Here is a 72089-nt window from a genome sequence, read left to right as displayed (position 1 = left end):
CATGCTTAAAAATAAAAGCTAGTATTTATACAGTATTTAATAGTTTACAAAGCATTTTACAAATATTATCTCATTTGATCCTTCTAACAGACCTGGGAGAAAGATTTTAGTATTATCTTCCTTTTCCAGAAGGGGAAACTGAGGCAAGTGGAGATTAAGTCATATTTCCTAAAGTCACATAGGTAGTTAATGGCAGGACCAATACTGGAAGTCAAGCTTCATGACTCCCAGACCCAAAGTCTTTCCATTGTAGTATATATTCTTGCTGAAGCATTCTATTTATTCTCCATGACTGAGAGCAGAGAAGAGAGATGGTAGTCTGTCTGTGGCCTGAGTGGTGACTTGCTCCTCTTGTCTCAGAAACACTGTAGCCCAAGCAAGAATTGAAGGATGGGGATAGATCCTAGATAGCTGTGCTGCAGAGATGAAGAGCCTGCAGAGATGAAGAGCCTGCAGGGCCTTCCACATATGTTTGTTCCTCAGATTGTATCTTTCTCCCTTTTTTCTTTACAAAAACTAGGGCCTTGTGAGGCCAGGCCACATCACCTTTTCTGGTTGCCTTTTTTGTGCAAGAAAGAGGTAACTCTGTTCTGCTGTGGTTGCAGTGCTAGCACAGAAATATGCAGATGTTTGGTTTATGATTGTAGACTTGAGAGTTAGCAGGAAGAATGACTTTTCTGTCCGAGAGGCACTGTAACCATAAGGGACTTCTGTTTCAGTGAAGCCAATATTAAGGGAGAAAGAGATCAATTGTAGTCCCGATCCTGAGTCCTGTCGATACCAGTACATAACAGTCATGTCCCAGGTCCTGGTTACATCTCAGTGTCACTTCACGTCCTGTTGCTGTTATCAGGTATCTAAAGTTCTGAGTGATTCCAGCATCCACTGGGACTATGGAAGAAGATGATAGAAGCTGAGTCAATTGGAAAAGGAACTCAAATATTATACTCCAAAGGGGAAAAATGGTTAACAATGGAATTAGCAAACCCAGGAGAGATATTTGCCATTTATAACGAAGACTCAAGTGGTAATTGTCATATAGTGGATACAGCTGGCCTTGGAGTCAGAAAAATCTGAGTTTAAGCCTTGCATTGATATACTGATTCTGCAATACTGGGCAAATCACTTAACCACTCAATATTCAAGGCAGCTTTCTAAGACAATGGTGAAAAAGCAGTTGCCGATCAGCATTTGTGGAGTTTCTTCACTTGGAGTCAATGAAATCACAGTTCAAAATAAAATAAAATGTAATAAAAAGATCTAAGACTTACTTGCAACAGAAAGAAAAATGGCTACCCAAGAAAGGAATGAAGCATCCATGACAGTTCTGGCCTTTGGTCCTTTGAGATGCTGAATGGAATGAGATCCTGCCAGCTTTTGAGGTGCCAGGTATGCATGACACTCAAAAATGCAGGGTAAGAAAGAACTCTAGAAAACAATGGCCACACCCTCCCACCTCTTAACACAGAATTTAAAAAAATATCTTGTCTCTAGAGAGACCATGCAAGGGCTTCTTTTTGCATAGAAGTGAATGGATGTGTGTGTGTGTGTGTGTGTGTGTGTGTGTGTGTGTGCATACCATCTAGTCTGTCTCTTTTTTAATTAAATTTTTTCAATTAATGAAAATCTGCCTTCTCTTCCTCCTAATTTCTCCTTCCCAATCCTACCCCCAGCAATGAGTTAAACTATAGAATCTTTTGACTTCAATTAGCATTGTCCCTGCTGTTCATTATTTAATCCTCCATTGTCCCCCTAACATAGCTAAAAAGCACTCAGAAAAGCCCAGTGCTCTGTTCACTGCCTCACCTAGCTGCCCATGCATCTCTCATTACTTGCTGTTATTATTGTAGTGGCTAAAAACTGGAAACTGAATGGATGTCCATCAGTTGGAGAATGGCTGAATAAATTGTGGTATATGAATATTATGGAATATTATTGTTCTGTAAGAAATGACCAACAGGTCATTATCAACAGGATAATTTCAGAAAGGCCAGGAGAGACTTACACGAACTGATGCTGAGTGAAATGAGCAGGACCAGGAGATCATTATATACTTCAACAACAATACTATATGATGACCAGTTCTGATGGACCAGGCCATCCTCAGCAACGAGATCAACCAAATCATTTCTAATGGAGCAGTAATGAACTGAACTAGCTATACCCAGAAAAAGAACTCTGGGAGATGACTAAAAACCATTACATTGAATTCCCAATCCCTATATTTATGCACACCTGCATTTTTGATTTCCTTCACAAGCTAATTGTACAATATTTCAGAGTCTGATTCTTTTTGTACAGCAAAATAACGTTTTGGTCATGTATACTTTGTGTATCTAAGTTATATTTTAATATATTTAACATCTACTGGTCATCCTGCCATCTAGGAGAGGGGGTGGGGGGGTAAGAGGTGAAAAATTGGAACAAGAGGTTTGGCAATTGTTAATGCTGTAAAGTTACCCATGCATATATCCTGTAAATAAGAGGCTATTAAATTAAAAAAAAATAAAAATAAAAAGTTTCTTTTGTTTTAAATCTGAGTTGATTGATCAGTTCTTTATGCCTCCACCTCATTCTTCTAGGACACTTCCCTTTTACTCCTTGTAATACTTCTTTATCTCTGTGTCTTCAAGATGATCATCAGAGCTTTCAACCCATCTTGGGCTGAATTCCCCTCTGGAATTTAAATCCACAGTATTAAATCTATATTTTTCTCTGAAATTCTTAAAGTTTATTTACCAATAATTTAGAATGTATATAAGATTATACCCAGTTTTCTTACTCTTTCACAAATTCTTGTGGGTAGAGGTTGCTTTCTCCAAAATTTTTTATCATGGTCATCCCTTCAATGTGTTCCTTCTTGTTAATGAAAATAAGATAATTAATAGAATTTTCTCTTGTTAATTTCCCAATGCTTTGAAGAATGAAATTACAATTAAGCCAAATAAAGAAAATTTTAGCTGGTCCCCTTTTAGCAGAGTGTTCCAGTAGCTGAGCAGAAAACTGAAGTTTCTATTTCAGCTATATGATGATTCTGGTCCAAGCTCCTGAAGTTTTTCAGACTCTTCACTGATTTTCCTATTTTCTGAGTGATTTATAGCATATAATAAAAAAAGACATTTTTAATCTCTTTCTTACTGCTATTGGTCTTTTATTTTTCTTGATTTATTTTTCTCAATAGGATATATGGAAGATAAAGTTACCCAGACTCCAAGACACTTAGTCACAGCAAGAGGAGAGAACATAATGCTGAGGTGTGATCCAATCAAGATACATGTCTATATTTTTTGGTATCGACTGCTCCTGGAAGAAGAATTAAAGTTCATGGGTTATCTTCAGAATGAAAAAATCCTAGACAAGTCAGGTGTGCCAAAAACTCGATTCTCAATAGATTGGCCCCGAAACTCATCCTCTAATTTGAACATTCAATTCACCGAGCCTCAAGATTCAGCTATTTATTTCTGTTCCAACAGCCTAGGCACAGCATTGTGAAGTCATCTCCTTTCTTTGCACAAACCCGCTCTGGACACCACAGAAGAAATAACATCAAATATTTTGTTGATGCCCTTTTCTTTTTTTAAACATCACTATTACTTCCTTATCATGCTCCCACATCAATATAATTCTCTCTTGTAACAAGTAAGTTCAGTCAAGCAAAACAAATCAACTATTGTTCATATTTTAAAATTCATTCACTATTTCTCCACTAAGAGATGGGAGATATTTTTTCAGTCTTAGTCTTCTGAAATCAGGTAAAGTCATTTTGTTACCCCCCCCCCAATATGCATACTACCTAGTTAAACCATATTCTAATCATAGGACTCATTCCATCAACTCTTATAAGGCCAAAATTTCCTACTTATATGTGGATCTGTAGTTCCTCTTCCTTATTACTGCCATTTTTATCTTTGTGCATTACTGTTTGAATAAAATGTTTTATTACTGCTTCCTTTCTTGACCTTTGTTTTCTATATACTTCTTTCTGGGTATTTCTTTTGACATTCTATCTTTCAGCTTCTCTCTATTATATCTAATATAGTGGTACTCTTTCCCCTGTTACTTCCAATTTACTTTAAAGTCCTTGGGATAAATTTTGTTAAACTACAGGCAAATATATTCTTAGCAATCTCCCTAAGGTCTTCCTGACCAGGAATCCAGTTTTCTACATATTAGAGTGAGATTCAGAAATACCAGTCAGACATTATCTCCTTTTCTAAACAGCTTAATTAGCTGTTAATTTGATAGATTTTCCATTTTCTCCTGAAGACTTCATTTTCAATATACAGAAATATTTCTTCTCTGTAAAATGAGAATAATGTGCTAGATGACCTTTGGTCCAGTCCAGCTCTAAATCTATCATTCAATGATCATATAAAGATCAATAAAGCATTGTTATTATTTAGTTATTCAGTCATTTCTGACTCCTCATGACTCCATTTTGGTTTTTTTTTTTTTTTTGGTAAACATACTGGAATAGTTTGCAATTTCCTTCTCCAGTTCATTTTACAGATGAGGAAACTGAGGCAAACAGGGTTATGTGACTTACCCAGGGTATCACAGCTGGTAAGATTATGAGACTTATATGAACTTTGAACCCCTGATTGAAGGTCTAGCACTCTAACCATTGTGTCACTTAGAAAGTTGTCGTTAAAGAGGTGAAGTGATCACAGAATACTTTGCACATAGTATGTGATTGATTTACCAAAGGCCGTAGTGGTAGTAAATGGCAAAGTTGGGATTTTAATCCAGTCCTATGACTCCAAATTCAATTTGCTTTCAACTATACATTTTTACTTTTTTAAAACTTCCTTTGAGCTATTCTATAATTTATCATTCTTTTCCTTCCCTTTCTCATTCTCGTTCTCTTTTTTTCTCCTTTGACTTATTTTTCAGTTTTACCACAAATCCCCCCATATTTCTCCCATCTCAAATCATCAAAGCCTTGTAACTGTCTTTCCTTTGTCTCTAACTGTTATTTCTTCTGTGGTGTCCAGAGCGGGTTTGTGCAAAGAAAGGAGATGACTTCACAATGCTGTGCCTAGGCTGCTGGAACAGAAATAAATAGCTGAATCTTGAGGCTCGGTGAATTGAATGTTCAAATTAGAGGATGAGTTTCGGGGCCAATCTATTGAGAATCGAGTTTTTGGCACACCTGACTTGTCTAGGATTTTTTCATTCTGAAGATAACCCATGAACTTTAATTCTTCTTCCAGGAGCAGTCGATACCAAAAAATATAGACATGTATCTTGATTGGATCACACCTCAGCATTATGTTCTCTCCTCTTGCTGTGACTAAGTGTCTTGGAGTCTGGGTAACTTTATCTTCCATATATCCTATTGAGAAAAAAGACAGAAACCAGAATGACCATGTCCTTCCTAAGTCAATAACGGATTTCGAAACTGCAACTCCAAGTGCAAGATTTGAAACCAGGACCTCTCAAGTATAAGATAGAAATTTCTTATCTGTAATCAGGATTCACCTGTTCTTAGCAGACAAATGGTCACACAGTAAAGAATCTGGTAACTATTCATGGTAGGGTTAGGGCAGGAATAGGTTACTGTTATAGGAGAAAGGAGAGTTTTTGTCCATTTAAAGATCTCTGGGACTCTTCCAGTTATACTAGGTGGAGTCTTTCAGTGATGTCAGCATCCTTCTTCTGTCCTTAAATCTTTTTCCAATTTTCATTGTACTCACTTTTTGGCTATTCAAACACTTTCTTTTTCAAAATAATAATAATAGTTTTTTTTTATTTTTCAAAACATTCACCCTTGCAAAACCTTGTATTCCAAAATTTTCTCCCTCCCTCTCCAGTTCCCTCTTCCTCTGAACAGCAAGTAATTCAACACAGATTAAATATGTGCAATTCTTCCAAACATATCTCCACATTTATCATGCAAGGAAACAGGCAAACAAACAAGAACCAAAAAAGTGAAAATATTATGCTATGGTTCACATTCAATCTCCATAGTTCTCTTTCTGAATGCAGATGATTCTTTCTATCATAAGTCTATTGGAATTGCTTTGAATAATCTCATTGTTGAAAAGGGTCAAGTCCATCACAGTTGATCATCACATAATATTTCTGTTGCTGTGTACAATGCTCTCTTGGTTCTAGTCACCTCACTTATCATCAGTTTATGTAAGTCTTTCCAGGATTTTTACTCAAAAATTTTCTTAGTGGTAATTTAACCAATCCTTTATCTCATCCCTATCTCTTTCTCATTTTTCTTTATCTTTGTCTTGCCTATCTTTTCTTCCTCTCTACCCCCTGTTTTAAGTCCCTTCCTATCCTAATTTTCTAAGATTAAAATTTAATAGATTGGGGAAAAGAGTCAACTGTACCATCTATCTAGTTCAAACCCCTGATATCAAAGATGAAGAAAATTTCATTCACTAGCCAATCTCTACCTCTTTAAGCATTTGGCAACTAACTTTTGTACATTATCTGAGCAAGAAATTTAGTTGAATTAGAAAAAAAGGGTAGTAAAAACTATACTCAAGATGCTAGTGTTTCAAAAGCAACAACCATTTGAATTGGGTCTCACATCAAGATATCTCACATAAAATGAAATCTCAGATACTTAAATGAATCTCCTGATGCCTGGGGCAACACTGAGGTCAAGTTGAATTAGATACTTAGCTAGATACTGAAATTCTCAGTCAGTTGTTATAATTCCTTCTCATTGTCCCCAAACTATCAGAAACCTGAATTTTTGCTTTTATTACTTTGTTTGTCTGCTTGGGTAGAGAAGATCTTATTCATTCATTCATTTATTTATTTATTTACTTATTCATTCATTCATTCATTTAATTGTTTATTTATTTATTTCTCTGCAGATGTCTGCTTTCCTTTCTTCTAATTATAATGGTAAATATCTGCCAGATTCATGGAAAACTAGGGTATGAAAAAAGAGACTTGGAAAATAGATCTAGGAGAGATAATCTGAGGATTATTGGACTTTCTGAAAACTATGATGAAAAAAAGAGCCTAGATACTATTTTACAAGAAATCATCAAAGAGAACTGCCCAGATGTAATAGAATCAGAAGGTAAAATAGGCATTGAAAGAATTCATCGAACACCTTCTGAAAGAAACCCTAAAATAAAAACCCCAAGGAATATTGTGGCAAAATTTCAGAACTATCAGATTAAGGAAAAAATTTTACAAGCAGCCAAAAAAAAACCATTTAAATACCGAGGTGTCACAATAAGGATCACCCAAGATCTGGCTGCCTCTACATTAAAGGAAAGAAGGGCCTGGAATATGATATTCCGAAAGGCACAAGAACTTGAGATGCAGCCAAGAATAAACTACCCAGCTAAGCTGAGCATTTTCTTCCAGGGAAGAAGATGGACATTTAATGAAACAAATGAATTCCATTTGTTTCTGAAGAAAAAACCAGAACTAAACAAAAAATTTGATCTCTAAGAATAGAACTCCAGAGATGCAGAAAAGGTAAAAATAACTCTTGAGAATTGTATTTCTGTTGTGGATATACAAAAAGAATACATGTATAATTTGATTGTACTGATATAACATAAAAAAGGGAAGTAGATATGGAAAAGGGATGATGGCAGAATAAGGTGGGAAGGAGGGATAAAAAGAGGGAAACCACATCCCACAAAGAGGCTAAGGAAACTTATCATATCTGAGGGAATTTAGAGAGGGGGAGGAACATTGTGTGAATCTTACTCTCTTCAGAGTTGGCTCAAATTAAAAATAATTGACATTTGTTTTAGAGAAAATTCTCTCTCGCCTCATTAAAAACGGGGGAGAGGAAAAGGGAAAAGAAAAAGAGTAATAAGGGAAGGAAGGGGGAAAGACTCAAAGGGGGGGAGGGAGGGATTATAAAGAGGATAAGTATCGTGATACAAGAGGGGTACATAAGTTTAAAAGGGGGAAAGAGGGTTGGGGGAGGCAAGAATAAGTAGAGTACAATAAATTTTAAAATTCAGCTAAGTGTGTATATTATTCCCTCTTTGAGACAAATCTAATTGAGGTTAAGATTCAGACAATGCTCATCCACCTCCCTTCTTTCCCTCTACTGTAAATAGGTCTTTTGTGCCTCTTCATGTGATCTAATTTACCCCAGTTTACCTCCCCTTTCCTCTTTTTGCAGTAGAATCCTTTTCCCATTCCTTAATGTCTTTTTTAAAAATATCATCACATCAAAGTCAACACTGTTTATGTATAAGCCTTCTAATTTCCCTAATAAAAGATACAATTCTTAAGATCATCTTGAGTTTAACCTTTAAATAAAACTTTTTTTCCCTTTCCTGTTTACCTTTTTATATTTCTCTTGAACCTTGTATTTGAAGATCAGATTTTCTAAATAACTCTGATCCTTTCATTAGAAACAATTGAAAGCCCCCTACTCTGTCAAAGATCCATACTCAATCTTGCTGGGTAGTATATTCTTGATTGTAATTCAAGTTCCTTTGCCATCCAGAATATTATATTTCAGGCTGTCTAATCCTTTATTGTAAAAGATGCCAAATTTTGAGTAATAGAATGGCTCTTTGATACCTGAATTGTTTCTTTAGGGCAGTTTATAATACATTCTGCTTAATCTTATAGTCTTGAAATTTGGCTACAATATTTCCTGGGAGTTTTTCTTGTGGGATCTCTGGGAAGTGATTGGTAGATTCTTTCAATTATTATTTTGCCCCTAGTTCTAGTATATAAGAGAAGCTTTCTTTGATGAGTGCTTGAAAAATGCTGTCCAGACTCTTTTTTTATTGTGACTTTCAGGTATTACAATAATTTTTAATTTTCGTTTCCTATATCTATTTTCCTGGCCAGTTTTTGTGTTTGTTTTGTTTTGTTTTTGCTGAGGCAATTGAGGTTAAGTGATTTGCCCAGGGACACACATCTAGGAAATGTTAAGTGTCTAGGACCAGATTTTGAACTCAGGTCCTCCTGACTTCTGGGCTGGTGCTCTATCTACTGCACCACCTAGCTGTCCCCAGTTATTTTCAATTAGTTTTTTATTTCCTTTTCCATATGATTAATTCTTCTTTGAAAGATGTTTTCTTCAGTGGACTTTTTTTTTGTTTGTTTTTGACCAATTATATTTTTAAGGAATTGTTTTTTCCAATCAATTTTTGTTCTTCCTTTTCCAAGCTGTTAACTCTTTTTTGCATACCTCTAATTTACTTCCCCAATTTTTCTTCTATCTTTCTTATTTGACTTTTAAAATCCTTTATGAGCTATTCCAAGAAGACTCTCTGGTATTGAAACCAATTCATATCTTCCTTTATGGTCTCATATAGATTTTTTGTCCTGGGGCACAGGGGGTGCTGTCCCAAGCTTCTTGTGCAGTTTTGAGCTTTGGCTTTGAGCACAGGGGTCCCTTGTGTTTGTTAACTTGCTCACAACACTGAAGATAGCCGAACCCAGTTTTGACTGTTTTTGCTGAGTTTCCTGGAGGGTGCTCTACTGATCTGCTGTATTACTGTTTTACTGAGCCAGGACAAAGCATCTGGATTGTTAATCTGTGTTCTGATCTGTTAAGGCTTTCTCACTGACTTGCTCAGATACCATCTGAGCTGAGATGTTCACCCATTTCAGTGAGACTAATTTTTCCTGAACTCCTTCCAAATTATCTTAAATTGAAAAATTTTTCAATCCATCTCTTCATAAATTCTGTCATTTCAGAATCTTCAGAGGCTTGGTTTTGTATTGTTTCTGAGGGAAACTGGGAGAACTCAATCAAGTTCCTGGCTTCACTCCGTCATCTTGGTTTTACCCCACCTCTTTTTGCTATATTTTTAAAGTAAATAGTATTTTGTAAAATCTAATTGATGTTAAATGGCTAAATGGATTTGGGACTCCACCCAGATAGTGGAGAATTAATAGCATTAGAGAAAGACACTCCCAATCCCTCAGGGGCACCTCTAAAATCCTGAGAAGGAAGATGAAACTAGTCTTTCTCTAAGAAATTGAACTCAGAATAAGTGCTGTATTTTGGGGGCTTGGAGGAGGGAGTGTGTGGGGGGGGAACTTCATCAATTATAGTAAATTTTCCCTTTTACTGTGAAGTGACGTGAATAGCCCAATGAGTCCATGGCTTCTGGTATCTCTATATTCTCTGGGAGCTCTCTGACTATCTTAATTTCCAAAGTCTGGCAGTTCTAAGGGCATTTATAAATGAAGACTTTCTCCTCTCTTTCACAAGAAACTTTGGAATATCTTGAGAATAAATGGAGTAGTCCTATTAATTTTGCTCACTATCTCTCCTACTTGGTGAAAATCTCACTAGTTTTGCTTTGTATATTCAAATATATGCTTTGCGTATTCAAATAAATGAATCATTAGCTGCAGCCTGTCTGGTACTGATGTAATATCTGAACTGATGTAATATGATTTTGTGGTCCCCTGACCTTGGGGGGCTTCTGTTCTTATAATTTAGTAGTCCTAAAACTTCTAGCTTTGGAATCTGCCTCAGGAAATGCCCATACCCAATCTTTTCATTATGACCACTCCTTAGTCAGATAGCTTTTGCTCTCAAGAAACTCCCACAATTCAAATTCTGAAGATCCCACAGATTAAATTCCTGAGTGGTCCTGAAACTGCTCTTCAATTCATTGCTGATTGGTAATCTCATCAGTAATAATCTGACCAACTGAGAATGACTCCTTCTGGAGACCACTCCTTCCTATCTCTGAGCCATAGAGTTAACATATCTATGGAAGAAAGCTGTATAAACGTATCTCCTTGCTTCTGTTTCTTTACTGGATTCCCTTAGAATTCAGTCCACTTTGTAATGGCATCACCATTACTTTCTCTTTTTTTTTCTTTTTTCTTTTTTTTGCTGAGGCAGTTGGGGTTAAGTCACTTGCTTAAAGTCACACAGCTAGGAAGTGTTAAGTGTATGAGGTCAAATTTGAACTCAGATCCTCCTGACTTGAGAGCTGGTGATCTATCCACTGTGCCACCTAGCTGTCCCATTACCATTACTTTCAATAAACTTTGCCCCTTGACTACTAGATTGGTAAAAGCCTGCAAATTCTTTTGAGACACCTCATGACAGCAGCCTGGGATCCCAGGGGTCTCCCTTTCCCAATCTGAACAGAACTTTATTAACATCTTCATAGAGAGCTCCATAAAACCACAAATCTAGAGCTGGAAAAGACCTTAGAGACCCTTTAGTCTATTCTCCTCTCCCTAAGTTCATATCTGAGTTGAAGCAACTAAGACCAAAATAATCTTAATGACTTACTCTGTTTCACACAAGTAGGAAACTTCAGAGGCAGGACCTGAACCCAAGTCCTATTACTCCTGAACTAGTCATCTCTCTATTGTACTGCCATCTTTCAGGGAAGAAAGTCTTTGTAAAACATATTGCGAATTTTATAACACTATGCCATGTTGATAATTATTGTTAATAATAATTCATTAGTATAACAAATTTTTTTTAGCAACTACTGCATGCAAAGTTTGGGGCAGCAAGGTGGTATAGGATGCTGTACTTGGAATCAAGAAAACACACCATCAGGAGTTCAAATCCAGCCTGAAGAAACTTACTTGCCATGTGACTCAGGGTAAGTTCTTTATATCGATTTGCTTTAATTTTCTCATCTGCAAGATGGAAATGGAAATAGAAACAATTCCAGTACCTTTGCCAAGAAACACCCAAAAATGGGGTCACAGAGAGTAGGACACTAGTGAAATGATTGAATAATACAGAAAATTACTTTTATTAATTCCACGTTCTATTAAGGGATATATGGGATTTAAAAATTGTAGTTCATGCAAGAATGTGACAAATGATACAAAGGTCATTTCATTCATAGTTTTCTCACAGCAATAATAGCTTCCTGTGTTGGGAGAAGGGTAATAAATGACAGGAAGATTCTGCCCCTCAGAATTGCAGTGAGGGATGAAGGAGGTTTCTGCATGGAGAAGAGTTAACTTTGCTTTACTGTGTATAGACTGGTGGCACAGAGATAAAAAGATGTTTGTTTGGTGCTGGCTGAGGGCATGAGGAGAGCAAATATCTCCTTTTCTTTCCGTGTGACATTGTATCCTTTGGGAATGTCTCCTTTCTGAATATCACCTCGTGTTATTGAGAAATAAATGAGCTTAAGCTCCTGGCCCAGATCCTGACGATACCAGTACATGGTTTCATGTCCCAAATTCTGTTTACATTTCAGCATCACATTCTGTCCTATTCCTGTGATTAGATTTCTTGGGGTTTGGGTGATTCCAGCATCTTTGCCATCCAGGAGACCTATGGGGGAAGCAGAAATAACCAAAAGAGAGAAATTGACACTGAATCTCTCAGGGATGGGATTTCAACCAGAATATGAGAAGTAGAAGGAAACTATTTTCCATCAGTGTCTAGGACTCACCTGGTCTCAGGAAACAAATAATCACACCCCAAAGAAGCCTGTTGTTCATGGCTTAATCAGAGCAGCAAGGAAGGGGCTTCTTGGAACAGAACTCTGGCTGCTGGAAAGTGGAATAGAAAAATGACTGAGATCAGGGGAGCCCTTAGCTTAACGCAGAGGATCCATTTTCTAAAGCCTTGTAATAGAATTAGTCTTCCCAGGGGGAGCTGGAGCATGTCCTAGAAAAGGGGAAGAAACAATAGAATATAATTACATTCAGAATACTTTTAGCTCTGTATGTGTGGTTATGACTTAGGAGTTGGAAGCCTGCTGGTATTCAAATTCAGATTCGTTAAAAAAATTGTATTTGCATATGGGGTGGGGCATATTTTATTATGCCTATGAGTTGAAGCAGGCTATAATATCTACTTTCTGAGCTTTCATTTCCTAATTTTCAAAATGGGACAGAGGTTAGATTGTACATTGTCAAGACACAGATTATCTCCCATGATAGGAATGTACTGTGTCCTCACTTCTGCCTCCTGGAATCCACAGCTCTTTCAAAACTAAGTTAAAATGTCATCTCCAAACTAAGTTAAAATAACATCGTATTGTTAAAAGCAGCATCCCTAGCTGCTTGTATTTCTCCTCAGCCTCCATTGCCTTATACCTGTATTTATGTATTTATGTACACATGCACATTAGTGTGTGCATATATACATACATTTCTGCATACATGCACACATATACATATATGTATGTAAATATGTAGGCATGTAATTTATTACATACATTTATATATCATATAATAGCTAATAATAATTTGTTCAATTGTGTCCAACTCTTTGTGAGCTGTACTAACTATAATGACCATGAAATTTTCTTGGCAAAGACACTGGAGAGATTTGACATTTCTTCCTTCAATGGATTAAGGCAAAGAGAGATTAAGTAATGTTCCCAGAATCACACAGCTAATTAGTGTCTAAAACCAGATTTGAACTCAGATTTTCACTTTCCTTCCTTCCTTCCTTCCTTCCTTCCTTCCTTCCTTCCTTCCTTCCTTTCTCCAGGCTCAGAGTTTTATCCACTGGTACCTCCAAATGTCCTTTTTTCCATGATCTTTCAAATATCACTAATTGTGGCTCAATAATCACAATGGTCATTTCTGTTAGAAGTCAAATATATAAATTTCATCTAGGCCTAGTGATTTTAATTTTTCAATTAATATCTTAATTTCTCCTTTTTTTTTATCTTGAGTAGCAAATCTGTTAGTCATTTTTTCTTCTGTCTTTTCCAATATAAAGTACATCTTCCTTTGCAAACCAAAGAGCAATAAAATAAGAAATAAGCAGTTTCTCTCAGTTATCCTTTTGCCATCTGGTTGGAGAAAAGGGTCCATTCCTGATTTAGCCTTCCCCTTTTCTCCTGAGATACCTTTTTAAAAAATTCTAGGTTTTTTATTCTTAGTCATTCTCACTAGTCTTGATTCATTCTAAGCTTTGGTATCCCTAATATAATTTTTCAGGGTCATGGCACTGTTTTGTTCATTGACTGTTGCTTGGTCTTGCTTCTATTTCTATTCATTTTTTTCTAAACCTAAGGTGCCCAGTGAGTTCTTAGTCATCCACTTTGTTCTCTTCAGACAAATTTCATTTTTTTCTTACTATTGGAATTGTTTTTCTTTGTGGCTTAGAATTTCATCTTGATTATCTCCCATCCTTCCTGATTGTATATCTACTGAAATATTTTAATCCATGGGATTCTATCAATATTTCCTTTGAACATTTTGAAATCTATTTTTTTCAAAACCTACACCATATATCAGACTATGGCTACATTTCCTTCCTTTTGGCACAAACTCTATGATGAATCAATGATTCTCCCCTAAAGTTTCCATTATTTCCACCACAGCAAAGCAACCAATTTCCTCCTTTTAGTCAAAACTAGCCAAGGTACAATTTCTCATTAATTCTATCTTTTGGAGGAGGAAAGTATCACTATGGCAAACTAAGTTTTAGGATGCTTGTAAACAACCTAACACACACACACACACACACACACACACACACACACACACGACACACACTAATATATATGGACCTGGAGTCAGAAAGAACTGGCTTCAAATCCATTCTCATATATTTGCTAGCTGTGTGATCCTGGGCAAGTCATTTCAGCTTTGATTGCCTTAGCCCACTGGAGAAGGAAATACAAACTTCTACAGTATCTTTGCCAGGTAAATCCCAGGTAAATCCCCAACATTATCATAATATGGTCCATGGAGCCACAAAAATTCAGAAAAAATCAAATGACAACAAACTTACACACACACACACACACACACACACACACACACGAGCAGATAAAGAAAGAAAAACTCTAGCAGGAGTCTGGTTACTTCTAAGTCCCCTGTAAATTAAATATCATATCTTTGGGACAAATTTGTGATCAGTTTTCCAAACTCTTCATCTATTTCCTGTTTCTATCTAGGTGCTCTGTAGGAACAAAGCAGGAATAACAATAACAAAGGGTGGATTTTTTTTTTTTTCTGTTTCTCTCTTTGACTTTTTCCTTTACTCTCTATCATAACTTTCCTCCCTGGTTCCAATTGTAAAGCTGAGGTTCACCTCCTCCCACTCCCAAACTCAACTGATATAGTCAGAAAATGCCATCCAGGTGTAACATCCTAAAATGTCTATTTTGCTTCTGTTCATGCAATTAGTACTTTGGTTTCTTGGATTGCTCCTCTACATTATCTGGCTCTGGGATCATGACCCTTGAAGCTGCTTTCTCTTTCAGGTGATTGTATTTCATATCTCTGTGTTTCTTGAGCATGTTGCTCTGACCCTTCAATTGTGTCTCAAACTGACAAACTCTTATTGTTGTAGAAGAGTTTATCTTGATCTACTGCTAGTGCAGTAGATAATCAGTTGAGGGAAGGAAGGGAAACATTCCTTTCCCCTTTCCTCCCTCCAGGTCTCATTCCACATCTTCTCTGAACCTTGACTGCCTTGAGCCCTTAGGATTCAACTTTTAAAATTTATTCAAAGGACTTTGATTAAATTGTTTGCTCAGCCAACTCCTTCTTGACTCAGAGAGATTGAGAGATTTTCATACCTAATAAAGGGATCAAAGCATGTTAGACCTTGCTAACATATTTAAACTTCATGATACATAACAATATTCTGTGACTACATCAAATCACTAGAAGTAGAGAACTTGCCTTACAAAATCAATCAACAAACATTTATTAGATTTTTGTTATAGAATAAGCACTAAACTGTGTACAAGAGAAACAGGCAAAAGTGAAATGATGCCACAACATCCCACAACTAGTTCAGGGGTGAGGGATTTGGAGGAATAGCAAAAGATGGCAAATGGTAGTAGGCACATATGTAGTTATTTTTAAAACATATAACCCAATGGGGGCATCCACGTGGTGCAGTGGATAGAATGTCAATCCTGGAGTCAAGAAGACTCATCTTCCTGAGTTCATATCTGGCCTCAGAGATTTATTAAGTAGGTCAACTTATGACCCCAGGCAAGTCACCTTGTCCTGTTTATCTCAGTTTGTTCATTGGTAAAATGATGTTGAGAAGGAAATGACAAAGCACTCCAGTGTCTCTGCCAAGAAAATCCAAGTGGGGTCACAAAGAGTCAGGATCCAGGAACGAAGGAAGGAAGGAAGGAAGGAAGGAAGGAAGGAAGGAAAGAAGGAAGGAAGGAAGGCAGGAAGGCAGGAAAGAAAGAAGGAAGGAAGGCAGGAAGGCAGGAAAGAAAGAAGGAAGGAAGGAAGGAAGGAAGGAGGATGAACAATGAATGAAAAATGAATGAAGGTGAATCTTGTAACTACAAGATAATGAAGGTAGTTAGGAAGAATATTCCAGATGGCCACTGCAAAATCAATGATTTGTTATATGTTATGAAAAGCAACAAACCTTGGCTTGATTGGCCTTCAGACTGCATGAAGTAATATGCCATAATGCATCTTGAATATTTCAAATGCTTTAAAAATACTTCTATAGAATTTAGGCAGTTATCCATAAAGGCCACCAAAAGCAAGTGATTCAAAATATGCTACTGACCCCTTGTGGAAAGATCAGTATATGAAGAGAATGCGAAAATGAGAAAGTGCAATTCAGAGAAGATTTGGGAAAGGGAATGGACTGGGGACAAATGAACCAGACATGAAGAGTGAGATTGTTTATTCAAACAATGTAAAATGTCGATGGATGAAATGTTGAAATGTAGAATATGTAGTTTGAGGATAAATAACCATGTATTAATTTATATTGCCCTTTATATTGTTTCAAGGCAATTTTTCATCATTATCTCCCTGAATCCTGTTATACTAGCCATCAGCATCTGATTGCAATGATAATATTTTGGAGTTAGAAGAGGATTTGGAGACAATTGAGTCCAAATCTCTTTTTTTGGCAATAAAGGAAACTAAACAAAATAACCTACCAGATATTCTAGGATAATAGTTGTCAAAGTGTGGTTTGGGGGCCCTAGAAGTCCCTAAGATCCTTTTTAAAGAGTCCCAAGATCAAAACTATTATATAATAATTTTAAGACATTGATATTATAAAATAAATAAAGTATGTTACCCATATTATAAAGCAGTTGGGAAGGGTTTCAATAATTTCTAAGAGTGTAAATGATCCCGAGACCCCAAAGCCTATGAATCTCTCTGGTTTAAAGTTACTCTGAATTTTGCAACTTCTCAGTAATTCAACCCACTTCTCCCCTTAGGGAGTTCCTTATAGGGTTCCATTTTGAGGAAGTAAAAAAGAGGGCTTTTCTTTATTCCTTTCCAGTTCTGCTTCTGATTCCTTACATTTTACCTTCATGGTTACCACTTTTCCCATCCCCACTCACACACCTTTTTTAGGTCTCTTTTATGTGAGGTCTTCTCCTATTGGAATATAAACTTCTTGAGGGAAGGGACTGTCTTTTTATACTTATCTCCCTAGTTGCATGTAATTTTTGTCCATGACCTTTAATAAATATGACATAGAATCTCTATGGAACAAATCTTTAGATCTTTTAGTGTTTTCTGCGTATTAATAGGACACTTGAAATAATGTCTGTTATCTCAACTCTTAAATCTGATCAATCTTTTGGGGGGTGGGGATGGGGAGACACAACCTGGGTTAAGTGATTTACCCAGGATCACACAACTAGTTAATTATCTGAGGCCATATTTGAACTCAGGTCCTCCTGACTGCAGGATGGTACTCTATTCATTGCACCCTACTCCACTGCCCTGCCCTCCTTTTTCTGATAATGTTTTCTAGATGACATAATTTATGATACAGTTTACTTGAAAATCTTCAATGTTCACATACTGAAGTCTACTTATGAACTTCATGGTTTTTCCATTGCTCTCTGAGTTCCCCAGAATTTTGATTCTTCAAAGAATATGATGTTTCATCATGCTTAGCTAGGTAGTATCATCTAAGGAACGTTTGGGTTAAAAATGTTTTGTGTGCGTATGTTCATGTGTGTGTGTGTGTGTGTGTGTGTGTGTGTTTGTGTGTGTGTGTATATGTTTCTGTGATAGTAATTAGGAAGCAGTGATATTTCTGCATTAAATGAAATTCATTCTACTATCTATTTTTCAGTCTTGTGCTTAGGTCATTGTTGTATCTCCTGTAACAGTTTTAAATGTTTTGGGGGTTTTTGGTCTCAGAAGCCCTTTACATTTTTGAAAATGTTTATATTTTTTTAAAAATATTGGAGATGCTAGAGAGTTTTTATTTATATGAGTTATATCTATGAATGGTTTACCATCTTAGAAATTAAAGCTGTTTTTTTTAAAAAATATATCTACTTATTAATTCATTTAAAGTAATAAACCTATATATGTTAACATAAATATCATAATTTTATTTTTAAAACTATATTTTCCAAATGAGGAAAGTAGCATTGATTTTCTTTTTTTTTCTTTTCTTACATATATCTCCAATGTCTGGCTTAATAGAAGCTAACTAGATTTCCATCTCAGCTTCTACATTCAATCTGTTGTGATATGTTGTTTCAGTTGAAGTATATATGAACAAAATCTAGTTTCTACATAGATATATAGTTGGAAAAGGAAGGAATTTTTAACAGGCAAGTTGCATCTTTGTATTATTATGAAAATAATTTTGATCTCAAGGATAATCTAAAAGAGTCTGGGTACCTCCAGAAGTCCAGGTAATACATTTTGAGAAATACTGATATATATTTTGATACTTTAATGGTTGAATGATCTTATCAATGTTGGTACTGGCTCCAGTGGTACAGATCATAAGCACAATGTTTGGCATTTAGGCCCATAATAAATACTCATTGAGTGATTAATTAATTTTAGTATTCTTTGACTTCCTCAGTGTCAACTGTGTTATGATATTTATACTTCTCTAGGAGATAGTCATAGCCAATATCTATCCCTATATTCATTCCTCATGTTTCAAATCAAAAACTTGTGTAAATGGGGCAGCAAAAAGCTTTTATAATCATATACATATTCAGAGTATTCTCATCTTTAAAATCTCAAGATTTGATGTTCATTTTGAACTTTGTTCTAATAAGTTCATGGTCTATTATGCTTAGAAATCTAATTAACAAATGACTTCTATATCAATCACCAATTGACACTGAATATTTACAAACCTCTTCCCCATACTGAAACATCAGATTAGCACTTTTGTGGATATGGATAATAAAAATGTCATAATTAGAATTTCCCTCTCACAATATATATTTATAAGAAAAATAACTTCCTGTGTTGGGGAAGTATAATGAGAACAGAAAGAATCAATAGTTCAGGATTGTAGAGTCTGAAGAAGGTTTGTGTATGGAGAAGAACTGACTTTTTCTCTCTGTGTCTCTGCTGTTAGCACAGAGATACAAAGATGTTTGATTGGTTCTAGATTCCTGCAGAATGAGAGAAAAAAACTTCTTCTCTTTCCGAATGACATTATATCCCTCAGGAATGTCTCCTTTCTGTATATCATTTTCAATTGCAGAATAATAGATGAGCTGGAGTCCTTGGCCTTGATCTTGTCTGTACCAGTACATGGCATTATGGTTGAAATTCTGTTCACATCTTTTGTATTTGACAACTTTATAATCCCAATGACCATAACACACCAGGCCCTTCTATCCTTCATTATCTTCCAGAGTTTATCCAAGTTCCATAATGCAATAAAAATTACATTCAGCACATGGAATTGAAGCAAAGATATTTTTTAAAATGGAAACTCAATAACATTATCCTTAAAAATTGGTAAGTAAAATAATAAATTATGGAAACAATCTATAATTTCAAGAATGATAATGACAACGAGACAACATATCAAAATTTTTAGGAAATAGCCAAAGCAGTAAAAATTTTTATCTCTAAAGTCTCTCAATGATAAACAAGAGAAGGAGGAGATCAATGAATTGGATATGCAACTTTAAAAAAGTCTATAAAACAAACAAATTAAAAACCTCAATTAAACACCAAAATAGAAATAGTGAAAATCAAAGGAGCAATTAATAACTTTTAAATGAAAAAAGCCATTGAATAAATACAACCAGATGCTTTTTTTTAGAGAAAAAATAATGTAGATTAACTGCTAGCTAATTTAATAAAGAAAAAGAAAATCAAAAAGTGAATTCATAGCCATAGGCCAATAAAAGTGATAATCCGAAAAAATTGGGCAGATATTTATGAAAATACAGACTATCTAGATTGAGAGAATAAGAAAAAGAATATTTAACTCCATCTTAGAAGAAGAAATTGAGGAAACCATAAGTGAACTACCAAAGGGGGCAAAATAAACCCATGACCAGATGAATTTACAAGTAAATTCTATTAAATATTTAAAGAAAAATAATTCCAATACTAGATAAATTGTTTGAAAAAGTGAAAGATTCCTACAAAATTCATTCTCTAGAACAAATACAATCTTGATACTATACCAAGGAGATCAAAAACAGAGAAAGGAAATTATAGACCAATTTTCCTAGTAAATACTGATGCAAAAATTTTAAATAAAATATTAACGAAAAAATGATAGCAATATATTTTAAAGATCATACCCTATGACCAGGCTATACATTATTCTACAATACAGAACTACATCATTATTAGAAAAATTATAAGAATAATTGACCTTTTTGATAACAAAAACAACAGAAAAAGCTTTAGACAAAATATTATACCAATTCTTATTTAAAAAACAATAACAACAACAAGAAGAACAACAAACCCCCACTTGAAAGTGAAGGAATAAAAAGCTTTCCAGACAAGTAGTATCTATTTAAAAGCAAAAAGTTATAATCTGTAATAGAGATAAGCCAAAAACTTTTTTTATAAGATCAAGGAAAAAGCAAAGATGTCCTTTATCACCACTGGTATTCTATTGTGCTAGAAATGCTAATTTTAGAAATAAAACATGAAAAAGAAATGTAAAGAATAAGAAAAACCAAAGGGAAAAGAAAACTATTACTTTTTGCAGATGATAATCTAGTTTACTTAGAAAGGATTAGAGAGGCAACTAAGAAACTGAAAAAAAAATTGGAAGATATGATATTACACAAATCATCAGCATTTCTGTATATTACTAACAAAACCCAATAGAAAAATATGGAAGAGAAATTGCACTTAAAATAACTATAAAAATTATGAAACACATAAGATTCAACCTCCTGAGACACAAGAATTCTATTACAAAAGACTTTTACACAAATAACGACAGATCTAACAATTTGAAAAATGTTATTTTCCCATGAGTTGGTCAAATCAAAATGATAAAAATGACAATATTGCCTAAATTAATGTACCTATTCAGTGCTATACTAATCAAATTAGTAATAAATAATTACTTCATATAACTAGAAAAGATAGTAAAAATTCCTCTGGAAGAATAAATGATCAAGAATATCAGGGGAATCAATTTTTTAAGGGAAGGGAGTCTAATGGTAGAAAATCTCAAGCTATATTTCAAAGCTATAATTGTCAAAACAATTTAGAATTAGTTAAGAAATAAAGACATTGATCAGTGAAAGGCATACAATATTAAAAAACAAATGAGCAGAGTAAATTAATGTTTGAAAAATCCTGTGATCCCTGCTACTGAGAACTCACAATGCAATAAAAAGTGTAGGGAAGACTCAAATCCAGTGTGGCAGAAAGTATGTATAGACCAATATTTCAAAACATATCAAAATAAACTCAAAATGATTTAGACATAATGAATATTATTAGAAACAATTTAATGGAATATGGAAGAATTTTATCTATCAGATCTTTGAATAGGGGAAGAGTTTATGACCAAACAAAACATAAAGAAGTTCACAGAGAATAAAATGTACAATATTTATTACCTAAAATTTAGAAATGTTGCACAAGCAAAACCAAAACAGCTAAGAATAGGAAAAAATAAGAAATTGGGGGAAAATAATTGCAGTGAGGTGACACAATGGATAAAGCACCAGCTCTGAAGACAAGAGTATTGGGTTTAATCCAATCTCTGACCCTTGACACTTACTAACTGTGTGACCCTGGGCAAGTGACTTATCCCCAATTGCTTACCATCACCAATAAAAAAAGATGCATAGGAAACTGAGTCAAATATACAAGTAAAATCCCATTCCTTAACTGACAAATAGTTAAAGGATATGTTTTCACAAGAGAAGGACAAGATATCAATAGCCATATTTTTAAAATGATCCAAATCATTAATTACTTTAAAAATTCTAATTGAACCAACTCACTTATACCACCCTTTGCCCATCAGATTAAGTTAACAAAAAAGGAAAATGAAGAAATGTTGGAGAATCTGTGGGAAAGCAGGTACTTCAATATTATTGGACCTGTGAATTAGTCCAACATTCTGGAAAGTAATTTAGAACTAAAAGTTATTGACCACACATACCCTTTGAGCCAGCAGTACTGCTACTCAAAAAGATAACCTCAAAGAGATAAAGGGGAAAAAAATAAGAATATGTATATATATATATACAAGAAATTATAGCAGCTTTTTTGTGATGACAAAGAATTGGAAATGGAGAAGATGCTTAGCAATTCAGGAATTGTTATATCAATGTATATTTTGTTATTATATAATATGTATTATGATATATGAATATGATGAAATATTACTGTATTATGAAATGATAAAAGCAATGGTTAGAAAAACCTTGGAAGAGTTGGATGAACTGATACAAAATGGTTAAGCAGAGCTAGAAGAACAATTTATACAATAACAGCAATATTATGAAGATATAAATTTTGAGAAACTTAGTAACCCACTGATGAACCACAATTCCAAAGGACTCATGATGAAACTTTCTATCCATTTACAAATAAATAGCAAATAGTCTCAGAGTGCAGATTGAAGAATCTGTGTATATTTGTAATGGGTTTTGTTTTTCTTGCTTGTCAATATATGGAGAAGGATGAAAGTCAAGAGAAAAGAATTTAAGACTGAAAAAAAGTTTGAAATTAAAAAAAATTTTAAAAACTGAACCACAGTGTTTTATGTTGTAAGAAGCACTGATAAATGGTTATTATTTTTAGATATACTTCTTATTGTTCTAAATACTTTTAAATTTATATTGAAATTTTTCAATCCATTAATAAATGTCCTTTCAACTATGGTGGTTCTAGAATGGTTGCTATGAATGTATGATGATTCATATGTAGGAAAGAATGAGATGCTAACAGTACTAGGCATCTTACTATGACAGCACTGGTTCTCAGAATCCTCAAGTTCTAGAGCTAGTTCCTAATGAAATTGGGGGTTTTAAGCACTAAAGACCATTCTATCTGGGGAACAAGACTAAGACTCTGGAACAGCAGTAGCTAAATTCTTCTCAGACCCTGTAAAATGAAAAATTTTAGTGCACCTGAAAACTTGGAATAATTCTTAGGGAATCAGGGGGACAGAAGAAAGAAAGGAAACAATCATTAATTAAGTATACTGACAACTATGTACCTGGTAAAAAATGCTGTCTCACTTGATTCTCACAACCTGGCAAAAGCAGAGGAGGGGGACCTGAAGTAGAGCAGGACTTATTATTATAATACCAATTTTACAGGTGAAAATAGAGGATAAGTAATTGAGTTGCCCACGATAACATAGCTAGTAAGTGACTAAAGTTGGAATTGAATTAATCTTCCTTATTTCAGGCCCAGTGTTCTATCTACTGGATCACCTAATTGCGACTAGATTGATGATATTATGTTAAGTGAGAGTCTTAGAATGAAATCTGTGGAATTGAGGCATCTGCTGTACATTGCTCAAGTATGACATCCTTGTTTGACACTGGAGTATTGGTTGTCTCTGCAAATTATCTGCAACAGGTTTTCAAAGACTTGCCAGTCTTCGGTTCTATCTCTGTGCTATTTGCTTCTCTCTGGCGCCATCTGCTGGAGTGCAATATTAGTACACATCTACATTGAAAAGGATGACTAAAGTTCTTTTGGTCCCTATAGTCCAAGGTCATAAAAGTTCCACTGTCTGGTCTTAGATTCAGAAGATTCCTGTGATCTCATTCAATGGAGCATACTCATGATGGATTTACTAGAAAAGGTTTTATTGAACAGAACACTGACATGGAGAGACATGTTAATTTTCTAGATGGCCCAAACTAGTCAATGCTACTTTAAATTAATTTTTGGCCTTAATCATTTCTAAAGCTTAAAAATTTATGTGTAATTTTTATTCAAGAGTAGACTATCTTAATTTTTGTGTGTGTGTCTTGGATCCCTTTAACATTTGGTGTAGTTTCTGTACCCTTTCAAGAGGATCAGTGGACAGAATGCCACTCCTAGAGTCAGGAAGACCTGAGTTCAAATTTGACTTCAGATATTAGCTGTATGACCCTAGACAAATCATTTAACCCTGTTTGGCTCAGTTTCCTCACCTGTAAAATAAGCTGGAGAAGGACATGACAAACTATTCCAGGATCTTTGTCAAGAAAACCCCAAATGGTGTCATAAACAGTTGGACATGACTGAAAATGACTCAACAACAATAACAAATGGATCCCTTCTCAGAATATTTATATATTATAATTTATTTTTTAAAAATCATAATGTTTTTATAAATGTATAAAATAAAATGCATATAGTTAAAAAGGCAACCAATATTGGAATAGGTATAAAAATATATTTGTTTATAAGATTAGGGAACCCAGTTTAAGAACACCTTTAGAAATGAATTGAAACCTGTCCCTACAAGACAAAGGATCAACTCAGATATAAGGTGCATACATCTTTAGATATGTTCCCATACTTTATATCTAAGGCAGTCTTTTATTGAGACTTATAGGGGTTTCACATAAGTATCAGATAAAAAAGTAATATAAAACAGATGCCCATTATTTGTCTCATTTAATTCACAATTGACAGCTGGGTACCTTAAACAACACAAGCTTGGGAGCAAGATAAGTACAATAGGACACTGGGGCCATATCTGTTCCCCAAGAACAGTGCCCCAAGAAGAACAAAATGTGTTGGGGAAAGACATGGAAGGAATATATCCAAAGATATTATCAAAGCTTCTGGTTGGATGGTTTCCAGGTAATTGCAGGAATAAAGAAGGCCATGATGTTATTGAGAGAAGCTACTTGGATCTTGCATTTCACCATGACACTCTGTCTCTAGAGGCATTAAGGAAACTGGAGATGCTGAAGTCTGCAAAGTGTTTTACATGGAGATTAGGAAATCTCATTCATATATAGTTATTGTTCTGCCTCTGTTATTACAAAAAGGGAGTACTCAGTTAACAGATGATGAAGTGACAGTCTGATAGGAGATAGAAAAACACTCCTTAACATTTCTAAATAGAGGTCCCCACCTCCTGCTATAGATCCATTTAAGGAGAAAAAGAAGCATAAGAAGAAATATAGTATAATAAATGCAATTTGTTTTTGTTTTGAACTATCTGTCTGATTTCAAGAGAATAGGATGCTTCTAGTGAGGATCTCCTGCCAATGCAATCTGGTATTTTCTGATGAAATCGAGAATTGTGTATTAATTAGATCAGTATAAGAGTTGGAAGCTCCTATTAGAAGTCTCTCGGTTTGAAAGTTCCTCTTCCCTCTAGAACCTCCCAGTTTATGGCAAGATTTTGATGTGGTGACTTCCCTCCCTCCTTTCTTCCTATGCCAGGGTTAGGAGGTTTCTGCACAGCTTGGAGATGACTCTGCAAGGCTGTGACTATGTTGGTACTACAAAAGTAGATGGCTGAGTCTTCTGCTTCCACAGTATGGATGTTGAGGGTCAAGTGACCATTCCCTGATGATATAGGATCAAATCGATTAGGAACAGAATCATTTAAATTTATCTTTCCATAACTAAAATAAAACATTAGTTTGGGTCCTTTATGTGACTTCTGTTGATACCAGTACATGTGATCATGGCCCAAATTTTGTTCACATCTCAGTGTCACCTCCTGCTTCATCCTTGTGACCAGATATCTCGGTGTTTGAGTGACTCCTGTTTCAGTGGGAGCTGTGGGAGGGGAAAAAGAGACAGAAGTTGGGACAGAGAAGCTGGGAGACATTCGCTTCATCCTCCAGGGAAAGCTCCAAATTTCTTATCCCTAGGAGGAATTTCCTTCATTCTCCAGAACTCACCTGCTCCAAAGAGAAAAATGGTGATCCAGCAAAAGAGTCTGTTGGGCATGGTGGGCTCAAGGCCAAAATGGACTGAATCCCTGTCTTCTTGACTTTTGACTTGGTGATATGAAAGAAAAATACTGAGACTCTCTTGCTTGGCTACACCATTTCCATTTATGGAACTACTGCCTTCATTGGCTCCCACAAAAGATAGTTGTTTTTTGTTGTGTTTGTGTGTATGTGTGTGTGTGTGTCTTGTGGCATAGCAGATAGTTGGCTGTTAGCTTCCTGCTTTCCTACCCATCACATAAGCTTCACTCATTTTAAAATATGGTTATGTCAAATATTTTGAAGTTTTTCTTACACTGATTTTTCACAACTGCAGCACATTCTCAGCACATTCTCAGTTCTATGTTTTGTCATGTGGTAGTAACTACTTTACTACAGGCAGCAAGGAAAAAACGTGTCCAAGCTAGTTAGATGTCAAATAGACTTACATACATACAAGAGAACTGTTTTCTTTTTATGTTCAAGGCATGGTTTCTTCATTTTAACTCTTGAGGCTGTCAGAATTGTTTTGTCTCTCTATGATGACCTTAGACAAATCCTCTTCTCTCTGGGTCTCAGCTTTTAATTTGGGATGCCTGTTTTCCATGAATTCTAGCAGCTTTTGGTCCTTCCTTCCTCCCTTCCTTCCTTCCTCCTTTCCTTCCTTTTCTTTTCTTTTCTTTTCTTTTCTTGAAATTGGGGTTGTAACTTGCCCAGGATCATGCAGCTAGGAAGTGTTAAGTCTCTGAGATCAGATTTGAACTTGGGTCCTCCTGACTTCAGGGCTGGTGTTCTATCTACTTCGCCACCTAGCTGCTCTGCCATTTCTAATTTTCAAAAAGTTATTTTCATCTCTGAGACACTGTACCTCTTTTTGTAGTTGGTTAACTTTTTTTCATAATCATCTTGCTTTTCTTGGATGGTTTTAGTTTTTCCTCAATGTCTCTCAATTCTTTTTGAGTTTTTCTATAATTCTTTCTGGGTAGGGAGCCATTTCACATTACTATTTGGGGTAAAAGCTTTTTTCACTTCAGTGTCCTCCTTCGAAGATGAACCCTAATCTTCTTTCTTCCCATAATATGTTTCTATGCTGGAGTTCTTTCTTCTTTGTCAGTTCATTTTTTTTTTTTTTAATAAGAGGTATTAGTTTAAGCACCTTTGATCCTGGGGTGGGGAGGATGGTGCCTCTGGCTTCACTTCAGCTTTCCCCTATGACTAGGAATCCCAAGTCAAGAGCTCCACCCTCCAGCAAGTGTTCGAAGCTAGTCCCTGCCCCACTGCCTCTGCACTTACTGGGTGATGGTTCCTTCTCACCTGGAGTTACATCCCTGCAGTACAACTGGGCCTGGCATTCCTCATCAGCTGAGGTTCTCAGGGTTCCAGAACTCAGACCTGACCCTACAAATGGTGAACGTTTCTAGGGTTCCTGCTAAGGCTCTGGCCACACCCAGCTAGCCCCAATTTAGTTTCCCACTAGATGTTTTTGTGGAGTTAGTCCAGAAGTGCTAGCACTTCTTATGGGTTAATCCTCCAACTTGGGTCTTTTTTTAGATCTTTTCTGGTTGTATCCAGAGAACCCCTGTTCTGCCCTGGGCCTTCTTGATTTTTCACCATTCTACAATCCCCTAAAGTACAAGTTTGTTTTATTTGTGGGGGAAATTTGGAGAGCTTGAAATTTACCAACCTATTCTACCTTCTTCCCAGAATCCTCCACATACTAGGTACTTAATGTATGTTGGACTGAATTTTTGAATAGGTTAATATGCTAATATTCACTTATAACAAAAATACATTTTAGCAAGGACTAGGAAACCAAGAATTTTAAAAAATCATAAAATCTGAGAGTTTGAAGGAGCTAGAGGGGCCAAATGCATTACCCCATAATTCACTAGAAATCCCTACCTTAAAATATGCAAAGGAATGAATTATATAGTAGAATTTTTTTAATAGATGAATTCATGATTAAGGAATGGGGGGAGGCTTGGCAAAATAATAGTTCTATGTGGGGTTATGTAGTGAATTTTAAGTCCAATATGAGTTAATGAAAAGATATGGCAAAAACTCCATCCCTGCCGAATGTTAGCACCCTCAGTCAAACATCCATTCTACCTAGACATTTTCCTTTTGTATTCTTAATATTGATAGTACTTAGCACATTGCCTGACACAAAATAACAGCCTGATGTTTGATGTTTTCTGTTTAGTTTACTAACTGAGCATAGCCTCCAGTTTCCTCAGTATTGCAACTAGCAAAGCTAATTACTAAGTAGATTTTTTTTCCTCACTTCTCTTGGCTCATTGACTTTTTCTTCCTCCTATCCCCCAGACAACTAGGAAAGTTCTCTTCCTGGTCCTTAGTAACATATTGAAAGAGTACATTATTCACAATATTTCAAAATATGTATTTTTATTTTTCAAAAGGATTGTTCTTCATTTGTTTTTGAAGAGAACCAATGACCTCACCAATGTTTTAACTTGTCTATGAATTGGATTCAAATAAGGGACCATTGTACAAAATTATCAGCCTGACTTTCTCTTCCATACCCATTGAAATCCAGTAGCAAGACAAAATCAGGGCAAGTAGTGATGACCTCAGTATGCAGTGGATGACCTTGGCATCTTTGATATCTGATTAGTCTCTAAATGTTCCACAGTGCCTGTTTCATTCTCCTTCATAGCCATCCAAACAAATTATTTTCATCTGCCTATTTTGCAGGGGAAGTCTTTATGAGCTAATCCCTAACTAACATCCCCCTAACTCACTGACAAGTCGGAGGTTCATTTGTTGCATTCAACCTAGTTTAGCCTTTCAATCAATATGATTTACCAGGATGTGGCTCCTATACATGATATAATTTCTTGCAGCCATAAGTGAAAGTGAGGATAAACAGGTAAACATCAAAGTTGAACAAACAGCTCTGAAAAGGGCTTGCAACCTTTTTGTAGTGGCTAAAAACTGGAAACTGAATGGATGTCCATCAGTTGGAGAATGGTTGAATAAATTGTGGTATAAGAAAATTATGGAATATTACTGTTCTGTAAGAAATGAGCAACAGGATAATTTCAGAAAGGCCTGGAGAGACTTACATGAACTGATGCTGAGTGAAATGAGCAGGACCAGGAGATCATTATATACTTCAACAACAATACTAGATGATGACCAGTTCTGATGGATCAGACCATCCTCAGCAACGAGATCAACCAAATCATTTCTAATGGAGCAGTAATGAACTGAACTAGCTATGCACAGAGAAAGAACTCTGGGAGATGACTAAAAACCATTACATTGAATTCCCAATCCCTATATTTATGCACACCTGCATTTTTGATTTCCTTCACAAGCTAATTGTACAATATTTCAGAGTCTGATTCTTTTTCTACAGCAAAATAACGTTTTGGTCAGGTATACTTATTGTGTATCTAATTTATATTTTAATATATTTAACATCTAATGGTCATCCTGCCATCTAGGGGAGGGGGTGGGGGGGTAAGAGGTGAAAAATTGAAACAAGAGGTTTGACAATTGTTAATGCTGTAAAGTTACCCATGTATATATCCTGTAAATAAAAGGCTATTAAATAAAAAAAAAAGGGCTTGCAAGTCCTCTTACCAGAAGTGCTAATTGTCCCTGAACACTTCAAACAAAACTGAAACCCATGAATGAGTTATCATTAGTACTCAAAATCTACATAAATGCTTTGTGTCTTAATTCAGAGATATGAGAAGGATTTTCTCACTATAATTCCAAGGAGACAGGTAGTTTAGGGTGTTCTTGCTAGCTTTTTACTGTTCTTCCTGTTATGCTTTAGGAGATAGTGTGGGCTAATGGAAAGAACACTGAACTTAGATCCGAATTTGAATTGTCTAAATTTATCATCCTTATGACTTTGAAAAACTCACCTATTCAACATGGAATTCTGAGTGATTTTAGCATGCAGACAGTGTGAAAAGAAAAGAGACAGAACACAAAAGGTGAAACTTAGATAAGAAGATGATATATCTACAAGGATATGTGGCCATCTTGGTAAAGGAATTTCTCATCTGTGTCTGTGTCTCACCCACTTCCAGGAGAAAAATAATCACATAGTAGAGAAAAGTGTGGGCCATGATGTAATTAGGGAAAGAATGGGACATTTCTCTCAATTGATTTTTACCCTCTTAAAGACTTTAGGAGATAGCGTCTGAGAGTGGATCAATCTCATCATTTTCTAAGACAGATGAAGTCTATCTGTCCCTAAGGGCCCCCAAAGATCCAGGCCTCTACAAAGATCTGCACTGTATGCAGAAAAAGGGAAGTCAAATTCTCTTTTTAAGTTTAGTCATGAGAAAACCTTTTCTTTAAGTTTTTATTATCCTTACTTTCTGTCTCTAGCTAATAAACCAGGTATCTTTCCTCTATGAGCCTTAATGAAAAGAACATGGGTGGTTGCAATAATTAAATACCCAGCCTCATCCCCACTCATATATGGATGGCTCTGGCTAGTCACTCTCTATTCTAGATCCATGGTGTTCTAAGTACTCATATGGACTGAAAAAGTGTAGATTAGAAGACCTTCCTGATCTTTGTGCTTTTACTAGTGAACAAGAACACAGAATTAGCTTAGCATCAAGACACCTAATGAAATCAGAGTTATAAAAGTAGGAATAGTTTTTTTTCCCTCAGCTATACCTAGATTTAAATTCCCTATAAATGTACACATTGGAAGAGTAGATATACCAAAGACATGCATGTGAAGAGGCATATATCCATGGAATGTGTGTGGTAATAGGGCATTTGTGGAGGAACATATATTTCAGGGTCTCAAGAAATCAGGTAAGAGGTATAGAGAAGCAATTCATACCTCCATTATTGCAGCACCATTAATTTCGTCTAATGATATTGTACTTTTCCCATGGGGCCTTCTGATTTCTGGTCTCACATAGTCACTGAGGAATAGTGGTTCCCTGATCAAATTTTCTACTTATCTCATAGCTACTAACCTCTCAGCCAAGAAGTTCTTTAGCATGTTTCTCTATTCTTATTCTTAAATATATATTTTATTTAATTTTATTTTTTAAAAATTAACTAACCCTCTCACATTCCCCTAATTGAAAAATTGAAACAATATTTTAAAATTTATTTTTATGGAAGGCTTTTTATTTTCAAAACATATGCAATTATCATTTTTTTCAACATTGACCACTGAAAAACCTTGTGCTCCAATTCCTTCCCTTCCCCCTCACTCTTCCCCTAAAAAAAAAACAAAAAAACAAAAAAACTTTAATAAATATGAGTAATAAAGCAAAACAAACTCCCACATTAGCCAATGACAATATATCATTAACATATCTCAATATCTCAATAACATATTTCATTCTTCAGCCAGATTTGATCACCTCTCTATTAGTTGATATTCACATGCTTCATTTTTGGTCTTCTGGAATCATAATTAGTCATTGTATTGATCAGAATATTTATCTTTCAAAGTTGTTTTTTCAGTCAATCATCAAACAGTTTTTGCATCTATATCTCTCAGACAATATCTGTAAATTACTGTTGTCATTTTAATTATTCTCCTGGTTCTCCTCTTTTCATTCTGTATCAATTCTTACATTAAGAATGAATCTTTTAATTAATTATATTTCCATTTCCTACACAAATTTCATTACTTGTTTAGAAAAAAACAATAGTGTATTTATCTCTGTTGTTGTGGTTCTGTTTTTCCCTTCTATGATACTATGGTTTATTCAAATAACGATACATAAATAATACAAGGATATTTGTGTCCTGAAGGTGTTTATGATAGGTAGTGTATGCTTCCCAGATCATCTTGAGTCTCATAAAGTCGAATAGAGATGTTCTTTGAAATTGTTCAGTTATGTCCAATTTCATGAGTTTATTTGAGGTTTTCTTGGCAAGGATACCAGAGTGGTTTGCCATTTCCTTTTACAACTGGTTTTACATTTGAGGAAACTGAAGCAAGCAAAGAAAAGTGACTTGTTAGTCATCTTCTCCAACCATCTCACAAAACCAGTAAATGTCTGAGGCAAGATTCCAATTCCGATTTTTCTATCTCTAGCTCTGATACTCAGCTACCTCTAGGAATTGGAGAACGTGTAAGGAAAACTATTTTCTGTTTCTAGAACCATTAGCAGGAGAACACAGGTAAAGATAAGACTTTGAGGGCTCATACTTTATGATGAACTTATGAGGGGACTTATAGAGCACAAAAGAGCCTACCCATGTTTGGATCTTTATGTAAAAGTTTCTTATAGCTGATGTTTACATATTTGAGTTTGGCTATTTTTTGAATAAAGTTTTATTTTAACATTAAGGATCAGGTAGACTTTGAGTAAGTGGGTGATAAGGTGGATGGAGAATGGGTGTGGAATGGAGAAATTTGAATTCAAATCTGGCCACAGATAATTACTCTAGGAAAGCCACTGAACATTTATTTGTGAAGTTCTTCATCTGTAAAATGGGACACACTGGAGAAGAAAATAGCAAGCTACTTCAGATCTTTGCCAAGAAAATCCCATGGAAATGGCTGAAGAAATAGAAGTATATGATTGTGATAGTGTACTATTGTGCCAGAAGAAATGAAAAATAATTTAGTTTCAAAAAATCCCCACAAATTATTGTTTATTGTTTATTCTTCATTCTTGAAGAGCACCATTGACATCAAGAAGATGATGCCTCAAATTGGATTTAAGTGAGACAAGACTGTGCAGAGTCATTAATTTCACTTTCTTCTCCAAAATCATTCAGAGTTCAGTGGCAAGACTACATCACAATTAATGGCAATTGATCCTATTCAGAAAAGCTGAGAAGACTTACATGAAATGATGCGAAGTGAAATGAACAGAATCAGGAGAACACTGGTCAGCAATATTGTATGATCAACAATTGTGAATAACTTAAATCCTTTCAAAATACATTTATCCAAAGGACTCATGGTATTTACCTGAAGAAAAAACTGATTAGAGACTGACTGAAGACCAAAACATGCTTAAAATGTTTCATTATCTTTCTTTTTTTGTCTGTTTTCTTTTACAACATTATTAATTTGAAGATGTTTTATATGCATAGTTTATATCAAATTGTTTGCCTTCTCAATGAGGGGAAAGGTGAGGCTTATAAGGAGAGAATTTGAAGCTAAAAATTATAAAAATTGAATATTTAAAATTTTTACATATAATTGAAAAAAATAAAGTATTTTCAAATGGAAAAATTTAATTCAAAAAGAGAAAATCCTCTGGACAAGTTCTTGTAGCTACCGAATTGGGCTTAACTGAACAAGAACAACACAAGCCTTTACAATCCCCTTTTAGAACTCATGATTTGCTCTGGATCACATATTTGTGAAGTGGTAGCTTGAGTGTATAGAGAGGCATGTCCTGTACATATTTTCAAGGTTTCTTGGATATTGAGTAGAAAAGTCAGGAAATGCCACAAAATTTTCTGGGAAAAAAACAGGATTTAATTTAATCACAGGATCTTAGATAGGCATGGACCCACACTTAACACCGTATACCAAGATAAGATCAAAATGGGTCCATGATTTAGGCATAAAGAACGAGATTATAAATAAATTAGAAAAACATAGAATAGTTTATCTCTCAGTCTTGTGGAGGAAGAAATTTGTGACCAAAGATGAATGTGATCATTATTGATCACAAAATAGAAAATTTTGATTACATCAAATTAAAAAGCCTTTGTACAAACAAAACTAATGCAAACAAGATTATAAGGGAAGCAACAAACTGGAAAACGTTTTCACAGTTAAAGGTTGTGATAAAGGCCTCATTTCCAAAATATATGGAGAATTGACTCTAATTTATAAGAAATCAAGCCATTCTCCAAATGATAAATAGTCAAAGGATATGAACAGACAATTTTCAGATGATGAAATTGAAACTATTTCTAGCCATATGAAAAGATGCTCCAAGTCATTATTAATCAGAGAAATGCAAATTAAGACAACTCTGAGATACCACTATACACCTGTCAGATTGGCTAAGATGACAGGAAAAAATAATGACGAATGTTGGAGGGGATGCGGGAAAACTGGGACACTGATGCATTGTTGGTGGAGTTGTAAATGAATCCAACCATTCTGGAGAGCAATCTGGAATTATGCTCAAAAAGTTATCAAACTGTGCATACCCTTTGATCCAGCAGTGCTACTACTGGGCTTATACCCCAAAGAGATACTGAAGAAGGGAAAAGGACCTGTATGTGCCAAAATGTTTGTGGGAGCCCTTTTTGTAGTGGCTAGAAACTGGAAAATGAATGGATGCCCATCAATTGGAGAATGGTTGGGTAAATTGTGGTATATGAATGTTATAGAATATTATTGTTCTGTAAGAAATGACCAGCAGGAGAAATGCAGAGAGACTTGGCAAGACTTACATGAAATGATGCTAAGTGAAATGAGCAGAACCAGGAGATCATTATATACTTCCACAATGATACTGTGCAAGGATGTATTCTGATGGAAGTGGATTTCTTCGACAAAGAGAAGATCTAAGTCAGTTTCAATTGATCAATGATGGACAGAATCAGTTACACCCAGAGAAGGAACACTGGGAAATGAACACAAACTGTTTGCATTTTTGTTTTTCTTCCCAGGTTATTTTTACTTTCTGAATCCAATTCTTCCTGCGCAACAAAAGAACTGTTTGGTTCTGCACACATATATTGTATCTAGGATATACTGTGACATATTTAACATGTATAAGATTGCTTGCCATCTGGGGGAGGGGGTTGAGGGAGGGAGAGGAAAAGTCGGAAGAGAAGTGAGTACAAGGGATAATGTTGTAAAAAATTACCCAGGCATGGGTTCTGTCAATAAAAAGTTATAATTATTTTTAAAAAAAGAATCTTAGATAGGGAAGAGACCTCAGAGTTTATCTAGTCTTTAACCCACAATTGGCCAAGAATCATTTCTATAACATCTGTGACAAATGATTAAATGATCCAGTCTGTTTGAAAACCTCTATTGAAAAGAAGCCAATTACTTTCCAAAGTCTTCCATGCCACATTGGGATAACTCTAAGTATTCAGAAGTTTATCCCTTCCATTGAGTCAAAATCTATTTCTCAGACTTTTTCATTGGTTCTTCCCTCTGAACCCAGAAGATCACACACAAACCTAGATATTCATTATCATAAAGGGCCACAGACAGTGGGGGAACTCCGGGTGAGTAATGAGACCCTTCAGCCCAGAAGGAACCTGCTGACATTGTCTGGTTCAGCTCTCATCTCCCTTTGGGAGCATTTTAGCCTTCCTGAGAAGTCAGGGAGCATGAGAACCTGTGTTCTACTTGAAGCAGAGATACTTGCAGTAAAGAGGCATCTATATAATAATAGCAAGGTGCTTAAGTTAGCACATGCACAATATGTTGTAATGATATAATTGTACTATAGTTAGCACATGTGCAGTATGCTGTAATGATGTAATTCTACTAAGGTATTTAAGGGTGAGAGATTTTGAAATAAATGGACTCTGTGCTTGACCATCCACATGTATTCTTGTCTCTTCACTCCTCTTCTAAGACAGACTCAGGCTGGTACTCAAATCCTCCAGAGGGCTAGTCAGAACAATACAGTTATTGTCCCATTTAATTCATAATTGGCAGCAAGGTACCTTAAATGGAGCAACACAAGTGTGAGAACAAGATGTGTACAATAAGATATTAGGGCAACATCTGTTTCCCAAAAGGACAGTGACTATGGTCACTAAGATGTACCTGGAAAAGATATGGAAGGGATATACTTAAGGAAAGTTTATGGTTGGATAGTTTCTATATCATCACAGGAAGAAAAGGAGGCAAAAATGGTCGTGAAAGAAGCTCCCACTTGGACCTTGAACATCATTTCACCATGGCATTCTTTATCTATGAAGGCATCAAGGAAACTATGGATGCTAAAATCAACAAGCTGTTTTACATGGAGGTTAGGAAGTCTCACTCACATATAGCTGATGTCTCACTTCTGATGTAACAAAAAGGGAGTAATCAGTTAGCAGATTGACAGCCTGACAGAAGATAGAAAACCACTCCCTAACATCTCCAAATGGAAGTCCTCACTCCTCACTGCAATACCATATAAGGGGAAAGAAAGAAGCATAAGAAATGTAATGTGAATGAATGAATTTTGTATTTGTTTTGAACTATCCATCTGATTTCATCAAAGTATGGTGCTTCTAGTGAGGATCTCCTGCCAATGCAGACTGGCATTTTCTAATAAAAGAGAAAACTGTATATTAGATCAATATCAGAAATGAGAGCTCTTTTCAAAACTATCTTATGATATGGTTATGAGAGTTCCTCCTCCCTCCAGAACTTCCCATTGTGAGCCAGGTTTCTGATGTGGTGAGTTTTCTCCCTCCTTTCTACCTATGCTGAGAACGGGAGGTTTCTGCACAGCTTGGGAATGACTCTGCAAGGCTGTGTCTTTGCTGCTACTGCAGAAGTAAGTGGCTGAGTCCTCTGCTTCCACAGGGTGGATTTTGAGGGTCAAGTGACCATTCCCTGATGATGCAGGTTCAAATCTTGGAGGAACAGTCTCATTTAAATTCAAGTCTTTATAAGTATAATAAAACATTAATTTGGGTCCTTTCTGTGGTTTCTGCTGGTACCAGTACATGTAATTATGCCCCAAGTTTTGTTGACATCTCAGCTTTACCTCCTGCTTCACCCTTGTGACCAAGTATCTTGGTGTCTGAGTGATTCCTGTTTCAGTGGGAGCTGTGGGAGGAGGAAAAAGCCAAAAATTGGGACACAATTCCAGAGAAGGGGAAAGCTTTGAACCTCCTCAACCCACCACTCACCTGCTCCAAGGAGAAAAATGGAGACCCAGCAAAAGAGTCTATTGGTCATGATGGGGTGAAATCCAGCAGAATGGATTGACTTCTTACTTTTACAAGTATTGACCAAGTGATATGTAAGAATAACTCTGGTACTACTTTGCTTGGCTGTGCTATCTCTATTTATAGCACTATTGTCTTCATTGGCTCCCACAAAAGGAAAGGGCGTGTGTGTGTGTGAGCACATGTGTGTGTATGTGTTGGCAGAGTGTGTTAGCTATTAAATCTCTGCTTTTATGCCCACCATACAAACTCCAATTTCATTAAAATTTGGTTATATCAAATGGTTATGATTTGGTTATGGAAAAAATCAGTATAAAAAGAACTTGAAAATTCTTCTTATACTGATTTTTTCATAACAACAGCACATTCTCACTTCATGAGAGTAACTACTTTACTGTACGGGCAATAAGGACAGAATATGTGCACAAGCTGCTTACATGTTACTAAACAGACCTACATACAGAGAAGAGAACTGGTTTCTTTTTTCTTCAGAGTGTAAAATTGCTTTCTTTATCTTAGCTCTAAAGTTTGTCAGAATTGTTTTTCTTTCTGTGACTTTAAACCTCCCTTCTTCTACCTGAATCTAGGCTTATAGTCTAGGAGATCAGTTTTCCATGAATTCAAGCACCTTCTGGCTTCTCTTTTCTAATCCATCTTGATCACAATCACACCCATACTAGATTATTACAAAATTGAGGTAAGATGCTTTTCCAAAAGATTTCCCCTTTTGCCATTGCAGACTACTGAGCTAAGAAAGATAGTTATTTCTTCCCTTGTGCAATGGGAGTAAGGGGCTGTTAAATCTCTTTTTGCATATCATCAACCATCATGTTAAATGACTTAAAAATAATTGCATGAAATTTAAAGTTTTATCAGGGAAGGTGCCAGATGGGGGAAAATCAGTTACATTTGCTGCTGCCCTCTTGTGGAAAGTGTTCTCTGATGACAGAGAGGGGGCCACAGTAATAAATTTCAGAGAAAAGGATCAGGAATGGGAATGGAGAGGAAAGCAATGAAACCAAACTGGAGAGTGAAGGAGCATTTCACTGAAATGATTGGGATTAACAAAATGGAATATTGTCAGAAGATAAGAACTTAGTTATTATGCATGTTTAGCTCATCAAATATCTCTTCTTTCTTTATCCTTTATGGGGGAATACATTTCATACTGTGGAAAAAGTCTTTAGAGATCATTAAGTTCAAACTCCTGTTTCTACAAAGGATGTTTCTGAGATGAAATGGTGAAGGGACTTCAACAAGATCACAAAACTGATTAGGGTCTGAGTTAAAGTCACCCTCAAGAATGTCATAATATTTCCCCTAATCAAACTTCATATGTTTGGTGTGTAGATGCTGGTATTGACTTTATTTTGTGAAAGATTAAGAGTTAATGGCATGGGGGCAAAGCCAAGATGGCAGAGAGGACACAAACTTCATTCTGAGCTCCCTTTTACCCTCACTACTAATTACCAAATTCAGCATCAGAAATAGTGCTTGACTGGTAGAATCCACAAATATTGGGAGTACAACAAATTACCAGCAGAAGATAACTTGGAAGATCGCCTGAAAGGTCTTGATCAGAAGGAAGGAGGCCAGCACAGTCAGGGAGGCAGAACACAGAGGCTAGCCCACGCTGAGCTGGCCAAGGGAAGGGTGCAATCTCTGCAGGTGGAGAATGTGCAGGGAGGACTCTACCACAGGTCAGCTGCTCTGCTTTGGTTGCAAAGCAGTAGATCATCAGAGAAATTACACAAACACCAAAGGTAGAGTGTATCACAAACGCTAGAGTTTAATAGGACCTGGCCACATGCACCCAGCTCTGGGTGTGACTCCAGGGAATATTGTGGCTAAATTTCAGAACTATCAGACTAAGGAAAAAAATATTACAAGTAGCCAGAAAAAAATTCAAATACCAAGGAGCCACAATAAGGATTACTCGGGACCTAGCAGCTTCCACATTAAAGGATCAAAGGACCTGGAATCTGATATTCCGAAAGGCAAAAGAACTTGGAATGCAGCCAAGAATAAACTACCCTGCTAAGCCAAGCATTTTCTTCCAGGGAAGAAGGTGGACATTCAATGAAGCAGATGAATTCCCTTTATTCCTAATGAAAAAAACCAGAGCTAAACAAAAAATTTGACCTCCAAAAGAAGGGCTCAAAAGAAGCATAAAAGATAAAAAGAATTCTTGAGAATTGTATTTCTGTTATGGGCATATATAAAGAGCATGTTTATAATTTGATTTTACTGTTATAATATTTTTTAAAGGGAAGTAGAAGTGGAAAGGGGATTATATCAGAAAAGGGGAAAAGGGGAGATAAAAAGAGGGAAATTACATCCCATGAAAAGGCAAAGGAAACCTATCATATCTGAGGGGATTAAGGGAGGGGGAGGAAACTTACTCTCATCAGATTTGGTACAAAGAGAAAATATTAGACATATTTGGTTTCAGAGAAACTTCTCTCACCTCATTAAAAAGTGGGAGAGGAAAAGGGAAAAGGAAAAGAGTAGGCTAAAAAGAAGGGAATACAAAAAAAAAAGAAATAAAGAAAAGGATAAGAAAGGGGGAGGGACTTAAAGGGGGTGGGAGGGATTCTAAAGAGGGAGAGCTGTGTGAAGTAAGTAGTGCCCATAAATTTAATATTGGGGAGGGAGGTAAGGAGGGAAAGGAAAAGAAATGTATAATCTGGGGATAATAAGATGGCAAAAAATACAGAATTAGTAGTTTTAATTGTAAATGTGAATGGGATGAACTCTCCCATAAAACGGAGGTAGATGTCAGAACTGGATCAAAAGCCAGAATCCTACAATATGTTGTTTGCAAGAAACACATTTAAAGCAGGGTGATACATACAGAGTAAAGGAAAAAGCTGGAGCAGAATCTATTATGCTTCAGGTGAAGTAAAAAAAAAAAAAAAGCCATCCTTATCCTTATCTCAGATCAGGGAAAAGCAAAAATTGATCTAATTAAAAGAGATAAGAAAGGAAACTTTATCTTGCTAAAAGGTAGCATAGACAACAAAGCAATATCAATACTAAATATATATGCACCAAGTGGTATAGCATCTAACTTCCTAAAGGAGAAGTTAAGAGAGTTGCAAGAAGAAATAGAAAAATTATAATAGTGGGAGATCTCAACCTTGCACTCTCAGAATTAGATAAATCAAACCACAAAATAAATAAGAAAAAAGTTAAAGAGGTAAATAGAGCATTAGAAAAGTTGGTATGATAGATCTTTGGAGAAAACTGAATGGAGACAGAAAAGAGTATACTTTCTTCTCAGCAGTTCATGGAACCTATACAAAAATTGACCATATATTAGGACATAAAGACCTCAAAATTAAATGCAGGAAGGCAGAAATAGTAAATGCATTCTTTTCAGATCATAATGCAATAAAAACTATATTCAATAAAAAGCTAGGGGTAGACTAAAAAGTAATTGGAAACTAAATAATCTCATCCTAAAGAATGAATGGGTGAAACAGCACATCATAGACATAATTAAAACATTTCACCCAAGAGAATGACAATAATGAGACAACATACCAAAATTTGTGGAATGCAGCCCAAAGCAGTAAGGGGAAATTTTATACCTCTGGAGGCTTTCTTGAATAAAATAGAGAAAGAGAAGATCATTGAATTGGGTTTGCAACTTAAAAAGCTTGAAAAAGACCAAATTTAAAACCCCCAATCAAATACTAAATTTGAAATTCTAAAATTAAAAGAAGAAATTAATAAAATTGAAAGTAAAAAACTATTGAATTAATAAATAAAACTAAGAGTTGGTTTTATGAAAAAAAACAACAAATTTTTTTTTATTTATTTAATAGCCTTTTATTTACAGGTTATATGCATGGGTAACTTTACAGCATTAACAATTGCCAAACCTCTTGTTCCAATTTTTCACCTTTTACCCCCCACCCCCTCCCCCAGATGGCAAGATGACCAGTAGATGTTAAATATATTAAAATATAAATTAGATACACAATAAGTATACATGACCAAACCATTATTTTGCTGTACAAAAAGAATCAGACTCTGAATTATTGTACAATTAGCTTGTGAAGGAAATAAAAAATGCAGGTGGGCATAAACATAGGGATTGGGAGTTCAATGTAATGGTTTTTAGTCATGTCCCAGAGTTCTTTTTCTGGGCATAGCTAGTTCAGTTCATTACTGCTCCATTAGAAATGATTTGGTTGATCTCGTTGCTGAGGATGGCCTGATCCATCAGAACTGGTCATCGTCTAGTATTGTTGTTGAAGTATATAATGATCTCCTGGTCCTGCTCATTTCACTCAGCATCAGTTCGTGTAAGTCTCTCCAGGCCTTTCTGAAATCATCCTGTTGGTCATTTCTTACAGAACAATAATATTCCATAATATTCATATACCACAATTTATTCAGCCATTCTCCAACTGATGGGCATCCAAAAAAGCAACAAATTAAATAAATCTGATTAGAAAAAGGAAAGAGGAAAATCAAACTGTTAGTCTTAAAAATGAGAAGGTAGAACTTTCAACCAATGAAGAGGAAATTAGAGGAATAATTAAGAGTTACTTTGCCCAACTTTATACCAATAAATTTGAGAACCTAAGTGAAATGGATGACTACCTTCAAAAATATAGGCTGCCCAGATTAACAGAGGATGAAGTAAATTGCTTGAATAGTCCCATTTCAGAAAAAGAAATAGAACAAGCTATTAATCTCTTCCCTAAGAAAAAATCCCCAGGACCAGATGGATTTACATGTGAATTCTACCAAACTTTTAAATAACAGTTAACTCCAATGTTATATAAACTATTTGAAAAAATAGGGATTGAAGGAGTCCTACCAAATTTCTTTTATGACACAGACATGGTACTGATACCTAAACCAGGTAGGTTGAAAACAGAGAAAGAAAATTATAGATCAATCTCCCTAATGAATATTGATGCTAAAATCTTAAATAAAATATTAGCAAAAAGATTACGGAAAATCATCCCCAGTATTATATCCCCTGACCAAGTAAAATTTATGTCAGGAATGCAGAGTTGGTTCAATATTAGCATAACTGACTATGTCAATAACCAAATTTTAAAAATATATGATCATCTCAATAGATGCAGAAAAAGCATTTGATAAAATCCATCATCCATTACTTGAGCGCATAGGAATAAATTGGCTTTTCCTTAAAATAGTCAGTAGCATCTATTTAAAACTCTAAGTAAGCATCATATGTAATGGGGATAAATTGGAACCATTCCCAATAAGATCAGGTGTGAAACAAGGTTGCCCATTATTACCATTACTGTTCAATATTGTATTAGAAATGCTAGGTTCATCAATAAGAGTTGAGAAAGAGATTAAAGGAATTAGAATAGGCAATGAGGAAACCAAATTATCACTCTTTGCAGATGATATGATGATATACTTAGAGAACCTTAGAGTTTCTACTAAAAAGCTATTAGAAATAATCCACAACTTTAGCAAAGGATACAAAATAAATCCACATAAATCATCAGCATTCTTATATATCAATAACAAAATCCAACAGTTAGAGATACAAAGAGAAATTCCATTTAAAGTAACTGCCAATAGTATAAAATATTTGGGAATCTATCTGCCAAGGGAAAGTCAGGAACTATATGAACAAAATTACAAAATACTTTCCACACAAATAAAGTCATATCTAACCAATTGGAAAAATATTAAATATTCTTGGATAGGTTGAGCAAATATAATAAAGATAATACTATGTAAAATAATCTATTTATTTAATGCTATACCAATCAGACTCCCCAAAACTATTTTAATGACCCAGAAAAAATAACAACAAAATTCACCTGGAAGAACAAAAGGTCAAGACTTTCAAGGGAACTAATGAAAAAAAAATCAAATGAAGGTGGCCTAGGTGTATCAGATCTAAAATTATATTATAAAGCAGCGGTTGCCAAAACCATTTGGTATTGCCTAAGAAATAGACTAACTGATCAGTGGAATAGGTTAAGTTCACAGGACAAAATAGTCAATAATTTCAATAATCTAGCGTTTGACAAACCCAAAGACCCCAGCTTTTGGGATTAGAATTCACTGTTTGACAAAAACTGCTGGTGAAACTGGAAATGAGTATGTCAGAAACTAGGCATTGACCCACACTTAACACCATACTCCAAGATCAGGTCAAAACGGGTTCATGATCTAGGCATAAAGAATGAGATTATAAATAAATTGGAATAACATAGGATAGTTTACCTCTCAGACCTATAGAGGAGAAAGGAATTTGTGACCAAAGAAGAACTAGAGATCATTATTGATCACAAAATAGAAAATTTTCATTATGTCAAATTATAAACTTTTATACAAACAAAACTAATGCAGACAAGATTAGAAGGGAAGCAATAAACTGGGAAAACACTTTTACAGTCAAGGGTTCTGATGAAGGCCTCATTTCCAAAATATATAGAGAATTGACACTAATTTATAAGAAATCAAGCCATTCTCCAATTGATAAATGGTCAAAGGATATGAACAGACAATTTTCAGATGAAGAAATAGAAACTTTCTGGCCATATGAAAAGATGCTCCAAATTATTATTAATCAGAGAAATGTAAATTAAGACAACTCTGAGATACCACTACACACCTGTCAGATTGGCTAGGATGACAGAAAAAGATAATGCTGGGGGGCATGTGGGAAAATTGGGACACTGATGCATTGTTGATGGAATTGTGAATGCATCCAACCATTCTGGAGAGCAATTTGGAACTATGCTCAAAAAGTTATCAAAATGTACATACCTTTTGATCCAGCAGTGTTACTATTGAGCTTATATCCCAGACATATTAAAGAAGATAAAGGGACCCATATGTACAAAATATTTGTGGCAGCCCTTTTTGAAGTGGCTAGAAATTGGAAATTGAATGGATACCCATCAATTGGAGAATGGTTGAGCAAACTGGGGTATATGAATGTTATGGAATATTATTGTTCTGTAAGAAATGATCATCAGGGTGAATACAGAGAGGCCTGGAGAGACTTACATGAAATGATGCTGAGTGAAAAGAGCAGGACCAGGAGATCACTATATGCTTCAACAACAATACTATATGATGATCAATTCTGATGGATGTGGCTCTCTTCAACAATGAGATGAACCAGATCAGTTTCATTTGTTCAATAATGAAGAGAACCAGTGAAAGAACTGTGGGAAATGAGCATGAACCACAACATAGCATTTCCACTCCCTCTCTTTTTGTCCTCTTGCATTTTTGATTTCCTTCTCAGGTTATTTTTACCTTATTTCTAAGTCCAATTTTTCTTGCACAGCAAAATAACTGTATGGATATGTATACATATATTGTATTTAACATATACTTTAACATATTGTCAAATATGTTAAACAAAATTGTTAAATATTTATATTTAACATATTGATCTATCAGCCATCTAGGGGAAAGGGTGGGGGAAGGAGGGGAAAACTTGTAAGAAAAGGTTTTGCAAGGATTAATGGTGAAAATTACCCATGCATATATCTTGTAAATAAAAAGCTATAATAATAATGAAAGAGTTAATGGCACAAAAATGAGGGAAAGTCAATAATATGGAAATGATACATGTGAAAAGTACCCATTCCTATTCTAATTTTGTGCTCCAAAACTCTGTATCTCTGTGGTTTATGATCTGGGCAATGCTATCTTCTAGGATTCTATGCTTAATGCCCCTATGATGATGAGGGGTCCACACCAAATTCAACAGTAATATGTTGAGGGGCAGATAGGTTGCACAGTGGATAGAGCACCAGCCCTGAAATCAGAAATACCTGCATTCAAATCTGGGTTCAGATACTTATTAGCTCTGTGACTATGAGTAAGTCCCTTAAATCTTATTGCCTCTCCTCCAAAAAGCTTAGCATCCATAATATGATGACACTCCCCAAAAATAGGGTGCTCCAGATTGACTAAAGAGGAGACGCTGGTGAGGTTGGAATAGTGGGAAAATAATATATCTGGAGTCAGAGTGTCAGATTCAGATCCTACTTATTCCACTCACTACCTAAGTGATATTCAGTAAATAATTTTCCATTTTTGAATCTTAGTTGCCTATTTTGTTAAAGAAAGAAGATGATTCAACTGGCTTCTGACAGACCTTCCAGGCTTAAATCCCTGATCCTATGAACAAATCGTGGGTGGGAGGTATTGGAGAACTAAACAAAATGTCAACTAGGTCAGGGCTTCTTAACCTTTTTTTCAGTCATGATTTCTTTTTGTCTAAGGAAGTGGGAACCAATAGGAATGTGACACAGACTTTCCTTGGGACAAGAATCATTTAATGATTAAATTATCTGAAAATAGCAGTATGATGCTCAAAGGTTGTATAACTCATCACCTCCCAAGTTCTCTTCCTTCAAACTAGAAATATGAAGGCTCCATGAAACAGAAGACTCCATATTCTTTAGATGCCAAATTTCTCTACAGATAATTCAGATTCATAAAAACTGTTTTCTTGAAAGCCTATTATAAACATTTGGTGAATATTAAGAAAAGTATGAGGTAGATACTTTTTTTGTTCAATTTAATTATATGTAACAAATATTTATTGAACCAATGACCAACGAAATGTGCTGGGAACCTTGACCTCTCACATTTTTTATTCTGCTTATCCCAACCCACCCTCTTCTTGGGAGCTCTAGGCCCTCATAACACATCTTGGTGCACAATTTTTCTTCACTGTGGTGTCCTTTCTGGTCCTTTATTCCTGGGGAAAACCCAGTTAACATTTATTAGTAGCTTCCTGGTACTAATCTGAAAAATTAATTCACATTTAATTCCTGTCAAAATACTTTTATTTTCATCATATTACACCTCTGCACAAAGTCTTTTAACAGTTTGCTGTTCTTTAAAAATTAAAATTTGAATTCTGAATCCTGATGTAAAAGGCCATCCATAAGTCTACCTTTCTACTTTTAGGCTATATTATTTTCCTCTACTTCTTTGCCTTTCTGGTTCTGGATCATAAAAATCCCAAAGTCCCTATTCCAATGCTTCCAAGCATCTTGATTCCCCATGGCATACAACACCTCTAAATCTCAAGGGCTCAGCATGATCATGGGAACTAACTCTAACTGCTATGACATATTTCTCTATTCTTAAATATGTGTTTTATTTACTTTTTTTAATTATCGTTTGTTTTCTCTCCTTCTCGCATGCCTCTAATTGAAAAATTAAAACCCCTTTACTAAACATCAGTAACCAAGTAAAACAAAATCTCATATTGGTAGGTTCTGCCCTCTGAGCCTAAAGTGTCATAGTGTTACATTTCATTTCATTTCTGAATATTCTCCAAATATTTCATTTTCAGAGAAGATAACTACAGCTAGAAGAATAAATTCAGGATATAGCTCGGGCTTGCCAAAAAGATAGAGAGTTGCTCAGAAAATGAAAAGCCAAGGAGAAGGTAACCTGGGTGATCTGTAGTCACTTTATTATTTATATATTTATTATCAACTTCCAGGACAGGAGTTAAGAATTACTTTTTTCATGCCTTAATTTTTATGTGTAGTTATGAGTTAAAAGTAGTTTTTTAAAGATGTATTCTATATGGAAGAAATAAATAGCTGAAATATAGAGTGTATGTCCTATACAATAAGGACTTCATTGTCTCTTTTGGGGAGAGAGGTAGGTGGTACAGTGGATTGAGTATTCAGTCAGGTATCAGGAAGATCTGAGTTCAATATTGGTCTCTGATACTTACAAGCTATGTGACCTTGGCAAATCATTTAATCCCGTTTGGGTCAGTTTATACATGTATAAAATGAGCTGAACAAGGAAATAGCAAACCACTGGATTATCTTTGCTAAGAAAGCCCCAAATAGGTTCACAAAGAGTCAGACATAATTGAAACAAGTGAATGTGGCAGCTAGGTGGTGTAGTGAATAGAGCACTGAACTTGAAATTGGGAAGAGTCATCTTCAGGAGTTTAAATTTGGCCTCAGACACTTACTAGCTATATGACTCCAGATGAGTCACTTAACCCTGTTTGCTTCAGTTCTTCATGTGTAGAATGAACTAGAGAATTAATGGAAAACCTCTTTAACATCTTTGACAAGAAAATCCCCCAAAGAGCTCACAAAGAATTGAACTCAACTGAAAATTACTCAACAACTGTATTTTTTCTCAGAATATGTAAGTATAAATAAAATAAAATATTTAGCTTTGCAAGGGTATAATAAAATATATTTGTAGGTATAAAATATTCATTATATATATTTAAAGTTTAAGGTCCCAAGGTTCAGAATACCTGTTCTAAAGAAATGAGATGAAAGAAATTATGGAAATTAGGGATAAAAGGGGAAATTAAATAAAACGTTAATTTCTACATATTCTCTTCTCCATTTTAAACTGTTCTCATGTATCAGGATGATCACAGACTTGGTGAACTGGATCTTCTCTTTGCTACCCAGCAAAACTGAGGATGAGGGCTAGGAGAGTTAGAACCATTAAAGGCATGACACCACTTCTTATTTGACTTCCAGATTAAATTCTCTCCCTCCCCATTCTTTGAACCTTGGAAGCACCTGACCTAGTTTTAACAACTTCTTCTGTTAGCTCTTTGGGCTTCTCAGCAAACTACATATAATAATTGAAAAAGCTAATTTTTTAAATCAACTTTGGTTTCTTGAGATGGATAGACTAACTTCTTTTGAATTACTACTAATTTCCATTGAAGAATTTTTTTAGACTTCAGAGATTCTTGGCAACTATCATATCTTCTGTGAATATTTTCTTGGCATTTAGAGAGTCATAGTATACAGGTTACATTTTGATTCTTTTACAAAGAAAATAGCTTCCACATGATCATTATTCTTCAAGAAACTTACAAGAATGATGACTTAGACAGAGATTACTGCACTTCATCTTCATTTTTGAAGGGAACCAATAACAGAATAGGTAGTGTTACAATTTGCTTTTGAACTGAATTTAAATGAGACAGAGTTGTACGAAGTCATCAATCTCACCATCCTTTCACAAAGTCATCAAGGTTCAATGGCAAGAAAAAAGTCAGAATGACTGCCAACATTTGCATAAATTCAACAGGAGGACTACCAATGAATCAGAATTCAATGGATGACCTTGCAATCTTTGGCATCTTCCCAAACTGTAAGGGTTCCATAGAACTTACTTCAACCACCTCATGTCCATTGGAACAAATTGTTCTCCTTTGCCCCCTCTATCTAGGGAAGTTTTCCCATGCTTGAGATAGACATTCCTCCAACTCAGTGATGGCTTTGAGTCATGTGGGTAACACAGAGTCTGATGCAACCTGCCTATGAGAGAGTTTTGTCAGGGTTCATGAAAGATGCTAGTTCTCCCTGTAACCACATATAACATTCCCCATAGTTGTATACACCTCATATATGAAGTAGTTCTTTGTTGAGCCTTAAAGGGGCTTCAGATAAAAATCTGATAGGATAGTGATGCAAACAAAGGTGCTCATTATTGGTCCCATTGAAAGGAGCAGCACAAGTATGGAATCAACACCCATATAGCAGAAGGACACTAGGGCAACATCTGTACCCCAAGAAGGACAGTGTCTATGGCCACAAAAAGACAATGGGGAAAGATATGGAAGGGATACACCCAAGGATACTATGAAAGCTTTTAGATGGATAATTGCAGGAAAATTGGGAGGCCATGATTGTCCTGAGAGAACTATTTGGACCATCCATTTCACCATGATATTCTTTATCTCTAGAGCTTTCAAGGAAACTAGAGATGCTAAAGTCTATGTTTTACATGGTGGTTAGGAAATTACACTCATATCTAGTTGATGTCCTACCTCTGACAAAACAAAAATGGAGTAGTCAGCAGATGGTGAAGTGACAGCCTGACAGGAGGTAGAAAACCACCCCCTAACATCTCTAAATAGATATGATTTCACTTCCCCTATTATATGATTTAAGAGGGGAAAAAAGCACAAGGAGAAATATAATGGGAATGAGTGAAATTTGAATTTATCTCGAACTATCCCTCTGATTTCAGCAAAGTATGGGGCTTCTAGTGAAGATCTCTTGCCAATGTAGACTAGCATTTTCTAATAAAACAGAGAACTGTGTATTAGATCAATAACAGAAATGAGAGTTTGTTTGAAACCTCTCTTGGTTATGAGAGTCCCTTTTCCCTTCAGAACTTCCCATTGTGAGCCAGAACTCTAATGTGGTGACTTCCCTCCCTCCTTTCTTCCTATGCCAGGGACAGGAGTTTCTGCACAGCTTGGAGATGACTCTGCAAGGATGTGCCTTTGCTGCTGCTACAGAAGTAGGTAGCTGAGTCCTCTGCTACCACAGGGTGGATTTTGAGGGTCAAGTGACCATTCCCTGATGGTGCAGGGTCGAATCTTGGAGGAACAGTCTCATTTAAATTCATTTCTTTATAGGTATAAGAAAACATTAATTTGGGTCCTTTCTGTGGTTCCTGTTAGTACCAGTACATGATATCATGCCCCAAATTTTGCTGACAACTCAGCATCACCTCCTGCTTCACCTTTGTGACCAGGCATCTTGGTGTCTGAGTGATTCCTGTTTCAGTGGGAGCTGTGGGAGACAGAGATTGAGACATAGAAGCTGCGGGAGTTTTACTTCATACTCCAGGAAAGGAAAAGCTCTGAATCTCCTATCCCCAGACTGAGAGTATTCTTCTCTATCCAGCACTTACCTGCCTCCAGGACAAAAATGGAGACCCAGAAAAAGAGTCTGTTGGCCATGATGGGCTCAGGGTCCACATAAGAGTTTGCGTCCCTGCCTTCGATGTGGTATAAAAGCCCTGGAGCAGCAAGGTTTGACCATCTCCATTTATGGAAATACTGTCTTCAATGGATCCCCCCAAAGCATCCCACAGAATGGGTGGTGGTGGTGACATGGTGCCACATAGTGGACAGAGCAGATAGTTGGCTGCTAGCTCCCTGCTCCCATGGTCACCCTCAATTATAGGAAAATACGGTTCACTCCAACATTTTGAAGTCCTTTTTACACTGATTTTTCACAACAGAAGCTCAGTCTCAGTCCTGGGTTTTGTCATGGGATGGTAAGTGCACCAAAGGAAAAACTGGGGCACAAGGTGCTCACCTGTGAGAAAACAGACCGACGTTCACAGAACTGTTTTCTTTTTGCTTTGAGGGAAGGTTATTCTGGCTTCTTTATCTTGGTTCTTCTAGTTCCTGGTTTGTTTTCCTTTCTATGACTGTAAAGCTCCCCTCTTCTATCTGGATCTAGGCTTTTAGTCAGGGACGTCCGGTTTCCCTAAATTCAAGCGTCTTCTGGCTTCTCTTTTCTAATCCATCCTGACCACAATCACATCCACACTGGAGAAGTGTAAAATGGGCATAGGGCTCTTTCCCAAATCATTTCTACTTTTGGCATCACAAGCTACTGAGCTAAGTAACTCGGTTGTCTCTTCCCTTGTGCCTTGGGAGGAAGGTGTCGTTCATCTCTTTTTGCCTATCCAACCACCTTGTTAAATTGCTTAAAATAATGCCAGGGAGTTTAAAGCCTTATCAGGGAAGGTGCAAGTGGGGGTTGGAATCAATTACATTTGCTGCTGCCCTCTTGTGGAGAGAGTTCTGTGAGGAGAGAGAGGGGGCTCCAGGGACACATTTCAGAGAGAAGGATCAGGAATGGAGAGGAAATCAATGAAACCAAACTACAGAGTGAAGGAGCATTTCACCCAAATGATGGGAAGTAACACAATTAACAATTAACAATATAAAGCATTTGTCACAAGATAAGACCCTGTCTATTAAGCATTTTTAGCTCATCAAATACTTCACCTTTATTTTATCCTTTATGAGGGAACACATGTCATACTATGGGAAGAGTCTTCATACATCATTAAGCTCAAACTCCTATTTGTACAAAGGATGACTATGAGGTACAATGGTGAAGGGACTTGTGCAATCACACAGCTGGTTAGGGTCAGAGTTGGGTTACCCCCAAGAATGTCATAAAATTTCTCCTAAGCAAACTTCATACATGGTACATGGATAAAGCTCTTAACTTTATGTGGTGAAAGGTGAAGAGCAAATGGCACAAAGATAAGGGAAAGTCAATAGCATATTAATGGTTCATATAAAGTGTACCTTCTTCCTTCCTCCTAAGTTTGAGCTCCAAAATTCCATATCTCTGTGGTTTGTGATCTGGACAATGCTACCTTCTGGAAATCCATGATTAATGCTGCAGAGGTCCACAGCAATAATATAACAGTAATATGATGAGGGGCAGCTAGGGGACACAGTGGGTATTGCACCAGCCCTGGATTCAGGACTTAAACTCAAATCCAGACTCAAGTACTTACAAGATTGTGATCTAAGTCACTTAACCCTAGTAGGCTCCCCCAAAAAACCCTAACCTCAAAAATATCACAAACCTCAGGAACAGGTTTCTACAGACTGACTAATGAGGGCACACTGGTGACATTGGTACAGTGGAACAAATAATGGATCTGGAATCAGAGGCCCTGGATTAAAATCCTACATATGGTATTCAGTATTTAAGTGTTTTGGAGTAAGTAATTTTCCCTCTTTGAATCTCATTTATCTATTCAGTAAAACAAAGGAGGTGATCCAAGTGACTTCTGAGGGGTCTTCCAGGCCTAAACGCCTGATCCTATGAACAGATCTTGGATTAGAGATATTGCAAAACTCAGCAAAAGTGTTAACTAGTTCAGGGCATCTTAAAATTTTCCCATAATGACCCCTTTTTATCCAAGCAAAAGGGATCCAATAGAATTGTGACACAAACTTTCTTTGGGACAAAAAAGCATTTAATGATTAAATTATCTGGAAATACCAGTATTAAGTTCAAAGGCCAATATATCTCATCAACTTCCAAGTTCTCTTCCTTTAAGCTAAAAATAGGAAGACTCCACAATTTTTAGTCACCAAATGCCTCTAAGATTGGGAAGAGATATTGTAAAACTCCAACAAAACTGCTTTCTTGAAATCCTGTTATAAAGAGTTGGCCAGTGCTAAGGAAATAATGAGGTATCTTTTATTATATTTCACTTAAACATAACAAATATTTATTGAACCAGTGTCCAAAAACTATGTTGGAAAACTTGACCTCTCACAGTCTTTATTTTGCTCATCCCAATCCACCCTCTTGTTGGGACTTCTATGCCCCCATAACACAGCTTGGTGCTCAATAGTTCTTCACTGTGGTGCCTTGTATCAGACTTTATTTCATGGCAAAACCCAAAGCTTTAGATACTTTCCATTTTGCACTCAATTAACATTTTTTAGCATTTTGTTGCTCCTAATCTGAGAGATTAATCAACATTTAATTCCCACTAAAATCTTCTTAGTTTGGTCATATGACACCTCTTCACAAACCTTTTAAAAATTTGCTGTTTTTTAATTATTAAAATTTAAATTATGAAACCTGATATAAAAGATCATCCATAAGTCTAACATTTCATCTCTTTGCCATATTATTTCCCTCTATTTCGTGGACCTTCTGTTTCTAGGTCATCAAAACCTAAAAGTCCCTTTTTGAACACTTTCAAGAACCTTGATTTCCCATTAAAAACAACATCTCTAATTCTCAGAGTCTCAGTCCACTCAGAGGAACTAACTCTGGGTTGTCTACAGTGACCCAATGTGTAGGCTTGTACATGACTTGGAACAGTGGATCAACTCACACATGTGAAAATTTACCTGATGAGAAGGACCTACCACATGGATTGTAACTTGATTCAACCACCAACTCAGGCATTTAGTTTATTCCTCTTCATTTTTGATTTGTGGTTACAACAAATATTTTTGCTTTCTCTTTTGGGCTGCTTTTATATGGGATATTGTTCTCTGCACTTTCTTCCCTTCCCACCAACTCCTACTTCCTGTGCTGGGTTAAAGAAAGGTGTTTTGTGTAAAGAACGTAGATGCCCTTTCATCACTGTGATCAGAACTGCAGAAATACATTCCAGAGTTCCTGGGTTCTGCAGATGGTTTGCTGAGAATAAAAATGTTGGTTTCTGGTCTCTGAACTTTAAATCCTTGAGGATCATCACCATTCTCTGTATTATCCTTTCCCAGAGAATAAAGAACAAGCACAAGACCTTTCTCTGGGGATTGATGACACCAAAACATGTGACTATCCTGAGTATCTTGCTCACATCTCATTTTCACCTCCTGTCCCTTCTCTATGATGAGATGTCTTGGGATCTGAGTGATTTTAGCATGCACAGATTTTGGAAAGAAAAGAGCCAGAAAAGAGGAGGTGAATCTTGGCTTAAGAAGTTGACAAGGGAGTGTGACCATCCTGCTAATGGATTTTCCATCTCTGCCCAGGACTCACCTGCTTCCAAGAGAAAATGAGCCCACAGAAGAGAAGAGGGGGCCCCATGATGTAATTGAGAGAAGATATTTCTCTCAAGTTATTTTTCACCCTTTTAAAGACTTAGAAGGTAGAATCTGGGGGTGGAGCTCGGTTGCATCACTTTCTAAGTTGGATAAAATCTATCTGTCCTTTAATACTCCCAAAAGACGCAGGAGCTAGATGACCCAATGGAAAGAATACTGGGCCAGGTATCAGGAAGACCTGAGTTCAAATCAATCTCAGATACTTACTAGCTCTGTGGCACTGGCAAGTCACTTCATTCTATTTGCCTCAGTTCCCCATGTGTAAAATGAGCTAGAGAAGAAATGACAAACCACTCTGGTATCTTTGCTAAGAAAACATCAAATAGGTTCACAAACTCTCAATTGAATGAACTGATACAACTGAAAGTGGCCCCTAGGAGGTGCACGGTACTTAAAATTGGGAAGATTCATCTTCATAAGTTCAAATCTGGCCTCAGACATTTATTAACCATATGACTCTAAACAAGCCCTTTAATTCTGTTTTCTGAATTCCTTATATGTAAAATGAACTGGAGAAGTAATGGTGAACCACTTTAGTATTTTTATCAAGAAAATCCCCAAAAGAGCTCACAAAGAGTTGAACTCAACTAAAAATGACTCAACAGTAACTGCATTCTTTCTCACAACAGATATGCATGAATAAAATAAAATGTCTAGCACTACAAAAATAAACAGTAATGTTGGGTGGGTATTAAAATATATTTGTAAGTATAAAATAGGTTTTAAAATATTTTTTTCAAGTTTAGGGACCTAAAGTTCAGAATACCTGTTGTAAAAAAAAAAAAAAAAAAGCTGAGATAACCATTATCATTATGGGATTTTTGTTTCAAGTGTATTTTCCCATTAAAAAGAGGAATAAGTTAAAGCATACCCATTCCTAACTATCTTCTTCTCCATTTTAAACTATTCTTGTGTATTTGGCTTTCTTCATACACACCAGCAATGTTGAGGATGAAGAAAAGGACAGTTGGAATCATTCTCTTATGACTTCCACATTAAGCAAAAATCTGGAAATGTGCTCCATTTTAATTAGAACCTCCATGCTTTGAACCTTTGAATCACCTGATCTAGTTTTACCAACTTGCTCAATCAACTCATAGGCTTATACATCAAACTACCTGTCATAATGGAAAAACCACCTTTTTAAAACCAATTTTGTTTTGCTGATATGAATAACCTGATTTCTTGTGAATTACTATGGATTTCACATAGGGGATTTTTTTTTTTTTAGCATTTGGGGATTCTTGGTAATTGGTACTGTATTTTCTCTGAATGTTTGCTTGGCATGTAGATAGTCATGGTTTAGAGTTTGTATTTTGGATCTTTTACAAAGAAAATTTCATTACTCTTCAGGAAACTTATAAAAATGATGATGTAGCTAGAGATGTATTGCTGTTCATTCATTTTTGAAGAGGAACAATGACATTATGCATAATGTTTCTACTTGCATGTGAATCTGATTTAAATGAGACAGAGTTGTACAAAGTCATCAATCTAACCATCCCTCCACAGAGTCATCAAGGTCCAATGGCAAAACAGAAGTCAGAATGACTCGCACATTTGCATAATGACTACCAATGAATCAGGATTCAGTGAATAACTGTAGAGGGCCTGAACTCTGGAAAAGCATACTTGAAACAAGGATACTTACAACAGGGTGTTTACTCAGTGAGATTGATGAGAGATCCTCCAGAAAGCTAGCTGGACATTACCGATAACCTCGGGATCTTTCGGATCTTCTCAAACGCTAAGAGCTCAGAGCCTACTTCATACACCTTCATGTATATTGGAACAAATTGTCCCCATTTGGCCATTCTGTCTAGAGAAGTTTTCATATGTTTCACACCTCATTCTAATTCATTAATGGGATTTGAGACGATTGGTAACATACAACCTGATTTTTGCTTAGAGAGTGTTGCCAGAGTATGGATGTTCACCAGAGATGCTGGTCCTCCCTGAATGTCCCAAACACCCCCAGAGATTTGTACACCTCATCTCTAAGGCAGTTCTTTGTTGAGCCTTAAATGGTTTTCATGTAAGCATCTGTTAGGAAAGTGGTGCAAACCAAGATGCCCGTTATTTGTCCCATTTAATTCACAAGGAACATCTGGGTACCTTAAATGGAGCAACACAAGCTTGGGATCAAAATGGGTACAATAGAAGGACACTAAGGCAACATCTATTCTCCAAGGACAGTGTGGGTGCCCACCAAAAGGCAATCGGAAACGACAGGGAAGAAATATACCCAAGGATACTATCAAAGATTTTTTGTTGGACAGTTTCCAGGTCTTTGCAGGAAAAAAAGGAGGCCCATCATGTTCCTGAGAGAAGTTACTCCTTGGACCTGGCCCATCATTTCACTAGGACATTCTTTACCTCTACAGGCACCAAGGAAGCTCAGAAATACTAAAGTCAACAAGGTATTTTACATGGAGGTTAGGAAGTCTCACTCATATTTAGTTGATGTTCCACCCATGATATCACCAAAAGGGAGTATTCAGTTGGCAGATAATAAACTGACAAGAGATAGAAAACTACTCCTTAACATCTCCAAAGAGAGTCGTTTCTCCTCATTACCACACTATTTAAGAAGAAAAGAAGCCCAACAAGTAATGTAATATGAAGGAATGAAAATTTTTTTGTTTTAAACTATCGATCTGATTTCAGCAGAGTAGGGTGTTTCCAGTGAGGATCTCCTGCCAATGCAGACTGGCATTTTCTAATAAAAGAGAAAACTGTGTATTAGATCAATAACAGAAATGAGACCTCCTTTCAAAACTATCTTATGATATGGTTATGAGAGTTCCTCCTCCCTCTAGAACTTCCCATTGTGAGCCAGGTCTCTGATGTGGTGACTGTTCTCCCTCCTTTCTACCTATGCCTGGGACAGGAGGTTTCTGCACAGTTTAGAGATGACTCTGTAAGGCTGTGTCTTTGCTGCTGCTACAGAAGTAGGTGGCTGAGTCCTCTGCTTCCACAGGGTGAATTTTGAGGGTCAAGTGACCATTCCCTGATGATGCAGGTTTGAATCTTGGAGGAACGGTCTCATTTAAATTCATGTCCTTATAAGTATAATAAAACATTGCCCTGAATCCTTTCTGTGGTTCCTGTTGGTACCAGTACATGGTAGGATGCCCCATATTTTGTTGACATGTCAGCTTCACCTCCTGCTTCACCCTTGTGACCAGGTATCTCGGTGTCTGAATGATTTCTGTTTCAGCAAGAGCTGTGGGAGGGGAAAAAGTCAGAAATTGGGACACAGAAGGTGGGGGACCTTTATTTCATCATCCAGGAAGGGGAAAGCTCTGAACCTCCTATCCCCAGCACTCACCTGCTCCAAAGAGAAAAATGGAGACCCAGCAAAAGAGTCTATTGGTCATAGTGGGGTGAAGTCCAGCAGAATGGATTGAATTTCTGCCTTCACAACTCTGAGTTTGGCCTGGTGCTATGTAAGAACAACTCTGGTACTCCCTTGCTTGGTTATACTATCCCTGTTTATAGCACTATTGTCTTCATTGGCTCCCACAAAAGGAAAGGGTATGTGTGTGTGGGTGTGGGTGTGGGTGTGGGTGTGTGTTGGCAGAGAAGATAATTAGCTATGAATGCTCTGCTTTTATGCCCACCACACACACTTCAATTATATTAAAATTTGGTTATAGCAAATATTTTAAAGTTCTTATATGATTTTTCATAACAGCAGCATATTCTCACTTCTGTGGTAGTAGCTACTTTACTACAGGTAACAAGGACAAAATATGTACATGAACTACTTACATGATAGACAATAGACCTACATACAGAAAAAAGAACTGGTTTCTTTTTTTTTTTCAGAGTGTAAAATTGCTTTCTTCTTAGCTCTTCAGTTTGTCAAAATTGTTTTTTTCTTTCTGTGACTTTAAACCTCCATTCTTCTACCTGGATCTAGGCTTTTAGTCTGGGATCTTGGTTTTCCATGAATTCAAGTACCTTTTGGCTTCTCTTTTCTAATCCATCTTGATCACAATCACACCCATACTAGATTAGTACAAAATTGAGGTAAGATGCTTTCCCAAAAGATTTCCCCTTTTGCCATTGCAGATTACTGAGCTGAGAAAGACAGTTGTCTCTTCCCTTGTGCTATGGGAGGAAGGGGGTGTTAAATCTCTTTTTGCATATCATCAACCATCTTGTTAAATGGCTTAAAAATAATTACATGAAATTTAAAATTTTAACATGGAAGGTGCCAGGGAGGGAGAAATCAGTTACATTTGCTGCTGCCCTCTTGTGGAAAGTGTTCTCTGATGAGAGATAAGGGGTCAGTGAAAAATTTCAAAGAAAAGGGTCAGGAATGGGAATAGAGAGGAAAGCAGTGAAACCAAAATGGTGAGTGAAGGAGCATTTCACTAAAATGATTGGGATTAACAAAATGGAATATTGTCAGAAGAAAGGACTTATTATGCATTTTTAGCTCATCAAATACTTCTCCCTTCTTTTATCCTTTATGGGAAAACACATGTCATACTGTGGGAAAAGTCTTTAGAATCATTAAGTTCAAACTCCTGTTTATACAAAGGATGATTCTGAGATGAAATGGTGAAGGGACTTGAACAAGATCACTCAATTGGTTAGGATCAGAGTTAGAGTCACCTTCAAGAATGTCATCATATTTCCCCTAATCAAACTTCATATGTTTGGTGTGTAGATGCAGGTCTTACTTTTATTTGGTGAAGGATTAAGAATTAATGGCACAAAGATGAGGAGAGTCAATAACATGGAAATGATACATGTGAAGAGTACCCATTTCCTTCCTAATTTTGTGCTTCAAAACTCCAGATCTCTGTGGTTTGTGATCTGGACAATGCTACCTTCTGGGATTCTGTGCTTAATGCCCCTATGATATTGAAGTGTCCACACCAAATTCAATAATAATATGTTGAGGAGCAGGTAGGTTGCACAGTGAATAGAGCACCTATGAATTCAGAGCCCTGAAATCAGAAGGACCTGAGTTTAAATCTGAGTTCAGACACTTATTAGCTCTGTGACCCTGAGTAAATCCCTTAAATCTTATTGCCTCTCCCCCAAAAAAGCTCAGCATCCAAAATATGACAAAACTCCCCAGAAATAGAGTGCTCCAGACTACTAAAGAGGACACACTGCTTAGGATGGTACATTGGGAAAATAATATATCCGGAGTCAGAGTCAGATTCAAAACCTACTTATTCCACTCATTACCTAAGTGATGTTCAGTAAGTAATTTTCCATTTTTGAATCTCAGTTACCTAAGGAGATAATTCAATTGGCTCCTGACAGACCTTCCAGGCTTAAATACCTGATCCTAGGAACAAATCTTGGGTGGGAGGTACTGGATAACTAAATAAAATGTCAACTTGTTCAGGACTTCTTAAACTTTTTTCAATCATGATTCCTTTTTGCCTGAGGAAGTAGGAACCAGTAGGATTGTGACACAGACTTTCCTTGGGATAAGAATTATTTAATGATTAAATTATCTGAAAATAGCAGTGGGATGTTCATAGGCCAACATAGCTTACCAACTCCCAAGCTCTCCTCCTTCAAAGTGGAAATAAAAAGGCTCCATGAAACAGAAGACTCCATGTTCTTTAGATGCAAAATTTCTCTACAGATAATTCAGATTCATAAAAACTATTTTTTGAAAGTCTGTTACAAACATTTGGTCAGTGCTAAGTATGAGGTAGATATATTTTTTTTCATTTTAGTTAAATGTAACAAATATTTATTGAGCCAGTGTCCAAGGAAATATGCTGGGAACCTTGACCTTTCACAGTCTTTATTCTGCTTATCCCAACCCACCCTCTTCTTGGGAGCTCTAAGCCCTCATAACACAGCTTGGTGCTCAGTAGTTCTTCACAAAGGTGTCTAGGCCTTTATTCCATGGGAAAATGCTAAATTCAGTTAACATTTCTTAGTAGCTTCCTGGTACTAATCTGAAAATTTTCTGGCAATACACTTTTATTTTGATCATATGATACCTCTGCACAAAATCTTTCAATAGTTTGCTGTTTTTTAATTATTAAAATTTGAATTCCGAATCCTGATGTAAAATGCCATTCACGACCATATTATTTTCTTCTACTTCTTTGACTCTCTGGTTCTGGATCATAAAGATCCAAAAGTCCCTATTCCAATGCTTCCAAGCACCTTGATTCCCCATCACAAACAACACGTCCAAATCTCAAGGGTTCAGTCCAGTCACAGGAACTAACTCTGTGGTGGCTACAGAAATATCTCTGATATCCAACAGAAGAGGGAAAGGGGAATCCCATCTAAGTCTGTAGGCTTGCACATAGCTTGTTCCAGTGGATCAATTAACCCATATAAAGACCTACCTGATGAGAAGGACCTCCCATCATAGATTGTGGACTTTACTCAACCACCAGTTCATGCATTTAGCTTATTCCTCCATAGTAGAATATTTGTGTATCCTGAGGGTCTTGATCACGTCTCCTTGCCAGTGCCTGTTTCTTCTCTATTATTAGTTGTCTTGGAATTGGAGTGATTTTAGCACATACAGATTCTGGATAGAAAAGTCACAGAAGAGAGGAGGTAGAACTTGGGTAAGAATTTGACATAATATTTACATGGGAATGTAGCCATCCTGGTAAAAGTATTTCCCATGTGTACCTAATACATACCTGCTTCCAGGAGAAAAATAATTCCACAGTAGAGAAAAGTGGGCCCCGTGCTATAATTGGGGAAATATCTGAGCATCTCTCTTAACTCTTAACTTATTTTCCCCCCTTTTTACAACTTAAGAGATAAGTGTCTGGGGGTGGAACAATATCACATCATTTTCTAAGATGGGTAAAATCTATCTTTCCCTTAGAGTTTCCACAGATCCAGGGCTCACAAGGATCTGTATTCTGTGCAGAAACAGGGAAGCGACATGAGAAATTCTTTTCATGCAATAATTAAGTACCCAGCCTCAGCCTTGCTCACAAATGGTGGCTCTAGCTAGTCACTCTCTGCTCTAGATCCGTGGTGCTTTATGAATCCATACTGACTGAAAAAGTAGATTTGGAGACCTTCCTGATTTTTTTTTTTCACTTTTACTGGTGAACAAAACACAGAATTGGCTTAGAGTCAAGGCACCTAATGAAATCAATTATAAAAATAGGAATAGTCTTTTTCTTCAGGTTTATCTAGTTTTAAATTCCCTGTAAACACACATATTGGGAGAATGGATATACCAAAGACACAAAGGCATATGAATGTGTGTGGCCAGAGGGCATCTGTGGAGGAGCATATGTTCAGGATTTCATGCAATCAGGAAAGAGGCATAGAGAAGCACTTCATACCTCCATAGTTGCAGCACTATTAATGTCTTCTGGAGATATTGTACTTTTTCCATGAGGCCTTCTGAATTCTGGTCTCACACAGTCACTGAAGAATGGTGGTTCACTAGTCAAATATGTCTGCTTATCTCAGAGCCACTAATCTCTCAGCCAAGAAGTTTTATGACATATTTCTCTATTCTTAAATATTATTTTATTTACTTTTTTTAAAATTAACAAGTTTGTGTTCTCATCCTCTCATGTGCCTCTAATTGAAAAATTAAAACTCTTTTAATAAATATCAGTAACCAAGTAAAACAAAATCTCATACTGGTCAAAGAGATAACATATTTCATTCTTCATCTTGATTTGATCACTTCTCTATTAGTTGATAGATGGTTCACATGCTTCATCTTTGCTCCTCTGGAATCATGATTAGTCATTGTATTGATCAGAATGCTTATCTTTCAGAGTTGTTTGTCAGTCATCAAACAATTTTTGTGTCTGTATCTCTCAGACACAATCTCTATAATATTGTTGTTAGCTTTGTTTGTTATTACCTTTTGTTGTTGTACCTTGTTTAATTGTTCTCCTAGTTCTCCTCATTTCACTCTATATCAGTTTCTACATTAAGAATGAGTCTTTCAGTTCATTAGATACTTTCATTTTCAATGTAAATTCCATTACTAGATTATAAAAATAACAGTGTGTTTATCATTGTTGCAGTTCTGTTTTTCTCCTCTTTAATACTATGGTATATTCAAAGAATGATACATAAGTAATACAAGGATATTCGCGCCATGAGGGCATTCATGGTAAGAGGTTCACAGCTTCCCAGATCTCCTTGTGTAGAGGGTTGGAACTCTGAAAAGGTGTACTTGAATCTAAAGGCTAAGTACCTACTCAATGTGAGATAATGGTTCTATAAACATATACTTAGATGATATGGTGATGTGATAGCTCTCCTCAAGATTGGTGGTTGCTGAATATGTTATGGTGAGGTAATAGTAGGGAAGGATTGGAGGGCTGAGGTAGAAAGTCAGTCTCTGGTCCATAGCATGCTCAGGAGGGAAGACTTCAGGCTCCAGATTCCAGAATCCAGGTTCCATCTTTGACAAGCCATATAGGGCATTTTGCCTGCCTCCTTCACTTCTTCTCCTAAAGATCAAGGACTTTGATCCTGACTCTGACTGATCCTGAGGCCCTCCAGAGAGCTAGCCCAGACATTATAGGTTGAGTCTCACAAAGATGGATAGAGATGTTTTTTGTTGTTGTTCAGTCATGTTCAACTTCAGGAGTCCATTTTGGGTTTTTTTGGCAAGGGTACTAGAGTGGTTTGCCTTTCCTTTACCGGATGGTTTTACAATTGAGGAAACAAGGAAAAGAGATCTCTCCACCCTCATTCCCTCATAGCTAGTAAATGTCTGGGACAAGATTCTAATTCAAATCTTTCTTTCTTTCTTTTTTTATTAATTAAAACTTCTTATTTACAAAACATATTTATGGGTAATTTTTCAACATTGACCCTTGCAAAACCTTCTGTTCCAAATTATCCTCTCCTTCCCCCCACCTTCCCCTAGATGGCAGGTAGTCCAATACATGTTAAATATGTTAAAATATATGTCAAATACAATATATGTATACATATTTATACAATTATCTTGCTGAACAAGAAAAATCAGATCAAAAAGGAAGAAAAAACTGAAAGAAATCAAAATGCAAGCAAATAACAACAGAGAGAGTGAGAATGTTATGTTGTGGTTCACACTCTGTTCCCATAGTTCTCTCTCTGAGTGTAGATGACTCTCTTCATTACTGGACAATTGGAACTGATTTGAATCACTTCATTGTTGAAGAGAGCCACATCCATCAGAATTGATCATTGTATAGTCTTATTGTTGCCATGTAAAATGATCTCCTGGTTCTGCTCATTTCACTCAGCATCAGTTCATGTAAGTCTCTCCAGGCCTCTTTGAAATCATCCTGCTGGTTGTTTCTTATAGAAAAAATAATATTCCATAACATTCATATACCACAATTTATTCAGCCATTCTCCAATTGATGGGCATCCACTCAGTTTCCAGTTTCTGGCCACTACAAAGAGGGCTGCCACATACATTCTTGCACAAACAGGTCCCTTTCCCTTCTTTAAGATCTTTTTGGGATATAAGCCTAGTAGTAGCACTGCTGGCTCAAAGGGTATGCACAGTTTGATAATTTTGGGGGTATAATTCCAAATTGCTGCCCACAATGATTGGATCTGCTCACAGTTCCCAATGTATCAGGGTCCCAGTTTTCCCACATCCCCTCCCAACATTCGTCATTATCTTTTCCTGTCATCTAAGCCAATCTGACAGATGTGTAATGGTATCTCAGAGCTGTCTTGATTTGCATTTCTCTGATCAATAGTGATTTGGAACACCTTTTCATGTAACTACAAATAGTTTCAGTTTCTTCATCTGAAAATTGTCTGTTCATATTCTTTGACCATTTGTCAACTGGAGAATGGCTTGAACTATTATGGATATGAGTCAATTCTCTATATATTCTAGAAACGAGGCCTTTATCAGATCCTTTAGATGTAAAAAATGTTTTCCCAGTTTATTGCTTCCCTTCTAACGTTGTCTGCATTAGTTTTGTTTTACAAAAGCTTTTTAACTTAAAATAATCAAAGTAATCTATTTTGTGATCAATAACGATCTCTAGTTCTTCTTTGGTCACATTCCTGCCTCCTCCACAGATCTGAGAGGTAAACTATCCTACGTTTTTCTAGTTTGTTTATAATATCTGTCTTTATATCTAGATCATGAACCCATTTCAACCTTATCTTGGTATGCATTATTATGTGTGGGTCAATGCTTAGTTTCTGCTATACTGGTTTCCAATTTTCTCAGCAGTTTTTGTCAAATAGAGAATTTTTATCCCAAAAGCTGGGGTCTTCGGATTTAATTCAAATCTTACTGCCCCTATCCCTGACACTAATCTACCTCTAGAGATTGGGAAAAGTATTTTTAAAAATCTTTCTTTCTAGAACCAAGGCAAGAGAGCACAAATAAAGCTAAGACTTCTGGGTTCTCATCAGTTATGATGAATTTATGAGAGGGATGTATGAGAGGTCTTATGGGTGACATAAGCACAAAAGATCTTATGTTTAGATCTGTAAGTGATCTTATATGTTCCTTAAAGCTGATGTCTGCATATTCCAGACTTGCTATTTCTTGGATAAACTCTTTTATTTTGCCATTAAGAATCAGGAAGCCTTTGGGGAAGTAGATGCTGAGGTAGATGGAGCACTGGGCATGGAATGGACAAGATCTGAGTTCAAATTTGGCTTCAGGTACTCATTAGCCATGAGACTCCTTAACTCCTATTTGCCTCAGTTCCTTATTTATTAAGTGGGGAACACTGGAAAAGGAAATGGCAAACCATTTCAGATCTTTGCCAAGCAAATCCCATGGAAATGACTGAAGAAGTAGCAGCATATATATGGTTATGATAGAGTGCTATTGTGCCAGAAGAAATGAAAAAAGATTTCAAAAATCATATTATTATTTGTTGTTCATCGTTCATTCTGGAAGAGCACCAATGACATCAAGAGGATGATGTATTATTGACTTTCAATTGGATTTGATTTTAAGTGAGGTTGGCTGTGCAAACTCACTCTCTCCTCCAAAGTTATTCAGAGTTCACTGGCAAAACAGGTCACAGCTAATGACAATTTTTCAGAACAAAACCTGAGAATACTTACAGAAACTGATCTAAGTGAAGTGAGCAAATGCAGAAAAATATTGTATAGAAGGTCAGCAATGTTGTATAATGAGCAACTGTGAATGACAGAGCTATTCCCAGCAGTTAATTGATCCAAAGGACTCAAGATAAAAAATGGTATCCACCTGCAGTAGAAAAAACAAACTTATTCATTCTGACTGAATAGGGGGCCACAGTGACAAATTTCACAGAAAAGGATTAGAAATGGAGAGGAAATCAATGAAACAAAACTAAAAAGTGAAGGAGCATTTCATCCAAGTGATGAGAATTAACAAAATGAACATTTGTCAGAAGATCAGAACATATCTATTATACTTTTTTTTAGCTCATCAAATACTTCTCCCTTCTTTTATCCTTTGTGGGAAACACATATCATACTATGGAAAGAGTCTTCATAGATTATTAAGCACAAACTCCCATTTGTACAAAGGATGAAAACTGCTTTTACCATTTCACCTCACTGTGGCCCCCTATCTCTCATCATAGAACACTCTCTCCACTAGAGGACATATGCAAATGAAATCGGTTCCAACCCCAACTTGACACCTTCCCTGATAAAACTTTAAATTCATGGAATTATTTTAAGCAATTTAACAAGAAAGTTGACAATATGCAAAAAGAGATTAACGACTCCTTCCTCCCAATGCACAAGAGAAGACACAAGTATCCTTTTCATTTCAGTAGCTTGCAATGTCAAAAGTAGAAATAATTTGGAGAAGAGTCCTAAACCAATTTTATATATGGATGTGATTGTGGTCAAGTTGGATTAGAAAAGACAAGCAAGAAGATGCTTGAATTTATGGAAATCTGACATCCCTGACTAAGAGCCTAGATACAAATAGAAGAGGAGTGCTTTACAATCATAGAAAGATTCTACTATGTTGTGTTGTTTTTATTCAGTTGTGTCCAAATCTTTGTGACCACAAGAATTTATAGGTGGAATTTTCTTTCTTATTTTTTTTACTACGTTTTTTATTTTAAAATATTGTATTTGTTGAGGTGAAATGGTAAAAGGGGTTGTGCAAGATCACATAACTGGTTAGGATCAGAGTTGGGTTATCCCTAAGAAAATCATAAACATTTCTCCTGGGAAATTTCATGTGTTTCATGTGTGGATGCAGATATTAACTATTTGATGAAGAGTGAAGAAATAATGGCACAAAGATAAGGGAGGGTCAATAGCATGGAAATGATACATATAAAGTGTACTTTCTTCCTTCCTCCTAACTTTGTGCTCCAAAATTCCATATCTCTGTAATTTGTTCTGGACAATGCTACCTTCTGGAAATCCATGCTTAATGTTGCAGAGTCCACACCAAATTCAACAATATTATGATGAGGAGCAGCTAGGTAATGAAGGGGTATCTCACCTTCCCTGGAGTCAGGATTTGAATTCAAATTTGGGGTCAAATACTTACAAGGTCTGTGACCTAAGGCACTTAACCCTAATAGCATTCCCCAAAAACCCAAACATCAAAAATATAATTATGACTATCCTCAGAAACAGGGTACTCCAGACTGACTAAAGAAGGCCCACTGGTGAGGGTGGTACAGTGGAAAGAATAATGTATCTAGAGTCAGAGGCCCTGAATTGAAATCCTACCTCTGCATTCCTTACTTAAGTGTTTTGGGGTAAGTAATTTTCCCCTCTTTGAATTTCAGTTATCTATTCTGTAAAAGAAAGACCCAAGTGAGCCCTGAGGGGCCTTCCAGGTTTAAATCCCTAATCCTATGAACAGATCTTGGATGAGAGGTGTTGCATAACTTAATAAAAGAGTTAACTAGTTCAGGGCTTCTTAAACTTTTTCCCATCATGACTCCATTTCACCCAAGCAAGTAGGATCTAGTAGAATTGTGATACAAACTTTCCTTGGGACAAAAAGCATTTAATGATTAAATTATCTAGAAATACCATGTGAAGTTCAGAGGTCAATAGATCTCATCAACTTCCAAGTTCTCTTCCTTTAAACTAAAAATAGGAAGACTCTACATTTTTTTAGTCACCAAACTTCTCTACAAATGCTGCAAAGGCAGAAAAATGGTTTTCTTGAAATCCTATTATAAACATTGGCCAGTGCTAAGTAAATAATGAGGTAGGTATATTTTATTTTAGTTCAGTTAAATGTAACAGTTATTTATTGAACCAATGTCCAAAAACTGTGTTGGAAAACTTGACCTCTCACAATCTTTATTTTGCTCATCCCAATCCATACTGTGTGAACATGAAAGGAAGGTTTGTGGAAAGAAATTAGATGCCCTTTCATCACTGTGGTCAGAACTGCAGAAATACATTCCAGAGTTCCTGGGTTCTGCAGATGGTTTGCTGAGAATAAAAATGTTGATTTCTGGTCTCTGGGCTTTAAATCCTTGAGGATCATCCCCGTCCTGTGTATTATCCTTTCTTACAGAGTAAAGAACAAGCACAAAGAGCTTTCTCCCCGATCTCTGGGGAGAAACATTTGTTCAACCTGAGTGTCTTCCTCACATTCCATTTTCACCTCCTGTCCCTTCTCTATGATGAAATCTCTTGGGATCTGAGTGATTTTTAGCATCCACAGATTCTGGAAATAAAAGAACCAGAAAAGAGGAGGTGAATCTTGGCTTAAGAAGTTGACTTCATAGCTACAAGGGAGTGTGGTCATCCTGCTAAAGGATTTCCCATCTCTGCGCAGGACTCACCTGCTTCCAGGAGAAAAATGAGCCTACAGAAGAGAAGAGGGGGGCCCATGATGTAATTGGGAAAAGAATGGGATGTTTCTCTCAAATGATTTTTCACCCTTTTAAAGACTTAAAATGTAGAATCTGGGGGTGGAGTTCAGTTACATCCCTTTCTAATCTGGGTGAAATCTGTCTGGGTCCCTTAACACACCCACAAGATCCAGGGATGCTTTCTTAAGAAGGATTTGCACACTCTGTGGGGGAAGCAGCATATTCAAATTCCCTTTCTTAGAACAGTCATAAGAAAGCCTTTTCATCAAATTTTCATTATCCTTAGTTTCTACTTCCAGGTAATAAATTAACAAACACTTTTGGCCTATAAGCCTTTAAGAACAGAAGACAGATGTTTATCCTATATAAGTACCCAGAGCACCATCCTTCCCACTCTGATGTGGGTCCCTTCAGCTATCTACTCTAGATTAATGGTATTCTATGTACTCACAGACACAGAGAAAGTATGGAGCACCAGCCCCTCCCTATCTTTATACTTTTACTAGGTAACAATAATACAGAATTAGTTTAGGGTAAAGACACCTAATGAAATCAGTTATAAAAGTAGCAATAAATCTTTTCCTAAGGTTTACCTAAATATGTGTATAAATGTGTATGTGTATTATTCTTGAGAAGAATGGACACAGAAAATAAACACATATTGAGACATATATCCATGGAATAATTGGGAGCAAATTTATACATAAGTGCAGGAGATATTCATGGTTTCATGTGTAACCCTCTATACTATTTGATCTGATATTTGTTAAATTCAGAATAAGAAAAATGAATATATCACTACTCTTCAAGAAACAAGAACGACGACTTAGACAAAGATGTATTGCAGCTCATTCTTCATTTTTGAAGAGGAACAATGACATCATGAATAAGGACTTCAGGCACCTTCATGTGTATCAGATCAAATTGTTCGTCAATCTCATCATCCCTTCAAAGAGTCATCAAGGGCCAATGGCAAGGCAGAAGTCAGAATGACTGGCACATTTGCACAAATTCATCAGGATGACTACCAATGAACCAGGATTCAGTAGAGCTCCAAAGAGCTTACTTCAGCCACTTTCATATCCATTAGAACAAATTGTTCTCATTAGCCCAATCAGGCTAGGGAAGTTTTCCCATGCTTGGGAGAGACATCCCCCACTCACTGATGGCTTTGAGACCTGTTGGTAACACAGAGCCTGATGCAGCCTGCCTCCAAGAGAGTTTTGCCAGGGTATATGTGTTCACCAAAGGTGCTAGTCCTCCCTGAACACCTCCAAATAGAGCCTTTCTCCTCATTACCCCACCATTTAAGAAAAAAGCCCAAAAAGTAATGTAATATGAATGAATGAAATTTTCTTTTATTTTAAATTATCCATCGGATTTCAACAGAGTAAGATTCTTCTAGTGAGGATCTCCTATCAGTACAGACCGGCATTTTCTAATTAAACAGACAACTGTGTATTAGACCAATATGAAAAATGAGAGCTACTATCAAACATTCTTGGGGTTTGAGAGTTCCTCCTCCCTCCAAAAGTTCCCCAGTGTGAGCCAGGTCTCTGATGTGGTGACTTTTCTCCCTTCTTTCTTCCTATGCCAGGGACAGGAGGTTTCTGCACAGCTTGGAGATGACTCTGCAAGGCTGTGTCTCTGCTGCTGCTACAGAGGTAGGTGGCTGAGTCTTCTGCTTCCACAGGGTGGATGCTGAGGCTCAAGTGATTATTGGCTTTTGTAGGCTTGAATCTGGGAGGAACAGTCTCATTTACATTCATATCTTCATAATTATAAGAAAACATTATCTTGGGTCCTTTCTGTGGCTCCTGTTGGTACCAATACATGGCATTGTGACCCAAATTTTGTTCACATCTCAGTGTTACCTTCTGTTTCATCTTTGTGACCAGATATCTGGGTGTCTGGGTGACTCCTGCTTCAGTTGGAGCTGTGGGAGGGGGAAAAGAGACAGAAATTGGGACACAGACGCTGGGAGACTTTTACTTCATCCTCCAGGAAAAGGGAAATCTCTGAATCTCCTTTCCCCAGACTGAGGGTTTTCTTTCTCTATCCAGCACTCACCTGCTCCAAGGAGGAAAAGGGAGACACAGCAAAACAGTGTGTTGGCCATGACAGGGTCAGGAGCAATAGAATGGATTGGGTTCCTGCCTTCCTATCTCTGTGTTCTGGCGAGGTGATATGGAAGGACTCTACTTCCTTGCTTAGCTAAACTATCTCCATTTATGGAACTATTGTCTTCATTGGCTCCCACAAATGGCAACATTTTTTGTGGTGGTGGAGCAGCAAGTAGTTGGCTGTATTAAATCCCTGCTTTCATGTTGATGACTCAAGCTTTATTTTTATTAAAATAGGTTAATGTCAAATATTTTGAAGTCCTTCTTACACTGATTTTTCACAACAGCAGCGCATTCTCAACTCTCGTTTTTGTCATGTGGTAATAACGACAGCAAATAAAGGACATGTACACAAGCTTATTAGACAATAGACCTCACAAAGGCATGCTGCTTAATGTTAGACAACAGACATACATACAGAGAAGAGAACTGTTTTCTTTTTGCTTTCAAGGCATGTTATACTGGTTTTTTATTTTAACTCTTCATGTTGTCTATAATGTTGATTTTTCTGTAACTTTAAACCATCCTTCTTTCTGGACTTCAGCTTTTAGTCTGAGATATTAGTTTTTCATTAATTCAAGCACTTTCTGACTTGTGTTTTCTAATCCATCTTGACCGCAATCACATCTATACTAGCTTAGTGTAAAATTGGGACAGGAATCTTTCCTAAAAGATTTCCACTTTAGGCATTGCAAACCACTGGGCTGAGAAAGATAGTTGTATCTTCTCTTTTGTGTTGAGAGGAAAGAGTCATTAACCTATTTTTGCACATTGTCAACCATCTCGAACAATTCAACTGCTTAAAAATAATTCTATGGAATTTAAACTTTTTTTCAAGGAAAGTGCCAAGTGGGAGAAAACCAATTACACTGCTACTCCTCTCTTGTGGAGAGAGTGGGCTATGATGAGAATTACAGGAGGCAATAGTGACAGATTTCAGAGAAAAGGATCAGGAATGAGAATGAAGATGAAAGCAATGAAAATCAAATTGAGAAGTGAAGGGGCATTTTTAACAAATGATGGGAATCAATAAAATCAACAAAAATGTTTGTCATAAGATAAGAACATAGTTATTATTCATTTTAGCTCATCAAATACTTATATTCTAGGGAAAACACATATCATGCCCTGGGAAGAGTCTTTAAAGATCCTTAAGTTCAAACTCTCATTTGTACAAAGGATGAATCTGAGGTGCAATGGTGAAGGGACTGGTACAAGATCACACAACTGGTTAGTATCAGATTTGGGGTGATTCCTAAGAATATCATATTTCCTTTAGACAAACTGCGTATGATTGGTACATGGATAAAGGCGTTAAGTTTATTTGGTGAAACATTAAGAGGTAATGGCAGAAAGATGAAGAAGAGTTACTAGCATAGAAATGGTTTGTATAAAGAGTACTTCCTTCCTTCCTCATAACTTTGTGTACCAAAATTCCATATCTCTCTGGTTTATTATTTGGATAGTACTATTTTCTAAAAATCTGAGGTTAATGCCCCTATGATGGTTAGGGGTCCATACCAAATACAACAATAATATGATGAGGAGCAGCTAAATGGCAAAGTGGATAGAGCATCAGCCCTGGAATCAGGAGGACCTAAATTCAATTCTGATTTCAGATACTTACCAGCATTGTGACTCTAAGTCATTTAACCCTAATAGCATCTGTCCCCCCAAAAAACCCAAAATATTATGCTCTCCAGGAGCAGAGTGCTTCAGACCTACTAAATGGCGCACTGGTGAAATTGCTACAGTGGAAAAAGTAATGTATTGGGAGTCAGAGGCCCTGAATTCAAATCCTACTAATTCTACTCACTGCCTAAGAAATGTTCAGTAAATAATTTTTCCTCTCTGAATCTCAAGTTTCCTATTCTATGAAAGAAAGAAGGTGGCCCAAGCGACTCCTGAGAGACCTTCCAGACCTATTATCCCTGATCTTTGAACAGATTTTGGATGGGAGGTGTTGGACAACAAAATAAAAGGGTAAACTAATTCATGGCTTCTTAAACTTTTCCAATCGTGACCCCTTTTTAGCCCAGGAAGTAGAATCCACAAGGATTGTGACACAGACTGTCTTTGGAACAAGAAGAATGAATAAATTATCTGAAAATAGCAGCTTGAAGTTCAAAATTCAATATATCTCATCATCTTCCAAGTTCTCTTCCTTTCAAAATAGAAAAACTTCAAATTCTATGGACACCAAACTTCTCTACAGAAAAACTGTTTTCTTGGAATCCTTTTATGAACATTTGGCAGTGCTACATAAATTATGAAATAATTATCTTTTTTTTAATTCAGTTAAAAGTAACAAATATTTATTGAGCCAGTATTTGCAGGGCTGGGCTGCAATCCTTGACCACTCACAATTTTTATTCAGCTTATCCCAACCCACCCTCCCCTTGGGAGTTCTGAGTCCTCATGACACAGCTTGGTGCTCAATAGCTCTTCACTGTAGTTCTCTATTTTGTCCTTTATTCCATGGTAAAATCCTAAACTCTAGATACTTTCCATAATGTTCTCAGTTACCATTTCTTAGGAGCTTTCTACTACTAATCTCAGAAATTAATCCACATTGAGTTCTTCCCAAAATTATCTTGTTTTGACCACATGACACCTCTTCACAAAATTTTTTTTAACAGTTTGCTGTTTTTTAATGATTAAAATTTAAAATATCAAACCATATAAAAGACCATCCATAAGTCTGATAGGGTTTTTTTAGACCATATTATTTCCTCTACTTCTTTGACTCTGGTTCTGGGTTATCAAAATCCCAAAGTTTCTATTCTAACACTTCCAAGAACTTTAATTCCCCATCACAAACAATACCTCCTAATCTCAAGGACTCAGAATAATCACAGGAACTAACTCAGGTGGCTACCAAGACATTTCTAAAATCTGAGAGAAGAGGGAAAGAGAAGAGAGAATCCCACCCAAGCCTGTAGGCTTGCACATAGCTTGGTACAGTGGA

The 72089-nt window shown here is 36.3% G+C and overlaps 5 gene segments (V, D, J or C); all 5 read right to left on the bottom strand.

Moving 5' to 3' along the window:
* Window positions 1-11885: 11885 nt before the first annotated feature.
* LOC100925899 lies at window positions 11886-12639 on the bottom strand. The segment is given in 2 exon segments: window positions 11886-12235; window positions 12357-12631. Coding segments are annotated over 2 exon segments (372 nt in total).
* A 12748-nt stretch (window positions 12640-25387) lies between these two features.
* Window positions 25388-26050, bottom strand: LOC116419540. The segment is given in 2 exon segments: window positions 25388-25833; window positions 25959-26050. Coding segments are annotated over 2 exon segments (495 nt in total).
* A 10224-nt stretch (window positions 26051-36274) lies between these two features.
* On the bottom strand, window positions 36275-36918 carry LOC116419539. The segment is given in 2 exon segments: window positions 36275-36717; window positions 36801-36918. Coding segments are annotated over 2 exon segments (492 nt in total).
* A 19220-nt stretch (window positions 36919-56138) lies between these two features.
* Window positions 56139-56704, bottom strand: LOC100935605. The segment is given in 2 exon segments: window positions 56139-56458; window positions 56564-56704. Coding segments are annotated over 2 exon segments (369 nt in total).
* An 11736-nt stretch (window positions 56705-68440) lies between these two features.
* LOC116419538 lies at window positions 68441-69269 on the bottom strand. The segment is given in 2 exon segments: window positions 68441-68934; window positions 69069-69269. Coding segments are annotated over 2 exon segments (543 nt in total).
* Window positions 69270-72089: the final 2820 nt, after the last annotated feature.

This window comes from Sarcophilus harrisii, chromosome 5 (genome assembly GCF_902635505.1).
Source record: "Sarcophilus harrisii chromosome 5, mSarHar1.11, whole genome shotgun sequence".
NCBI lineage: Eukaryota > Metazoa > Chordata > Mammalia > Dasyuromorphia > Dasyuridae > Sarcophilus > Sarcophilus harrisii.
The sequence above is the reverse complement of the archived record's forward strand: the minus strand, read 5'-3'. Positions and strand labels throughout refer to the sequence as shown.